The sequence below is a fragment of the Phyllobates terribilis genome, unplaced genomic scaffold (genome assembly GCF_046119375.1).
Source record: "Phyllobates terribilis strain yellow unplaced genomic scaffold, ASM4611937v1 Scaffold_7__3_contigs__length_470593459, whole genome shotgun sequence".
NCBI classification, from domain to species: Eukaryota; Metazoa; Chordata; class Amphibia; order Anura; family Dendrobatidae; genus Phyllobates; species Phyllobates terribilis.
Window position 1 is genome coordinate 18,978,438 of NW_027362767.1, and position 60,948 is coordinate 19,039,385.

The window sequence follows — 60,948 nt, forward strand, 5'->3', positions numbered from 1 at the left end:
AGGTGGTCCATCCAGCACTATATACGTGCACCCCACAAGACAGATGCCCCTATTCACCCAACCAACACTAAGGGTATGTACGCACGTTCAGGATTTGAAGCTTAAATTTCTGCAGCGTTTCTGCATCTCCTTGGCAGGAAAACTGCTGCAGAAAAACGTGCGTTTTGCCGCGTTTTTTTAATGCGTTTTTGTACATCGATTAATGCTTTTTGGAGCTAAATAAAGTTCTCTGAAAAGGAACATGGAACATTGCCTAAACCCTTAGATAACCATCAGAAGTAGGGTGAGTATATTGGATAATTTAAATGATTAAAAATATGTCTGTTGTATTTCAAATAAAGTGTTTGATCTGTGTCTGTGTGTTTATTTAACTCTTTACTTTACTTTAAGTTTGGTGATGAAAGGGTCTGATTGACACCTTGTCATCACCAAACAAAAGAGCTAGGTGTCACCTAATCCCATTCACCCAATTTTCATTAGCATTCCCATTCATGTAATTTCTGGGGCAGCTGTGAGCTTCTATTTTTAGCCTAGGAAGGTGTCATTAGGCAAACATAGTCCCTGGCTATTGTTAACAGCTCACAGCTGTTTCATTAGCCGCTACATCCCCACGAACAGCAAAAGCAGCGCTTTGGACGCACGTATTTTTGCTACGTCCAAAACGCTGTGTTCTAATGCCGCAGTTTTGTTGTCAGTACATGTGAATCCACCGCATATAATGACACTTCAATCGGTCAAAATCTGCAGTGGAGACTAGCGTGTCCGCTACGGAAATTGACATACTGCGGGTGAGTTTGGGTACGTGGCTACGGTCAGGAGCCGCTGCGGGTTTGACGCTGCGTGTCTATACAGCGTCAAACCCACAGCGTCCAGATCTTACAGCATAGTGTATGGGATCTCTAGAAATCACATGTCCACTATTGGTGCATCTGAGGTTGCGAACCACCCATGGACACTCACATGCAGCGCGTCTTTCAGGATGTCAAATCCTTTTGCGGAGTTGCTAGTCTCCGTAACAGAAATTTGGCCACTGATCACTGATGTCACTGCTGTAGAAGACAGCACTGTATACTGACAGGGATGTAATCACTCCTGTCAGTGTACATTGCTGTTGCAGGAGGTCACTTGGGTTCATCAGCTGATCAGCCCCGGTGACCTCGGCATCAGTACTGGTGGGAATATTCTCAGGAATGTTCCCACGCCGGACCGGTGCCGTAAAGTGTGGTCACGTGAGCTCTCAGCTGATCTTCAGCTGAGAGCTCACGTGACCCCAGGTCCTGGCAGCACACCGATGTACACTGCCGGGAGCAAGCGTGATCAGCATGAGGGATCAGGATGCCGGGGGACATCGTGAGGACACCGGGGGGCGCCTGACAGTTGAGCATAGTGTTTATTTTTTTACATCGCGTGCAGACCCAGCTTGTCTGAGGAAAAGACTACTCCCCTCAGCAGCTCCGCGCTCTCTGTTATCAGCGGGATGATGAGAGTAGTAGTCCTCCCCAGGCGACCCGGGTACCACTCTATGCAGCATTTTTGCAGTGTTTTCGTGGCCTATTGACTTTGATTGAATGCTGCAAATCCGCAGGTATAAATATTATACCTGCGGATTTGCTGCAGTTCAATTAAAGTCAATGGGCGGGAAATGCTGCATAGAAAGGACATGCTGCGTTTTAAAACGCAATGCCAATCCTGAGCGGAAATTAGCTGGCAGACTGATTACCAAGCGTTTTTGATGCATTTCCGCGCAGAAAAAGCTACACAAAAACGCATCAAAAATGCTACGTGTGCACTTAACCTAAAGTGATAAATACATTACATGAGGTATTGGTCGATATTTTGGCCAAAATATGCAAGCTCGCAACCCACGTCAAGGGTCCTCACACTTGCGAGTCCTATTGGTTGGGTGAATGGGGACATCTGTCTTATGGGGTGCAAATATATAGTGCTGGGCAGCCCGTCTGATCTAATAGTATGGCCGACATCAATAGGCTGTAAGCCAGACACTGTGCATCACACGTACCTGTGTGACTGGCGTCCTATGCGAGCTCCATCTGTGTGCATTTGTAATACTACCCAGCCAGCCCCTCCATTAACTGGTAGGTTTGTGAGTGGCTGTTGTGTCAGTATTTTGCACCTGTGCTGCCCCCACCTTTACCCTGGGGGTCTGCTGTATCCTGCTAGTGCATTGGTAATCTGACCTGGTGTTGATAAGGCTGTTTTTTTCTCTGTGATGTTTTTTGTCCTTTTCTGTGAGCCGTTTTAAGCAGAGATCTTACAAATGGTAAGGGATAAAAAGCTTTTAGAAAGTTGCAGAACATTCCAGTTTCTTCTAACCAGGGGTGAACAATGCGTGGCCCCAGAACAAGGGGTCCCCAGCTAAAAAGACCCCTCCCAACAGTGATGAAGGCAAAAAGCCTTCATAGAAGGGACCGAGAAAGGAGCATCAGCTACATCAATCTCCGCTACACAGAAAAGCTTAGAAATATTCACCACTGACCGGAGACCGGCGCCGATCCTCAAATGTCAAAGATTGGGCCTCAAAGTACAAAATCTGACAGAACCAAGCAGGGCTGTGGAGTCGGAGTCGTGAAGTCGGTATAAAATGGACCGACTCCAACTCCTAAAACATATAATAGATTGGGTACAGTAGTTCAATGCAGCTTGTAGGGAATATTTTTTCATAAGAATTTGGGAAAGTTATGAAATGTCCTATAAATGTCTGTCCTATTCCTGATCTCAGGGTCTGGACTTTTAGCTGAGATGAATCTGTGCTACAGTAAATTTATCACTTAAACATGAGCCGTGTATGAGGGAGTCGGAGTCGTGGAGTCGGAGTCATGGAAATTGAGGAGTCGGAGGTTTAGCTTACCGACTCCACAGCCCTGGAACCAAGAACTGAATGACAAAGCTCCGCAACTACTGAGTGATCACAACCTGGGACTCCAGCTGTAGAGAGAGGTAACAGGAAAAGTACACAGGGTCTCCACCAGCAGAATAGTGAGTGCAGCTCTGGAGTATAATACAGGAGGTAACTCAGGATCAGTAATGTAATGTATGTACACAGTGACTCCACCAGCAGAATAGTGAGTGCAGCTCTGGGGTATAATACAGGATGTAACTCAGGATCAGTAATGTAATGTATGTACACAGTGACTGCACCAGCAGAATAGTGAGTGCAGCTCTGGAGTGTAATACAGGATGTAACTCAGGATCAGTAATGTAATGTATGTACACAGTGACTGCACCAGCAGAATAGTGAGTGCAGCTCTGGAGTATAATACAGGATGTAACTCAGGATCAGTAATGTAATGTATGTACACAGTGACTGTACCAGCAGAATAGTGAGTGCAGCTCTGGAGTGCAATACAGGATGTAACTCAGGATCAGTAATGTAATGTATGTACACAGTGACTGCACCAGCAGAATAGTGAGTGCAGCTCTGGAGTGTAATACAGGATGTAACTCAGGATCAGTAATGTAATGTATGTACACAGTGACTGTACCAGCAGAATAGTGAGTGCAGCTCTGGGGTATAATACAGGATGTAACTCAGGATCAGTAGATGATCAGTAATGTAATGTATGTACACAGTGACTGCACCAGCAGAATAGTGAGTGCAGCTCTGGGGTATAATACAGGATGTAACTCAGGATCAGTAATGTAATGTATGTACACAGTGACTGCACCAGCAGAATAGTGAGTGCAGCTCTGGGGTATAATACAGGATGTAACTCAGGATCAGTAATGTAATGTATGTACACAGTGACTGCACCAGCAGAATAGTGAGTGCAGCTCTGGAGTATAATACAGGATGTAACTCAGGATCAGTAATGTAATGTATGTACACAGTGACTGTACCAGCAGAATAGTGAGTGCAGCTCTGGAGTGCAATACAGGATGTAACTCAGGATCAGTAATGTAATGTATGTACACAGTGACTGCACCAGCAGAATAGTGAGTGCAGCTCTGGAGTGTAATACAGGATGTAACTCAGGATCAGTAATGTAATGTATGTACACAGTGACTGTACCAGCAGAATAGTGAGTGCAGCTCTGGGGTATAATACAGGATGTAACTCAGGATCAGTAGATGATCAGTAATGTAATGTATGTACACAGTGACTGCACCAGCAGAATAGTGAGTGCAGCTCTGGGGTATAATACAGGATGTAACTCAGGATCAGTAATGTAATGTATGTACACAGTGACTACACCAGCAGAATAGTGAGTGCAGCTCTGGGGTATAATACAGGATGTAACTCAGGATCAGTAGATGATCAGTAATGTAATGTATGTACACAGTGACTGCACCAGCAGAATAGTGAGTGCAGCTCTGGGGTATAATACAGGATGTAACTCAGGATCAGTAATGTAATGTATGTACACAGTGACTGCACCAGCAGAATAGTGAGTGCAGCTCTGGAGTATAATACAGGATGTAACTCAGGATCAGTAATGTAATGTATGTACACAGTGACTATACCAGCAGAATAGTGAGTGCAGCTCTGGGGTATAATACAGGATGTAACTCAGGATCAGTAGATGATCAGTAATGTAATGTATGTACACAGTGACTGCACCAGCAGAATAGTGAGTGCAGCTCTGGGGTATAATACAGGATGTAACTCAGGATCAGTAATGTAATGTATGTACACAGTGACTGCACCAGCAGAATAGTGAGTGCAGCTCTGGAGTATAATACAGGATGTAACTCAGGATCAGTAATGTAATGTATGTACACAGTGACTGCACCAGCAGAATAGTGAGTGCAGCTCTGGAGTATAATACAGGATGTAACTCAGGATCAGTAATGTATGTACACAGTGACTGCACCAGCAGAATAGTGAGCGCAGCTCTGGAGTATAATACAGGAGGTAACTCAGGATCAGTAATGTAATGTATGTACATAGTGATTGCACCAGCAGAATAGTGAGTGCAGCTCTGGAGTATAATACAGGAGGTAACTCAGGATCAGTAATGTAATGTATGTACACAGTGATTGCACCAGCAGAATAGTGAGTGCAGCTCTGGAGTATAATACAGGATGTAACTCAGGATCAGTAATGTAATGTATGTATACAGTGACTGCACTAGCAGAATAGTGAATGCGGCTCTGGGGTATAATACAGGGTAAGTAATGTATGTACAGTGACTCCACCAGCAGAATAGTGAGTGCGGCTCTGGAGTATAATACAGGATCTATTGTATATCATTAAACATATATATTTGTATTACCATTTAAGGTGCTCATTCACACTTGATGAAAGCGGATATCTTCGGTAGGTGTCCCCACAATGCAGAGTTACATTCCTGCTTCATAAACTTATTTGCAGTTTTGTAAGACGAATCTATTCCCTGATGCAAATTGATGTAACCTTTATATATTGTCCGGCCGCCTCCTGCAGTAGATGAGGGAGCAGACCCTGTCGTTAGCTGATATAGTACAATTACGTCAGGAATTTTAGGTTGTGTATTAATGTATTTTACCTTTCAGAATGAAATTTGCTGTGTGAGCAACATGAAATTTAGGTGCTGTGATAATCCCTGATGCGTCCACTAGATGGCGTCAGCTGCTACTGAAGGTGTTTCCAGGATTTCTGTAAATGAAACATTTCTGCAACTTTCCAATAGGACCAGGTGTGAAGAATATTGGAGATATAATTCCATGTCAATCATTGGAGCGGCTGCAGGAGGAGGGGGTCAAGAGACTGGTAGTGACAAATATCAAACCTCGAGCCAACTCAACTCAGAACAAAGGACTAGCATGACATGTGGTCCCAAGCCATGTGGGTTTCCTTTTAGTTAGATGGACAGGAATTCCAAATCGAGTTATGGAAATACTATACGTCTTAGCCATACACCGAATAGATTTTTGAAATCCGGAGGACATGGTGAAGGTCCGCCTGGGTCTCGACCCAGTCTAGCACATAAGGGATATGTGGATACACGGCACAGTCATTTGGAAATCCCTAGGACCACTGTGTTTAGTCTCCAAGCGTAGCAGTGGCCTGCGTCACGCAAGCTGAGGAAAAGACTAAGTGCAAAACGAAGAGAAGAAGGAAGCTCAAACACTAGGGAAGGGGGAGTGGAGACCCCTAGGCAGATCTAATATCACCCTGACTACACCTATCATCCCTATATAGGTTCCACACCTATTGCTGAGCAGTTACCTAAGCCCTGAATGTCCCTAGAGCTTGGCCCTAGATAGGGAGGGGGAGGGGTGAGCATTGGTCAGGCCCCACTACAAACTAAAGACAACAAGGTAGACAAACAAAGGGGATACACTTAGCTTGAGCAGACATTAGAGAGATAATGCCAACTGTCCTCCAAGGGCACCAGAGAAGAAATTAGCCAACTGCTAATACTCCAAGCCTACACAGAGGTACATAGAACTATCACTGGCAACTCTCTGGAGAAACTGAAACCATTTAACTACCCAGCAAAGGGTGTGTCAATCTGCAGCAGAAGATGGATGTCGCTACTGGGTCCTAAATGAAGAAGAATATAACTATACTACAGAGATGAGGGAATCAAGAAGGCATCTGCAATGCCAAGCGCAGTGACCTTCTACAGATGGCTCCAGAGTGAATGTCTGTCACGCCTGACACACACGTGACAGCCTGTCTGGATCTGATGACACCAGAACCGGCTCCCTAGGACCGTTATGACCCATCTTAGTTTCTGGAGTTTCTAGCTGCTAGAAGCCAGGGGTGGAGATTTAGGTCCAGCCCAGGGGGCAGAAGAGGGGTGATCCATATGGGTTAAGAAGCTCCTGGAGCTCTTAGCCTATCGCTTTTTTTCTGGGAGGTGACGACGACACATTGAGTGGGAGAAGTCACCAAACAGAGGGAAACACAAGCCCCTCCATGTGGCAGCCCCTCCCCTGCAAGCCAGGCCTTTCATCTGACTGGTAACTGACTTTTACTATCTGCATACTTTTGTACCACTACTATTCTGTTTTCATCTCTGACCATTATGTATGTATAACACTTATGTATATAGTGTATTGTCTAGTGTGCCCTTAAGGCGATTAAATACATAATTTAACCTTGGGCTGCTCTTTTGTCTCGATCCACGAATCCACACGTCCATTGTTCGGTTCAACTCACATGATACCGGGGCTGGTTTCTGGCCCAATATAATTCCTGTTACGGACTGGGGCTTATGTCTAATAGGAACTGGTGGCAGCTGTACCGTGTTAAGGTTCTGTTTCACTGGAGTCAGTGAGAGGGGCCTGTCAGGGGTGTTAGCGAGTGTGGTGCCACATCAGTGACTGAGTGGACCACCTCTTCTCACTCCCAGTACCTTCCTGAATCCATGACGACATGAAATGTCTGTGTAGAACTGTACCAATCTGACCATACGTGTTCCCGAGAGGGTGCGGAAAATCACATTGGTGCAAAGAGCAAATCCATATCACGTGATTCGTGTGATGCAATAGCAACGTCAGGCGGGAGGCGCGGTGGGGATTGTTGACATGTGGTGGCAGCGGTGAGATTCTGCGTGATCTCTCTGGTGCCATTTTTCACATGTTGTGGCTGCGGTGGGATTCTGCGTTATCTCTCTGGTGCCATTCTTCACATGTGGTGGCTGGGGTGGGATTCTGCGTGATCTCTCTGGTGCCATTCTTCACTTGTGGTGGCTGCGGTGGGATTCTGCGTGATCTCTCTGGTGCCATCCTTCACTTGTGGTGGCTGCGGTGGGATTTTGCGTCATCTCTCTGGTGCCATCCTTCACATGTGATGGCAGTGGTGGGATTCTGCATGATCTCTCTGGTGCCATCCTTCACATGTGGTGGCAGCGGTGGGATTCTGCATGATCTCTCTGGTGCGTGGTTCCTCACATGCAGTGGCAGCGGTGTGATTCTGCGCGATCTCTCTGGTGCCATTCTTCACATATGGTGGCAGCGGTGTGATTCTGCGTGATCTCTCTCGTGCCATTCTTCACATGTGGTAGCAGCGGAGGGATTCTGCGTGTTCTCTCTGGTGCCATCCTTCATATGTGGTGGCAGCTGTGGGATTCTGCGTGATCTCTCTGGTGCCATCCTTCACTTGTGGTGGCTGCGGTGGGATTTTGCGTGATCTCTCTGGTGCGTGGTTCTTCACATGTGGTGGCAGCGGTGGGGTTCTGCGTGATCTCTCTGGTGCGTGGTTCTTCACATGTGGTGGCAGCGGTGGGATTCTGCGTGATCTCTCTGGTGCCATTCTTCACATGTGGTGGCAGCGGTGGGGTTCTGCGTGATCTCTCTCGTGCCCTTCTTCACTTGTGGTGGCAGCGGTGGGATTCTGCGTGATCTCTCTGGTTCGTGGTTCTTCACATGTGGTGGCAGCGGTGGGATTCTGCGTGATCTCTCTGGTGCCATCCTTCACATGTGGTGGCTGCGGTGGGATTCTGCGTGATCTCTCTGGTGCCATTTTTCACATGTGGCAGTGGTGGGATTCTGCGTGATCTCTCTGGTGCCATTCTTCACATGTGGTGGCAGCGGTGGGATTCTGCTTGATCTCTCTGGTGCCATTCTTCACATGTGGGGGCAGCGGTGGGATTCTGCGTGATCTCTCTGGTGCCATTCTTCACATGTGGGGGCAGCGGTGGGGTTCTGCGTGATCTCTCTCGCGCCCTTCTTCACTTGTGGTGGCAGCGGTGGGATTCTGCGTGATCTCTCTGGTTCGTGGTTCTTCACATGTGGTGGCAGCAGTGGGATTCTGCGTGATCTCTCTGGTGCCATTTTTCACATGTGTCAGCGGTGGGATTCTGCATGATCTCTCTGGTGCCATTCTTCACATGTGGTGGCAGCGGTGGGATTCTGCTTGATCTCTCTGGTGCCATTCTTCACATGTGGTGGCTGCGGTGGGATTCTGCGTGATCTCTGACACGCCCCCTGGGCCGTGTGTGTAGGGGAATACCCGGAGCCGGGTCTCTGTGTAATACTGGGGGTTTGTAGTCTCCGTGGCGGCGACCCGCTCCCGTGGCTCAGGGTGGTCAAACCAGGGGCGGATCTGTTTATTTGGTTTTTGTAATGTTTGAATGTCCGACTACGCCACCCGTGGATTGCGGTCACTGAGAACCGCCGCTGCGGGGCAGACCGCTGAGGCTGATGTTGTGTGCGCAGCATGGGGTAGTATAACTCCCCACGGGAGGAGTATAGCCTCAGGGCAGTGAGTGCAGATGGTGGGGGTGATGGTGCACGGGAGCAACAGTAATGACTCAGAGTCCAGTGATGCAGTCCAGGGTCTTTACTCACAGTTTTACACTCCAAGCCACTTCTGCAGGTAATGGCTGCCCACGTCGTGCTGTGCTCACCAGGTGAGGGGCTCGGCCAACTCCCAGGAACCTTTGGAAGGCTTTTCAGGACCCCCTTCGTGTGTCCTTTCTCTGGCCTGTCGTACCCCACAATTTACCTCGTTTCTGTCCAGCTGCCTCGGGCCTTGGCGGGCAAACGTATGTTCCGTTTCCCTGGGTCCTATATGGTGCCTTCCTAACGGGTGTAGTGAGGGGCCGTGCACGTACAATGCCACGGCCTCCGGTTACTAGCTGAGGGTAGTTGCTCTCCTCCACTAGATGAGGGATCCGGTTCCCTTTCTTGGCCTGACCCCCCTACTCTGGTAGCAGCGGGCGTGCGGTGGCGGCTGTCCGTTCCGCACCCCTGGGGTCCCTTCATTCCACTCCTGGAGCCTCCTCCGTTCCTCTCCTTTCCTTCCTTCTCCTCCAGGCCCAGGCCTTAAGACTTGGCCTGCCTGCGGAGCAGAGCCCATGCAGAGCCTCTGCTCCCAGCCTCCTTCTCTCTCTGCTCTCTCCCACTTTCTACTCTCTGACTCTAAGATGGTGCCCACCATATATACTCCCCTATACAGTGTACCCGGGATCTACTCTCCCCACCCACAGACTACCGGGTTCCCCCTTTCTAGGTGTTCCCTCCCCCCACTCCAGCTAGGGACAGGGGCAGTTGTGCTCACTCTTGGGAGCATTGTCGCATTGCCCCACGGATATGTGGTGTAGTGCATGTGGGTGTTAGGGTCCTGAGCCACACTCCATCTTTACCTGGAAGTGAGATATCACACCTCTGGTGAGATGCAATACCTCTGTAGAGACCGAACCCTCGGGGCGCTACATTCCCCCCTGGTAAATCACAGCACGTCCGCGGGCTGGAACAGAGCAAAAGACAATTGATTTCAGGACATGCAGAATTAAAGGTTTTGTTTGTTTGTTTGTTTGTTTTTTTTTTAACGTTACTTGTCATAAAACTTTTTCTCTTTTCAAAAATATTATAATACTTTCTTCACATACATAAGACATTATAAAACTCTTTTCATAAACACATCCGTCACATATAAAACATTTTTCTTCATTAACATTCTTTTAAGTAGAAAAATATGAAACATTATCGGCAACAGTTCAACGGCGAAGTCTCTTTAACGGGCCACAGTCCTTGCCGCGACCAGGAGTCCATGTCACCCAACAAGGTGCAATTTTACTAAGTGCAACAAACACCTTCAGGTATCTTTGAGGTAGGTGTGTATAAAACCAATAGGGGGCACTTTAAGAAGTGCAACTATTTACAAAATTTGGCTGCTCCCAGTCCTCAGCCGGATAGAAAAGGGTTGGCTGCTCCCAGTCCTCAGCCGGATAGAAAAGGGTTGGCTGCTCCCAGCCCTCAGCCGGATAGTTCACAGACCCTTTTCGGGTAACTTTAACAAACTTTTTATAATCCGCAAACGGGCGTGACTTGAAACTTTTTCACCCTGACGAGTAACTATGTACAGTTCCTGCTGTTGTTCTTCAGTAGCGGTCTCCCTCTAGTGGCGGTGTCCCCCTCGTGGACGTTCCTGCTCCTCATACTCTTTAGACCCGTCCGGGTCCTCACTGTAGCAGGGTTCAGGGTAGTGCTGTTCCTCTACTCGCTGAACGTTGAGGGCGTACCACCCTCGCAGGCCTCGGTGTCGGGTGTATGACACCTGATCCCCTGGGAACAGATCCCGTTTCGGGTGACCCACGGGCAGGCGACTCTCCACATCCCTCCGATTGACAAAGAGGTCTGTGTCGGTTGTCGGGTCCCGAATGAACCCCACCCCTTCTCCTCGTGGAACCTGACCACGATCCCGGTGACCTTGGGACCGTGTGCAGCCTGGGGGTCTCGGTGGGTCCGGGTCTTTTCCTCCGCGCTCCGGGCCTGCAGCTGTTCTTGTCTCTGGCGCCGCGCCTGCTTCTCCTTCTCCAACTGTGCAATCTCCCGGCGGCAGGATTCCCGCCTGCGAGCTGCGTTTCATGCGAGAACCCCATCAAGTCCTCCCTGGTCTGGTCCCACTCTATTTGGACCTCTTCATCCGGGAGCTGGGGGATGGTGACTGGCTGCGGAGCAGAGGAAGTGTGACTTTGGCCCCTGCGGACAGGTCCCTCCGGTGGCAAGGGTGAACCCATCCGCGTGGCAGGGGGACCGGCTCTCCATCAGGACCGGAAAGCTGACTATATAGGTCTGTGCCCAGGGGTGGTAGTGTTGGGACCGGGGGCGCCCATTGGTGGAAGGCGCCTGGGGGCATCAGGCCTTGCGACCAGGCTTGGAGCGGGCTGCTTCCAACCGCACCCTGAATCAAGGGGCACGGCGTGGGACGTGGTCCGGCGGCTGCGCTTGGGGCTTTGGGCCTAGGTGCAGCGACTTCCGGGGCGATCGGCTCCGCGACGGGGTCCAGGGGCAGGTTAGTGGCGTCCGGGCTGGTATCAGGGGCTCCCCCCTTACCTGCTCCCTTTGCAGCGCTGCTCTCACTCTCCGGTGGTCCTCCTCTGTCCTCAAGGGCAGGCACGCTGTCGGGTGCTTGCAGCGCCACTTGCTGCCGGGCCGCGACCTGCCGGTCCATCTCTTCTTTCCACCCCGCGATGGCCTCCCGCTGCGCCTGGACCATCCTCCGATCCAAATCCTCCAGTCCAGCCCGGAGGAATTCAGGGTCCTCTCCGGGGAGCTGGGCTATCAGCCCCGTGAGGCTGCACGGAGCTGCTTCGGCCTGCAGCAGGCCACTCGTGAGGGTACCGGGGCTGGCGCTCCTCGCCCTCTCCGGTTGTGGTCCGCCAAGACTGATCCAAACCACACCCTGCCCTTCGGTTTTCTTTCCCTTCCGCCCCCGCTGGGGGTGGTCCCGGGGCAATCTGCTGACAATCACTCTCAGGGGCAGGCCCCCCACGTTGATGGACATCTCTGCAGCCGCACTCATGGCTGTTGGGGGTAGGCTCTGTCTTTGGCGCCATTCTGGGACCTGGCCCACGATGGGAGGTGGCTTCTTGTTGTCTTTTGGCGTGCACATAATGGCGTCCGTTCTTCTGGGGCGGGCGCCACATTCAAAACAGTGAAACAGTCTCTAGGCACACAATACCTGATGATAACGGGTTGGTTTCGATTCTGTCGACTACGCCAAAGTTGACGCGCCCCCTGGGCCGTGTGTGTAGGGGAATACCCGGAGCCGGGTCTTTGTGTAATGCTGGGGGTTTGTAGTCTCCGTGGCGGCGACCCGGTCCCGTGGCTCAAGGTGGTCAAACCAGGGGTGGATCTGTTTATTTGGTTTTTGTAATGTTTGAATGTCCGACTACGCCACCCGTGGATTGCGGTCACTGAGAACCGCCGCTGCGGGGCAGACCGCTGAGGCTGATGTTGTGTGCGCAGCAGGGGGTAGTATAACTCCCCACGGGAGTATAGCCTCAGGGCAGTGAGTGCAGATGGTGGGGGTGATGGTGCACGGGAGCAACAGTAATGACTCAGAGTCCAGTGATGCAGTCCAGGGTCTTTACTCACAGTTTTACACTCCAAGCCACTTCTGCAGGTAATGGCTGCCCACGTCGTGCTGTGCTCACCAGGTGAGGGGCTGGGCCAACTCCCAGGAACCTTTGGAAGGCTTTTCAGGACCCCCTTCGTGTGTCCTTTCTCTGGCCTGTCGTACCCCACAATTGACCACGTTTCTGTCCAGCTGCTTCAGCCCTTGGCGGGCAAACGTATGTTTCGTTTCCCTGGGTCCTATATGGTGCCTTCCTAACGGGTGTAGTGAGGGGCCGTGCACGTAAATGTGGTGTAGTGCATGTGGGTGTTAGGGTCCTGAGCCACACTCCATCTTTACCTGGAAGTGAGATATCACACCTCTGTAGCGACCGAACCCTCGGGGCGCTATATCTCTCTGCCATTCTTCACATGTGGTGGCAGCGGTGGCATTCTGCGCGATCTCTCTGGTGCCATTCTTCACATGTGGTGGAAGCGGTGGGGTTCTGCGTGATCTCTCTGGTGCCATCCTTCACATGTGGTGGCAGCGGTGGGATTCTGCGTGATCTCTCTGGTGCCATCCTTCAGATGTGGTGGCAGGGGTGGGATCCTGCATGATTTCTCTGGTGTCATCCTTCACATGTGGTGGCTGCGGTGGGAATCTGCGTGATCTTTCAGGTGCCATTCTTCATATGTGGTGGCTGTGGTGGTATTCTGCGTGATCTCTCTGGTGCCATTCTTCACATGTGGTGGCAGCGGTGGGATTCTGCGTGATCTCTCTGGTGCCATCCTTCACATGTAGTGGCTGTGGTGGCATTCTGCGTGATCTCTCTGGTGCCATTCTTCACATGTGGTGGCAGCGGTGGGATTCTGCGTGATCTCTCTGGTGCCATTCTTCACATGTGGTGGCAGCGGTGGGATTCTGCGTGATCTCTCTGGTGCCATTCTTCACATGTGGTGGCAGCGGTGGGATGCTGCGTGATCTTCTGGTGCGTGGTTCCTCACATGTGGTGGCAGCGGTGGGATTCTGCGTGATTTCTGTGTTGCCATCCTTCATATGTGGTGGCAGGGGTGGGATTCTGCGTGATCTCTCTGGTGCCATCCTTCATATGTGGTGGCAGGGGTGGGATTCTGCGTGATCTCTCTGGTGCCATCCTTCACATGTGGTGGCAGGAGTGGGATTCTGCATGATCTCTCTGGTGCCATCCTTCATATGTGGTGGCAGCGGTGGGATTCTGCGTGATCTCTCTGGTGCCATTCTTCACATGTGGTGGCAGCGGTGGCATTCTGCGTGATCTCTCTGGTACCATTCTTCACATGTGGTGGCAGAGGTGGGATTCTGCGTGATCTCTCTGGTACCATTCTTCACATGTGGTGGCAGAGGTGGGATTCTGCTTGATCTCTCTGGTGCGTGGTTCCTCACATGTGGTGGCAGCGGTGGGATTCTGCATGATCTCTCTGGTGCCATTCTTCACATGTGGTGGCTGCGGTGGGATTCTGCATGATCTCTCTGGTGCCATCCTTCACATGTGGTGGCAGCGATGGGAATCTGCGTGATCTCTCTGGTGCCATTCTTCTCATGTGGTGGCAGCGGTGGGATTCTGCGTGATCTCTCTGGTACCATTCTTCACATGTGGTGGCAGCGGTGGGATTCTGTGTGATCTCTCTGGTGCCATTCTTCTCATGTGGTGGCAGCGGTGGGATTCTGCATGATCTTTCTGGTGCCATTCTTCACATGTGGTGGCAGCAGTGGGATTCTGCGCGATCTCTCTGGTGCGTGGTTCTTCACATGTGGTGGCAGCGGTGGGATTCCTCATGATCTCTCTGGTGCCATTCTTCACATTTGGTGGCAGCGGTGGGGTTCTGCGTAATCTCTCTGGTGCCATTCTTCACTTGTGGTGGCAGCGGTGGGATTCTACGTGATCTCTCTGGTGCGTGGTTCCTCACATGTGGTGGCAGCGGTGGGATTCTGCGTGATCTCTCTGGTGCCATCCTTCACACGTGGTGGCAGCGGTGGGATTCTACGTGATCTCTCTGGTGCCATCCTTCACACGTGGTGGCAGCGGTGGGATTCTGCGTGATCTCTCTGGTGCCATTCTTCACATATGGTGGCAGTGGTGGGATTCTGCGTGATCTCTCTGGTGCCCTTCTTCACTTGTGGTGGCAGCGGTGGGATTCTACGTGATCTCTCTGGTGCCATCCTTCACATGTGGTGGCTGGGGTGGGATTCTGCGTGATCTCTCTGGTGCCATCCTTCACATGTGGTGGCAGTGGTGGGATTCTGCGTGATCTCTCTGGTGCCATCCTTCACATGTGGTGGCTGCGGTGGGATTCTGCGTGATCTCTCTGGTGCCATCCTTCACATGTGGTGGCAGCGGTGGGATTCTGCGTGATCTCTCTGGTGCCATTCTTCACTTGTGGTGGCAGAGGTGGTATTCTGCGTGATCTCTCTGGTGCCATTCTTCACATGTGGTGGCTGCGGTGGGATTCTGCATGATCTCTCTGGTGCCATCCTTCACATGTGGTGGCTGCGGTGGGATTCTGTGTGATCTCTCTGGTGCCATTCTTCACTTGTGGTGGCAGCGGTGGGATTCTGCGTGATCTCTCTGGTGCCATTCTTCACTTGTGGTGGCAGCGGTGGGATTCTGCGTGATCTCTCTGGTGCCATTCTTCACATGTGGGGGCAGCGGTGGGATTCTGCGTGATCTCTCTGGTGCCATTCTTCACATGTGGTGGCAGCGGTGGGATTCTGCGTGATCTTTCTGGTGCGTGGTTCTTCACATGTGGTGGCAGAGGTGGAATTCTACGTGATCTCTCTGGTGCCATTCTTCATATGTGGTGGCTGCGGTGGGATTCTGCATAATCTTTCTGGTGCCATTCTTCACATGTGGTGGCTGCGGTGGGATTCTGCGTGATCTCTCTGGTGCCATTCTTCACATGTGGTGGCTGCGGTGGGATTCTGCGTGATCTTTCTGGTGCCATTCTTCACATGTGGTGGCTGCGGTGGGATTCTGCGTGATCTCTCTGGTGCCATTCTTCACATGTGGTGGCAGCAGTGGGATTCTGCGCGATCTCTCTGGTGCGTGGTTCTTCACATGTGGTGGCAGCGGTGGGATTCCTCATGATCTCTCTGGTGCCATTCTTCACATTTGGTGGCAGCGGTGGGGTTCTGCGTAATCTCTCTGGTGCCATTCTTCACTTGTGGTGGCAGCGGTGGGATTCTGCGTGATCTCTCTGGTGCGTGGTTCCTCACATGTGGTGGCAGCGGTGGGATTCTGCGTGATCTCTCTGGTGCCATCCTTCACACGTGGTGGCAGCGGTGGGATTCTGCGTGATCTCTCTGGTGCCATCCTTCACATGTGGTGGCAGCGGTGGGATTCTGCGTGATCTCTCTGGTGCGTGGTTCCTCACATGTGGTGGCAGCGGTGGGATTCTACGTGATCTCTCTGGTGCCATCCTTCACATGTGGTGGCAGCGGTGGGATTCTGCGTGATCTCTCTGGTGCCAGCCTTCACATGTGGTGGCAGCGGTGGGATTCTGCGTGATCTCTCTGGTGCCATTCATCACATGTGGTGGCAGTGGTGGGATTCTGCGTGATCTCTCTGGTGCCATCCTTCACATGTGGTGGCAGCGGTGGGATTCCTCATGATCTCTCTGGTGCCATTCTTCACATTTGGTGGCAGCGGTGGGGTTCTGCGTAATCTCTCTGGTGCCATTCTTCACTTGTGGTGGCAGCGGTGGGATTCTGCGTGATCTCTCTGGTGCGTGGTTCCTTACATGTGGTGGCAGCGGTGGGATTCTGCGTGATCTCTCTGGTGCCATCCTTCACACGTGGTGGCAGCGGTGGGATTCTACGTGATCTCTCTGGTGCCATCCTTCACATGTGGTGGCAGCGGTGGGATTCTACGTGATCTCTCTGGTGCCATCCTTCACATGTGGTGGCAGCGGTGGGATTCTGCGTGATCTCTCTGGTGCCATCCTTCACATGTGGTGGCAGCGGTGGGATTCTGCGTGATCTCTCTGGTGCCATTCATCACATGTGGTGGCAGTGGTGGGATTCTGCGTGATCTCTCTCGTGCCATTCTTCACATGTGGTGGCAGCGGTGGGATTCTGCGTGATCTCTCTAGTGCGTGGTTCTTCACACCAGGTTATTACTTTGGTGTTTTAGACACTTTTTCTTTCATTTGCTGCACAAATTCACAGCAATTACATGTCTGAACTCGGCCTAACTTCTAGTAATCACCAGGGGAGCTGCATGTGGCCGGAGCCTCCGCTCTTAGTGACCTTTATGTGGCGGCTTACCTCCCAGAAAACCCCAGACTTTTCATCTACCCAGCAGGGGGCGCCATGGTATCACACTTTATTATTACACTAAACAATAATAATTAATAAACAATTCATTATTTTGAGGTTTTTTTTGTCACTTTACTTTTCTTTGCCTCGTGGTTCTTTAGCATCATATTCTTAAAAATGGCAATCACGGTTCGTGAATTTTGTGCAAAATAAATAAATCCGCGGCCGTGTTCGATTTTATTCCTTTTATACCAAGTTTCATACAATCTGTTAGTTTCACATTAAATTAGAAAAAATAATGGTGTACGGCCGAGAGAATAAATGATAAAGAAAGATGGCGTCCTGAGGAAGCCGCGTCCTTATGTGATATAATGAGGCTTACAGGGATTGTACGGCTCAGAAAACATGGCGGCTTTCTTCCTAAAACAGCCCGCGCCCGTCTGTTTTGAATGGATTTGCGACTCCACTCTCTGTACCTCTTCAGATCGTTGTATCAGACACAGTGTGGACGTGACTCTTTTGGGAATGAAATGTTTTTCTTACCCTGAACAATCCCTTTAATTAAGGAGGGATGGCCTAGGATGTGACAGGCTGGGTAGACACAGCAGTGATATGTGCTCCGATGGATATACACGGCCGGCTCCGCAGGAGGCTCACAGTAGTACGAGCAACATGTGGCCCGGCCTGGACGTGTTGTAAGACGGCTCTTGGACACTTTCCCGTTCCCTCGTGAAGCCTCCTCATGGTTTGGCCTATGTGGCCTCCAGTCCAATTTCCAGCTATCATTCCCTCTAGGAGAGAAGCGGGATTAAGAAGACAGACGGTGATCACACGGGAGCTGCCGGCAGCGGATCCGGATGATTGCAGGGGCAGAACCAAACCACAGACGACTGGCAACGACCGTTCAGACCAAGCACAGGCGCTCGGTGCATCATGGCAGCCAAGCATTCCAGTGCACCTTCCCACTTGCTTGCTTTCCCTCTATCTCCTCCCTTCTCTTCTTTGATTGACAGCTCTGGCTTTATAAAGCAAGTGAAGGGCGGAGATAGAAGGAAAACAAGCAGGTGGGTAGGTGCACTGAAATGTCTGGCCGCCATGATGCTGCGAGTGTCTGTGCTTGGTCCGAGCAGTCATTCTGTGCTGACAAAGTCCCTTTAATAACCTCATTGATAGCAGACAAAGCTGTAAGTGCCGAGATTTCTGAAAATTTAGTTTCCGTTTTTTTTTGTTTTTCTCACTTGCAGATAAGGAACATTTCTATCCATCCTATGATTTGCATCATTGTACAAATTACACCGTACTGTGCAAACGCTTCAGGCAGGTGTGAAATAATGCTGCAGAGAAGAGGCTATAAAATAAAAAAATAAGCATTAAGTTCATTATCAATTAACAAAATGTAATGAGAATGAAGAAAAGAGAAATGTAAATCCCATCTGTATCTGACAACCGCCCATTGCCTCCATCATCAGTATCTGGTGACCGCCCGTCTCCTCCATCATCAGTATCTGGTGACCGACCGTGCCTCCATCATCAGTATCTGGTGACCAACCGTGCCTCCATCATCAGTATCTGGTGACCGCCCGTCACCTCCATCATCAGTATCTGGTGACCGACCGTGCCTCCATCATCAGCATCTGGTGACCGCCCGTCACCTCCATCATCAGCATCTGGTGACCGCCCGTCACCTCCATCATCAGCATCTGGTGACCGCCCATCACCTCCATCATCAGTATCTGGTGACCGCCCGTCACCTCCATCATCAGTATCTGGTGGCCGCCCATCACCTCCATCATCAGTATCTGGTGGCCGCCCATCACCTCCATCATCAGTATCTGGTGACCAACCGTGCCTCCATCATCAGTATCTGGTGACCGCCCGTCACCTCCATCATCAGTATCTGGTGACCGACCGTGCCTCCATCATCAGCATCTGGTGACCGCCCGTCACCTCCATCATCAGCATCTGGTGACCGCCCGTCACCTCCATCATCAGCATCTGGTGACCGCCCGTCACCTCCATCATCAGCATCTGGTGACCGCCCGTCACCTCCATCATCAGCATCTGGTGACCGCCCGTCACCTCCATCATCAGTATCTGGTGGCCGCCCGTCACCTCCATCATCAGTATTTGGTGGCCGCCCGTCACCTCCATCATCAGTATCTGGTGACCGCCCGTCACCTCCATCATCAGTATCTGGTGGCCGCCCATCACCTCCATCATCAGTATCTGGTGGCCGCCCATCACCTCCATCATCAGTATCTGGTGGCCGCCCATCACCTCCATCATCAGTATCTGGTGGCCGCCCATCACCTCCATCATCAGTATCTGGTGGCCGCCCATCACCTCCATCATCAGTATCTGGTGACCAACCGTGCCTCCATCATCAGTATCTGGTGACCGCCCGTCACCTCCATCATCAGTATCTGGTGACCGACCGTGCCTCCATCATCAGCATCTGGTGACCGCCCGTCACCTCCATCATCAGCATCTGGTGACCGCCCGTCACCTCCATCATCAGCATCTGGTGACCGCCCGTCACCTCCATCATCAGTATCTGGTGGCCGCCCGTCACCTCCATCATCAGTATTTGGTGGCCGCCCGTCACCTCCATCATCAGTATCTGGTGACCGCCCGTCACCTCCATCATCAGTATCTGGTGGCCGCCCATCACCTCCATCATCAGTATCTGGTGGCCGCCCATCACCAGTATCTGATGATGGAGGTGACGGGCGATCACCAGATACTGATGATGAAGGAGACGGGCGATCACCAGATACTGATGATGGAGGTGACGGGCGGCCACCAAATACTGATGGAAGTTACATTTCTCTTTTCTTCAGTGACTTTATATTTTGTTAATTGATAACGGACTATTCTCACTTCTACGTGTGAAGTTTCTCACTTTTTGGCATTATTTCCACACCTGCCTAGAACTTTTGCACAGCTGTGTTGTCCAGGTGGGCGCCATTTATTCTCATGTGCAATCTTTTTATAGTGGTAGTTTCTGTTACAAATCCACAGGCCTCTTCATGAGTGGGGGGGCTGTAACGCGTGGTCTACGGGGGCCGTGCTCTCCGTCTTGTGTTCGGTCTGATAACTGCTTTTCTTTATAATTTGCCTTCATCCATTATAAATGCTGATTACACCCTGGCGGCGGTCGCTGCTCCCGTCGACGCTCTAACGCTCTCGTACACAATAACTCACGGGGAACGGCTCGCTTGCTGCGTGCTCCCCTTAATGTGCCGGACTGGACATCGTATGAATGATTTCAGGGAGGTGTCCGTCCTCCACTCATAAGGGGGAGATAATTCACAAGAATTTTTCTTGTCGCTGCGTCGTCTTGTGCCAAATTTCTCAATGTGTTGCATCAAATTTGAATAACTTCCTTGTACATAACACTTCTATGTCTCCACTTTTTCTGCCGGATTGAGAACTTTTTAAATAGTTGCAATTCATAAAAAAAAAAAAAAAAACTTTCTTACCTGGAAATCATCACTCGACACCCACGGCGAGAGCGACAAAAAGTTGCACCTCCTCTGCAAGAGGGATATCCACCTATGCTCGTCCATAAAGCGCAGGGACATTGAATAATTCTCCCCTTAGCTTTTCTTTCTCCGAGCATCATTTGGGGGCTGCACTTTATATTCGTGCCTGCCGTCAGTGATCGGGAACATTGCTCACATTGGAAGGAGAAATATTTGTTCTGATGGGAAACTTGCAGAGGAAGGATAATGGCTGCGCTCAACCAGAAGTTATATATTTGCTGGCAGAGGTTTTGGGTTTGTGCAGGATTCCAGTCTCCAGCAAACCGAGATCATCAAATACTAAATATATAAACTTGTCACGTTCCCTTACTGCTATAGGAAAGCCACAAACATGAAGCGACGCTCGGTGTTAATGCAGCAAAAAAGAAAGCGAATCCCTCATCTGTTGCCCGTGTTGGTTGTTACGCATGTTAATTGCGCCCCTGAGGGAAACACAGACGAGGTCAGATACTACAATGATTTATTTCCTAATTACCATCAGCATCTTGCGCTCTTTGCCACCAATGGAGGAAATGTAACCAGAATATGGGCGACACCGGGGTCGGAGCTTGGGCGATGTAACTTGTAGATGACTGGACACCAGACATTACACTACATCCATGGAAAGTTGAGAAACTGTTTCGTATTCAGGACCGTGGATTTCATTTAAGTATGTGATTTTTATACATGCGGTCACCTGCAGACTAGACATGCGCTGCCTCGCTCAGTACAAAACAAGCAGAGTGTTTAGTTGTCACAAAACCACATGTATGAAAATCGTATACTTGTGGTCGCCAGCTCTCACCATCACCAGAGAATCCTGATAGCCAGCCGGATGTGTGATCCCCGTCGGGTCGAGCGCAGACGGGTGCGTGATCCCCGTCGGGTCAAGCGCAGACTGGTGTGTGATCCCCGTCGGGTTGAGCGCAGACGGGTGCGTGATCCCCGTCGGGTCAAGCGCAGACTGGTGTGTGATCCCAGTCGGGTTGAGCGCAGACGGGTGCGTGATCCCCGTCGGGTCAAGCGCAGACTGGTGTGTGATCCCCGTCGGGTTGAGCGCAGACTGGTGTGTGATCCCCGTCGGGTTGAGCGCAGACGGGTGCGTGATCCCAGTCGGGTCGCGCGCAGACGAGTGTGTGATCTCTGTCGGGTCCTGCGCAGACGGGTGCGTGAAAATGGTGAGGAATGAAGTGCTAAATGTATAAAGGTGCAGCCATTATACTGTACATAAACCTGAGCTGCTCCCCTCACTGGGCGAGACCCCCCTCTGCGGCCGTCACTTTCATCTGTACAGGAGCTGCAGAAATCCGTGCACCTCCCATCTAGTGGGGAGAGATGGAGCCGCTGCATGACAGATTTAGAGGTAGAGAAGAATCGCCATGCCGAACTATGATGCCCATCTTCTACTTCTCTGGAAAATGAGAAAAGGCAGAGGGGTCTGCCGCAAGGAACAGAGTCGTCAGCGAGTGGGACGGGAGGAGGACAGAGTCGTCGGCGAGTAGGACGGGAGGAGGACAGAGTCGTCAGCGAGTAGGACAGAGTTGTCAGCGGGGAGGACAGAGCTCCTCACTGAACGCTCTATCGATCCCACAGGCTTATGTGAGCTGCGCGTGCATGTGATTATTTTTCATCTATTTGCTGATCAGGGAACTGCAAGATTTGTACAGAAGAGAAGAGAGAAATGCGGCCAAAGACCCCAACATGCGCAGAGATATTGTCCACGGCGGTACGCTCCGATCACATTATCCTCCAGCAGGAAACTACTCCTGGGTCGTAAGACGGGACTTTTGGCCGATAGCATTGCAACAATATCTGTACGACTGACGACGGGGGTGGGGCATTTGTCGGAATTTTTTCTGTTGGACATTGAACAACCGACCATCAAATACAGAATCATGGCCATGTTTGGGGTTAATTGTGTCCTGTGCACATTAGTGTTATCAGCAGAAACTTTTGCTGTAGCGATCGCCAACGATTAGCGTAAAGTCTGTTTCTACATGACCTTGTATCTAGAGACCATTGAGCCTAAATCATTGCAAAATGCTGCCTCAGCTTGTGGAGGAGCTGCTGAGTTTCCACGTGGTCAGGGAACGCGGCTTCTGACTTCTGAGCGGCGACGTAGCTGCTCTGGAGGTCCCCGATCTGCAAGACAAAGGCGGTAAAGTATCAGCAAATCGTCTCACTCCAGCTGCTGCAAAACTGCAATCTCCACCACCTCCCGACAGTCAGGAAACGCTGGAGTTGCTGATTCCAGGTTTATCTCATTCTGGATATGATCTCGGGATGAGTTTATGTCTCTTTCTTACTGTAATCTCTTCTAGACAGTAACGAGACGCTGCTCACCTTGTCAGAGAGGCAGGCAAAGTTGAAATGTGGCTCGTACATGTGCGGGGCGAGGGCAGCGGACGTCTGCAGGAGAGCGCGGGCCTGAGGAAGAGAGGGGATGTTCCAAAACTAATGAACCCACATCGAAAGAGTTAAAAGGCAAAAGAAGAGAGCGCATGGAGTGTCTCGTCAGCTAAACGCACGTCGCCGACAGGACTGACCTGCTCAACACGACTTTTACGCATTTCCAATACGGCCAGATTATTGTACGCCTCAGCATGGTCGTTGTTGTTGGCCAAGGTCAGCTTGAAGCACTGATAAGCCAGAGTCAGGTCTCCGATGCCCTAAAGACATAAAACAAGGTGGAAAGTGTCAACACCAGAAATAATGTCAAAATCAATCGCTCCTGAAGCTCCGCACAGGTTCTGCTTACAGGACGGAGCGGCGCAAGTAATGGTGACACAGATGGTAATGGTGACACAGATGGTAATGGTGACACAGATGGTAATGGTGACCGCAGACCCTGCACTCGCTGAAAGGAAACCGTAGAGGCTGGAGACTCGTCTCCTCCTGGCAGTCATAGTCCGTCCATGCAGCTTCCGGGGAGGCCGAGGTGATGGGATGCGGCACGTTCCGGGAATCGCAGCCACCCCATTGTTGGAATCAGACCTTTGTGGCTGATGTTACTCTCACGACACCGTGTCCTTATAAGACGTGGGCTTCAGTGTAATCGGGGTCACACCTGGGAGGTGGTCGCTGGCTGCACTTCCATTCGGGGTGACTCTTGCTCCATTGATCCCATCGATCTGATGTAACACCGATGGCTGGTGCCGGTGCATTGTCTGTAAATTACTGGAGAAGTGATGGAGCGGCTGCAACTAATCTTACAGAAAGGCGGCTGCAGCGTTAGCGGGATCTGAATAATGGAAGAGAGGATTTAATCTGTCATCAGCAGATCATCGTTCCCGCGTCAGATCCTCTGCACAGAAGATAAAGGGTGATCATCACGGGTGACGGACAATCACTGCACGGCAGGGAACGCACCGCTGGGTGGACTACAATCACCAGGAAAGTTCTGCTGCAAGTTTTAAGAACTTTAGGTAAACTTATTAGTTTCTCCTTGACATAATGTTACAAGCGGAACAATTGTGAGGGATATTCCCGACCTCGGCGCGGTTCATGACCAAAATCAACAACTGGAGGAGAGCTACACAGATATCGCCCCACGCTGCTGCTCCATCACACCCTGATTTATGGAAACCCAAAAAAGTATAAAATCAAAAGACAAACAAGCAGAATGGGACCTGAACACATTCACAGACAGCAAGCTCGCAATCGGTTAGGAATTGAAACAAAAGGGGACATTTCTAACTAGATTTATGCCAGAAAAAGGCACAAAAACATGGATATTTTAGTACAAAAAAACCCCTCCAACTTTTGACAACTTTGCAGCAACTTCACGTAAGTGGAGGAAGCGTCTCCCATTACCCAACAAAGTGTACTGTAATGTACAGCAGAATTTGGCATAAATCTGCACAACCCTCAGCTGGCAAAGGTCCCGTACTCTGGGCCACAGGTCCCGTACTCTGGGCCACAGACTGCCAGAGTAGACCTTCTCATTATATGTTGAGCAGCTGGGTTTACAGACTCCCCCTCTGTCACGTCCTGTTAATACTATAACATTATCTTTCAGCGATCTACGGACGTACCACTGCGACGTGTCCCAGGTTGTACCAGACCTCAGCGACCTCCTCGTCGTTCTCAGCCAGGGACAGCGCTCTCTCGAAAGACGTCAGGATCATGTCATACTGCTGGGCGTAGAAGCAGCACAGTCCCAGGTTGTTAAACAGCTCGCAGTTATAGACTCCCATCTGTAGGAGGCGCCTGTGAGGTGATCCCAGAATTAGAGAGGAAACTCTACCCTCATCATTCACTTACAATGGAGAGTCTTAAAGGGGATGGTAAGTTATAAACGAATATACTTGATATAAGAGGCTTTCCACCTTCTAGATAATGATGACCCAATCGTAGGTAGGTCACCAATGTCGGATTAGTGGGGGTCCAGCACCTGGCACCCTCCCCCTCTGTGCAGCTACCACAGTAATAGGATGTAAAGACTAGCACAGCGCCACACAGTGTGTAGTGGCCGTTCTCCGTACTGCAGCTCAGATCACATCCACTTCCATAGGAGCTGAACAGTACCCGAGAACGGCCACTACACAAGGTCGGGGCGGTACACCAAGTCCATCAGTACCTTGTGTCCAGTCCTGTACACCACGTCCATCAGTCATCGGAGCTGATGGATTGAGGTGATGGGTGACGGACCCACATCGATATTGATGACCCACTCTAAGCACAGACCATCAATATCTACAGGCCCCCATACCGATTAGATCAATGTCAGGACGTCAGGGGGGATATCAGCCGACCATCTAATGTGTATGGGGGCCTCCTGACACCATCAGTTGGGGGCCAGAATCATCTAACAGCATCTCTCAGAGTACGGGGGAGCGCTCGGCCCCGTGTATGGAAGTCCGGAAACCCCTGTGCATTGGCTAATAACCTTTTACTGCAGCTCTCTGCCATTTCCCATGTGTTACAATGGGATCTGCCCCTCCATCTGCAGCCATCTTACAGATGGCGGTGCGGACGGGAAGGAAGGCTGCAAACAAGTTATACCAGTAAGGTAAATCTATACGTCTGTAACTCGCCTATCCCTGTCAAGCTCTTGGGGCAACTCGCCTGTAAAACCGCAGCGCGATCTCCGGCTGGTCGGTATAGAAGTGGTTACTTCCGATGCAGGCAATGGCCTCCACGTGGGTGTTGTCCTGTTTCAGGAGGTCTTTGTAATATTCTGTGGCGGACGTCAGGTTATTCATTTCCTGAATGAGGAGATGAAGCAGAATATTTGCACAACGGCAAAGGTTGTGAAACAGGAACAAGTGCAAAAAACGAAAGCGACAGGAAATCAGTGCAAGCAAATGTCTCCACTGCTCCCCGCACATGTAACGCTGCGGTTCTCATGGACGTCGGGGCAGATGCAGAACGGCCATTACACATCTCTACGTATCGTATCACGCTGATCTACGGGCGAGTGCGGACTCCAACCTCGTGAATCCGTGCCACGGAGCAGAGGAGGGCGACTTCTTTAGGGAACCGGTCCAGGCCTTGTTTATACACAGAGAGTGCGGTGAGCGGCTGGTCCATGCGGGCGTACACCTGAAAGACAGAACAACCGCAGACAATCATTTTTTTTTGTTAGAAGAGCTGTGATTATTTTTTATTTTTGGGCTGACATAGCCGTATGAGGGATTATTTTTTTGGGCGAGAAAAGTTGTGGTTTTGAACGTCGCCATTCATTCACTTTATCATATAATGTTCTGAAAAGCAGGAAAAAACATTTAGAGTAAAAGAGAGAAAAACTGCAATTCCTTCATTTATTTCTGAGGAGGTTTGCTTTTACAATGTTCAATAAAAATGACCCTGGTTTTATATGTCGATAAAATGGACCATTACAGACGCTGTGATACTAGATATGTTTTATTTTCTATCTGTATTTTTACAATGGGAGGAGAAGGTGATTGAGGTTTTTATATGGTTAATAATGAACAGAAGCTACGTAGTTAGCCAGCCCGTGCCACTATTAGAAGGTGCTGATGGGTACCTCATGGCAGCCGGGGGGCTAGTGAAGGCCTAACAATCCGGCTGTCTAGGACATCACAGGACATTTCTTATTATGCAATATCAAAAGTATATTTGTATAAAAAAATACAAAGAAAAAAAATCACATAAAAAATCACATAAAAAAAAATTAAAAAAGTAAATCACATTTATATAATGTAAATGGAAAAAAGTCTGGGAACTTACTTTTCCCAAATACAGGTACGTATCCACCATCTCCTGATGCACAAGTGCAGATTTAAACTGGTTTTCTGCTTCACGGAAGAGGCCTAATCTATAGGAAACAAGAAAAACCGGAGGCACGGTGCGTGAGACGCGGAGATACCGGACGCTGATCCCCAGAGATCACAGCACTCCGCTTTACAGTCTGGATATGTTTATATAATTTATCCCACAAGTCAATGGAGTCGGTAACAAATACAGGTTCTCAGTTCCCTCCATATTTAGGCATTTCCTATTTATCATAATTCAGCCTGCTTTTATAAAAAAAAAAAAAAAAAAAAAAAAAAAGAATGCGTGCAATGAATATTTCTGGCACTAGGTGGCGCTGTACCAGCATCTGTCTGTAGTGTGTGGCCCTCTCCATTATCACATTTACACAGCACACCTTGTGGTCGGGGTGGAGACTGCAAGCAAAGCCGATCCTTGGCATGTAATTATAGAAGTGAGAGCACGGCACGTGTGTTACGTGTTGTGTGGGCTGCAGAGACATCATGCGTGTGCCGTGTATTATCACAGCTCACCTGTAATAACATTTCCCCAGCTGAACCTTCCACCACCAGTCCTTGAACTGAGCATTTTCAGTGGCTAAAGCCGCCAGCTCCAGAGCCTGGAGAACAAGGGGGTACAGATAAGTATTCTCCGACATCTGTGCTTCTCCAAGAAGAAGAGGGAGGCACGGCGCAGGGTGCGGGAGAAGAGGGAGGCACGGCGCAGGGTGCGGGAGAGGAGGGAGGCACGGGGCAGGGTGCGGGAGAGGAGGGAGGCACGGCGCAGGGTGCGGGAGAGGAGGGAGGCACGGCGCAGGGTGCGGGAGAAGAGGGAGGCACGGCGCAGGGTGCGGGAGAAGAGGGAGGCACGGGGCAGGGTGCGGGAGAAGAGGGAGGCACGGGGCAGGGTGCGGGAGAAGAGGGAGGCACGGCGCAGGGTGCGGGAGAAGAGGGAGGCACGGCGCAGGGTGCGGGAGAAGAGGGAGGCACGGGGCAGGGTGCGGGAGAGGAGGGAGGCACGGGGCAGGGTGCGGGAGAAGAGGGAGGCACGGCGCAGGGTGCGGGAGAAGAGGGAGGCACGGCGCAGGGTGCGGGAGAAGAGGGAGGCACGGCGCAGGGTGCGGGAGAAGAGGGAGGCACGGCGCAGGGTGCGGGAGAAGAGGGAGGCACGGCGCAGGGTGCGGGAGAAGAGGGAGGCACGGCGCAGGGTGCGGGAGAAGAGGGAGGCACGGCGCAGGGTGCGGGAGAAGAGGGAGGCACGGCGCAGGGTGCGGGAGAAGAGGGAGGCACGGCGCAGGGTGCGGGAGAAGAGGGAGGCACGGCGCAGGGTGCGGGAGAAGAGGGAGGCACGGCGCAGGGTGCGGGAGAAGAGGGAGGCACGGCGCAGGGTGCGGGAGAAGAGGGAGGCACGGCGCAGGGTGCGGGAGAAGAGGGAGGCACGGCGCAGGGTGCGGGAGAAGAGGGAGGCACGGCGCAGGGTGCGGGAGAAGAGGGAGGCACGGCGCAGGGTGCGGGAGAAGAGGGAGGCACGGCGCAGGGTGCGGGAGAAGAGGGAGGCACGGCGCAGGGTGCGGGAGAAGAGGGAGGCACGGCGCAGGGTGCGGGAGAGGAGGGAGGCACGGGGCAGGGTGCGGGAGAAGAGGGAGGCACGGGGCAGGGTGCGGGAGAAGAGGGAGGCACGGGGCAGGGTGCGGGAGAAGAGGGAGGCACGGGGCAGGGTGCGGGAGAAGAGGGAGGCACGGGGCAGGGTGCGGGAGAAGAGGGAGGCACGGGGCAGGGTGCGGGAGAAGAGGGAGGCACGGCGCAGGGTGCGGAAGAGGAGGGAGGCACGGCGCAGGGTGCGGAAGAGGAGGGAGGCACGGCGCAGGGTGCAGCAGGAAGGAGAGGCGGCGCAGGCTGGCAGTGATTTGCTCCTTTTTCCCTATCAATGCTCAGCACAGTCGGCTGCTTCATGTCTGGGGAAAGTGCGGAGAGCGACGTCACATTTGATGTCACCAGGATCCGCATCGGAGCTCACAGTGAGGAGCTCACTGATAACCCAGGGTGGTAACTTTCCTCAGCTTTGGGGAGTGAACATTAATAGGAAGAAATAGAGGAATTCTTACATTCTTCACGTCGTTTTCATGATGGAAGATGTACTCAAACAACGTCTGCAAAAAAGGAGAAAGCAAAACTAGAAAAATGCAGACACCGAGAAGGAGAAGGCTGTGATATTTCACTGCATATTTTTAATGTAAATTATCTTTCACAATTTGCAAACTTTTCTCCCATGGAGCTTTGCCTGTAAGACTCCACACCTGACTCGTCTCTGTTCCCCCCACATTTTTATACTGATATAGGCAATCAGCACTGTGTCCCCCAGCAGGACCCCGGCCGACATCGGCAGGACCCCGGCTGACCGGTCAGTGGACAGATCCTCTGTGATATGGCTGAGGCACCGGCTCCAGTATAACAGCTCTGGTAACATTATACAGACTTATTTTTTCTTCTCTTGCACGATTATGGATTTTTGTCCTAGTGAATCACTCACTGACCTTTGCCAAGTTGGGACTCTGGGAGTATTTGGACAGATTTAACCTGGACAAGTTGATGAAAGGTCCGTCCGGATGGGTCAACATAGAGGCCTAGGGGAAAAAATAAAGCTGTTATCAGTCAGATTTATCAGAGCAGGAGGTTGCAGTAGTTGAGGCGGGAGATGATGAGGGCGTGCACTGGTGTTTTTGCAGATTCGTGGTTGAGGAATGTGCGGATCTGGGAGATATTTTGGAGTCGGAGTCGGCAGGAAGTGGAAAGGGCTTGGATATGAGGTGTGAAGGAGAGATCAGAGTCCAGGGTTACCCTGAGGCAGCGAGCTTGTGGGACTGGGGAGGGTGGGCAGCCATTGAAGTTGATAGATAGGTCAGATGGGGGGGTTGAACGAGATGGTGGAAAGATGATGAATTCTGTTTTATCCATGTTAAGTTTTAGAAATCTAGCAGAGAAGAAGGATGAGATGGCGGACAGACATTGTGGGATTCTGGTTAGTAGGGAGGAGATATCGGGTCCAGAGAGGTAGATCTGTGTGTCATCAGCATAGAGGTGATACTGAAAGCCATGAGACTGTATGAGTTGTCCCAGGCCAAAGGTGTAGATGGAGAAGAGCAGGGGTCCTAGGACTGAACCTTGGGGGACACCGACAGATAGGGGGCGAGATGAGGAGGTGGTGTGTGAGTGGGAGACACTGAATGTCCGGTGTGTTAGGTATGAGGAGATCCAAGATAGGGCCAAGTCTGTGATGCCGAGAGATGAGAGAGTCTGTAGTAAGAGGGAATGGTCCACTGTGTCGAAGGTAGATGACAGGTCCAGGAGGAGGAGGACAGGTCCAGGAGGAGGAGGACAGGTCCAGGAGGAGGAGGACAGGTCCAGGAGGAGGAGGACAGAGTAGTGTCGCTTGGATTTGGCAGTTAGTAGGTATGGGTGAGTTTAGTCAGGGCAGTTTCAGTGGAGTGGTGCGGTCAGAAGCCAAAGAGGGAGCAGGAGGAGAGGTGGGAGGACAGTTCAAGATGGACGTGTTGTTCCAGTAGTTTTGAGGCACAGGGGAGAAGTGATATGGGGCGATAGCTGGGCACAGAGGATGGGTCAATGGAGGGCTTCTTGAGGATGGGGGTGATCGAGGTAAGATTGAAGCATGTTTGAAGCCAATGCCACAACTTGCTCACCGTTCCAAGTCGTATGTATCGCCCCGAGGCGCTGGTGATCGGCCGGGCCGTGTGCGCGGTCCTTGGGGTGCGGATCGCCTGCTCCATGGTGCCAGGCCGTCCGGACTGTGTATTGGGTCTGACGAAGCCAGTGAGTGGCCGCCCGGACTGAGTGACCGGTCTGCAGAAAGAGATATGTCAGGCTGATACATCTGGACGTTTCCGTCATGTCCCGGCCCTATGGACTCACCGCACCGCTGGACTCGGGCCCTCAGGTCTCTTTCCGGTTACTTGTCTGATTGAAGTCCCTGGACCTGTAAATAATTCACGCATCTTATAAGAGTCAATGAAACGCACAGAATGAGAAAACGCTGGACGTTACGAGCAGGAAGTTATAGATATACGGCGCACGCTGCGGACATGTTTAATCAGGTGAGTGGCGGGGAACATCTGGCCCCGATCACTAGTTGGCCAGCTCTGATCTGTAAAGCCGGGGGGATTAGTATCTCAGGTAGAGTTTCCTTTAATGCTAAGTACAACAACTACAGGACGTGTCCAGATCGGCCACGTAGAAAGCCGCGTCCGGCAGGATTCACGTCGTGTCTGTGTGTAAGTCGCCATGTTCTCATAATGTGTTTTTTGAGAGTCAGAAGACGTTTATTTTTCTACAGTTTTTCATTTAACCATAGGCTTCTTTATAGGACTTGAAATATCACAGGAAAATGGACTTTACAATATAAAAATAAATAAAAAAAGCCCGTGACCACCAGACTCAGAGCCTGCAAAATCCTCCTACCTCCTGCCCACTTACGTTGTGGTGTGACGTTGTGTGAGCTTACTAATCAGAAGAGGTGCAGGAGATGCCCCAGGGTTCAGGTCCGGCCCCCACGGACTATAGATGTGGCCATCGGACAAGGAACCCGAAAATGATTTTTGCTCAACTCTACAGAAAGATTTCCCGGGGGGGGAACAGAAAGCCCCTATTCTTGTTAGACTTCACCAATGAGAAGTCCTGGCACCAAATAAAGGTCTACTGTGAAAAAAACCTTAAAGGGATTGTCCATCCCATTTTATAAGCGCCACAGCACGGAAAAAAATAAAGAAAGAACCCACGCAGGCACTTAGCATTCACACGCAGTCAGTCTCCGAGTGTCGCCCGGATTCCCTGACGATCTCCTCACTTTCCCATCCAGTGTGTGACGTCTGTGACCAGTGATGGGCTGCAGCAATTACAGGTCACTACGGCCATAATAGAATTCTTTTATGATTTGCAAGCACCGTTAGGTTGTACAAACATGTGACCACTGCAGCCAATCACTGGCCACAGTGGCAGGGACCCATGCTCCGCTAGGTTGTACAAACATGTGACCACTGCAGCCAATCACTGGCCACAGTGGCAGGGACCCATGCTCCGCTAGGTTGTACAAACATGTGACCACTGCAGCAGAGTCTCAGGTATCATTAGGTTTTATGGCCACGTGACGGCTGCAGTCAATCAGAGATGACAATGCACTTAACCTTTCCCTCTCCACATTTGACTTACGTGCCACCTGGGCAATGGAGTTTTCATCCAATGTCACCTCAGCGATCCCCTCCTGATCGACGTCGATCTCATCCACATAAACCATCGAGGTCAGAGCTCGGGTCTTCAGGCTCCACGCTGCCTGCGGGAACACAAGAAAGCACACTGTCTGCGCTGAGGGACCCCATCTAGATGCAGATCAGAATTCATTACTTTACTGCAAAGCATTGTGTTCCTGAAAAAAATGGTGCCTGGTCTTTTAAAACACTACGAGTGCGACTGACGTCTGCAATCTGCAGCACCAAACACCTGTGGAAAGAGCCATTCCGGTTTATGGTTTGCATTTTACCTCCTTGAAGGCCATCGCTCTGATATTTCTACAGGGAACTACTTGTATTTGCTTTGATTTACTGTTAAAGTCGACTACTGGATATTTATGTCTTCTCGACAGCAATAAATGGATGTTGGGAGGAGCAGGGGACGGGGAATGGGGGGGAGCTGTTTATTTCTGAATTTGGATTTCTGTAACATTACTTTTTTGGAAAATGTTACTGGATTAAAACAACAAAAAAAAACTGTGGAAAGAGGTGGGTGTCAGTGCAGATGCCGGTCTGTGCGGACCCCGATTGTGCCCACTCTCTCCACCAATCACAGTACAGCACCATGTTTTATGTGCACCACAACTACTGTGTGCGCCACTAGAGCCACTTTACACCTCCGTCAGAAGGTTCTCACCCGGCCGGAGGTGGAAATGTAATGTCAGAGATGCCCAGCGGAGGCCGCAGCCTGCTGACAATGCAGGACGCTAATTAAAATATGCTAAGAAAATAATGAATTTCCTGAGGATTCACCTCTGGGGCAACAGCAAGGAAAGAAATTCATAACACTCGCATCACATGAATCGCAGAAAAGAGGAGCGAGGAAGGAGAAAGATTCACAGCAACATTACATAAAAGAATCACTCCTAGCAGACAGCAAACTACTGCTACACCAGTGTATACAGCGTATACCACATACAGGCCCAGAGTAATGTATGTACGCAGTGACTGCACCAGCAGAATAGTGAGTGCAGCTCTGGAGTATAATACAGGATGCAACTCAGGATCAGTAATGTAATGTATGTACACAGTGACTGCACCAGCAGAATAGTGAGTGCAGCTCTGGAGTATAATACAGGATGTAACTCAGGATCAGTAATGTAATGTATGTACACAGTGACTGCACCAGCAGAATAGTGAGTGCAGCTCTGGAGTATAATACAGGAGGTAACTCAGGATCAGTAATGTAATGTATGTACACAGTGACTGCACCAGCAGAATAGTGAGTGCAGCTCTGAAGTATAATACAGGATGTAACTCAGGATCAGTAATGTAATGTATGTACACAGTGACTGCACCAGCAGAATAGTGAGTGCAGCTCTGGAGTAAAATACAGGATGTAACTCAGGATCAGTAATGTAATGTATGTACACAGTGACTGCACCAGCAGAATAGTGAGTGCAGCTCTGGAGTATAATACAGGATATAACTCAGGATCAGTAATGTAATGTATGTACACAGTGACTGCACCTGCAGAATAGTGAGTGCAGCTCTGGAGTATAATACAGGATGTAACTCAGGATCAGTGCTGTAATGTATGTACACAGTGACTGCACCAGCAGAATAGTGAGTGCAGCTCTGGAGTATAATACAGGATATAACTCAGGATCAGTAATGTAATGTATGTACACAGTGACTGCACCAGCAGAATAGTGAGTGCAGCTCTGGAGTATAATACAGGATATAACTCAGGATCAGTAATGTAATGTATGTACACAGTGATTGCACCAGCAGAATAATGAGTGCAGCTCTGGAGTATAATACAGGATGTAACTCAGGATCAGTAATGTAATGTATGTACACAGAGACTGCACCAGCAGAATAGTGAGTGCAGCTCTGGAGTATAATACAGGATATAACTCAGGATCAGTAATGTAATGTATGTACACAGTGACTGCACCAGCAGAATAGTGAGTGCAGCTCTGGAGTGTAATACATGATGTAACTCAGGATCAGTAATGTAATGTATGTACACAGTGACTGCACCAGCAGAATAGTGAGTGCAGCTCTGGAGTATAATACAGGAGGTAACTCAGGATCAGTAATGTAATGTATGTGTACAGTGACTGCACCAGCAGAATAGTGAGTGCAGCTCTGGAGTATAATACAGGATGTAACTCAGGATCAGTAATGTAATGTATGTACACAGTGACTGCACCAGCAGAATAGTGAGTGCAGCTCTGGAGTATAATACAGGATATAACTCAGGATCAGTAATGTAATGTATGTACACAGTGACTGCACCAGCAGAATAGTGAGTGCAGCTCTGGAGTATAATACAGGATATAACTCAGGATCAGTAATGTAATGTATGTACACAGTGATTGCACCAGCAGAATAATGAGTGCAGCTCTGGAGTATAATACAGGATGTAACTCAGGATCAGTAATGTAATGTATGTACACAGAGACTGCACCAGCAGAATAGTGAGTGCAGCTCTGGAGTATAATACAGGATATAACTCAGGATCAGTAATGTAATGTATGTACACAGTGACTGCACCAGCAGAATAGTGAGTGCAGCTCTGGAGTGTAATACATGATGTAACTCAGGATCAGTAATGTAATGTATGTACACAGTGACTGCACCAGCAGAATAGTGAGTGCAGCTCTGGAGTATAATACAGGAGGTAACTCAGGATCAGTAATGTAATGTATGTGTACAGTGACTGCACCAGCAGAATAGTGAGTGCAGCTCTGGAGTATAATACAGGAGGTAACTCAGGATCAGTCATGTAATGTATGTACACAGTGACTGCACCAGCAGAATAGTGAGTGCAGCTCTGGAGTGTAATACATGATGTAACTCAGGATCAGTAATGTAATGTATGTACACAGTGACTGCACCAGCAGAATAGTGAGTGCAGCTCTGGAGTATAATACAGGAGGTAACTCAGGATCAGTAATGTAATGTATGTACACAGTGACTGCACCAGCAGAATAGTGAGTGCAGCTCTGGAGTATAATACAGGATGTAACTCAGGATCAGTAATGTAATGTATGTACGCAGTGACTGCACCAGCAGAATAGTGAGTGCAGCTCTGGAGTATAATACAGGATGTAACTCAGGATCAGTAATGTAATGTATGTACACAGTGACTGCACCAGCAGAATAGTGAGTGCAGCTCTGGGGTATAATACAGGATATAACTCAGGATCAGTAATGTAATGTATGTACACAGTGACTGCACCAGCAAAATAGTGAGTGCAGCTCTGGAGTATAATACAGGAGGTAACTCAGGATCAGTAATGTAATGTATGTACACAGTGACTGCACCAGCAGAATAGTGAGCACAGCTCTGGAGTATAATACAGTATGTAACTCAGGATCAGTAATGTAATGTATGTACACAGTGAATGCACCAGCAGAATAGTGAGTGCAGCTCTGGAGTATAATACAGGATGTAACTCAGGATCAGTAATGTAGTGTATGTACACAGTGACTGCACCAGCAGAATAGTGAGTGCAGCTCTGGAGTATAATACAGGATGTAACTCAGGATCAGTAATGTAATGTATGTACACAGTGACTGCACCAGCAGAATAGTGAGTGCAGCTCTGGAGTATAATACAGGATGTAACTCAGGATCAGTAATGTAATGTATGTACACAGTGACTGCACCAGCAGAATAGTGAGTGCAGCTCTGGAGTATAATACAGGATGTAACTCAGGATCAGTAATGTAATGTATGTACACAGTGACTGCACCAGCAGAATAGTGAGTGCAGCTCTGGAGTATAATACAGGATGTAACTCAGGATCAGTAATGTAATGTATGTACACAGTGACTGCACCAGCAGAATAGTGAGTGCAGCTCAGGAGTATAATACAGGATGTAACTCAGGATCAGTAATGTAATGTATGTACACAGTGATTGCACCAGCAGAATAGGGAGTGCAGCTCTGGAGTATAATACAGGATGTAACTCAGGATCAGTAATGTAATGTATGTACACAGTGACTCCACCAGCAGAATAGAGAGCACAGCTCTGGAGTATAATACAGGATGTAACTCAGGATCAGTAATGTAATGTATGTACACAGTGACTGCACCAGCAGAATAGTGAGTGCAGCTCTGGAGTATAATACAGGATGTAACTCAGGATCAGTAATGTAATGTATGTACACAGTGACTGCACCAGCAGAATAGTGAGTGCAGCTCAGGAGTATAATACAGGATGTAACTCAGGATCAGTAATGTAATGTATGTACACAGTGATTGCACCAGCAGAATAGGGAGTGCAGCTCTGGAGTATAATACAGGATGTAACTCAGGATCAGTAATGTAATGTATGTACACAGTGACTCCACCAGCAGAATAGTGAGTGCAGCTCTGGAGTATAATACAGGATGTAACTCAGGATCAGTAATGTAATGTATGTACACAGTGATTGCACCAGCAGAATAGTGAGAGCAGCTCTGGAGTATAATACAGGATGTAACTCAGGATCAGTAATGTATGTACACAGTGACTGCACCAGCAGAATAGTGAGAGCAGCTCTGGAGTTTAATACAGGATGTAACTCAGGATCAGTAATGTAATGTATGTACACAGTGACTGCACCAGCAGAATAGTGAGTGCAGCTCTGGAGTATAATACAGGATGTAACTCAGGATCAGTAATGTATGTACACAGTGACTGCACCAGGAGAATAGTGAGTGCAGCTCTGGAGTATAATACAGGATGTAACTCAGGATCAGTAATATAATGTATGTACACAGTGACTGCACCAGCAGAATAGTGAGTGCAGCTCAGGAGTATAATACAGGATGTAACTCAGGATCAGTAATGTATGTACACAGTGACTGCACCAGCAGAATAGTGAGTGCAGCTCTGGAGTATAATACAGGATGTAACTCAGGATCAGTAATATAATGTACGTACACAGTGACTGCACCAGCAGAATAGTGAGTGCAGCTCTGGAGTATAATACAGGATGTAACTCAGGATCAGTAATGTAATGTATGTACACAGTGACTGCACCAGCAGAATAGTGAGTGCAGCTCTGGAGTATAATACAGGATGTAACTCAGGATCAGTAATGTATGTACACCGTGACTGCACCAGCAGAATAGTGAGTGCAGCTCTGGAGTATAATACAGGATGTAACTCAGGATCAGTAATGTAATGTATGTACCCAGTGACTGCACCAGCAGAATAGTGAGTGCAGCTCTGGAGTATAATACAGGAGGTAACTCAGGATCAGTAATGTAATGTATGTACACAGTGACTACACCAGCAGAATAGAGAGTGCAGCTCTGGAGTGTAATACAGGATGTAACTCAGGATCAGTAATGTAATGTATGTACACAGTGACTGCACCAGCAGAATAGTGAGTGCAGCTCTGGAGTATAATACAGGAGGTAACTCAGGATCAGTAATGTAATGTATGTACACAGTGACTGCACCAGCAGAATAGTGAGTGCAGCTCTGGAGTATAATACAGGAGGTAACTCAGGATCAGTAATGTATGTACACAGCGACTGCACCAGCAGAATAGTGAGTGCAGCTCTGGAGTATAATACAGGATGTAACTCAGGATCAGTAATATAATGTATGTACACAGTGACTGCAACAGCAGAATAGTGAGTGCAGCTCTGGAGTATAATACAGGATGTAACTCAGGATCAGTAATATAATGTATGTACACAGTGACTGCACCAGCAGAATAGTGAGTGCAGCTCTGGAGTGTAATACAGGATGTAACTCAGGATCAGTAATGTAATGTATGTACACAGTGACTGCACCAGCAGAATAGTGAGTGCAGCTCTGGGGTATAATACAGGATATAACTCAGGATCAGTAATGTAATGTATGTACACAGTGACTGCACCAGCAGAATAGTGAGTGCAGCTCTGGAGTATAATACAGGATGTAACTCAGGATCAGTAATGTAATGTATGTACACAGAGACTGCACCAGCAGAATAGTGAGCGCAGCTCTGGAGTATAATACAGGATGTAACTCAGGATCAGTAGTGTAATGTATGTACACAGTGACTGCACCAGCAGAATAGGGAGTGCAGCTCTGGAGTATAATACAGGATGTAACTCAGGATCAGTAATGAAATGTATGTACACAGTGACTGCACCAGCAGAATAGTGAGTGCAGCTCTGGAGTATAATACAGGAGGTAACTCAGGATCAGTAATGTAATGCATGTACACAGTGACTGCACCAGCAGAATAGTGAGTGCAGCTCTGGAGTATAATACAGGATGTAACTCAGGATCAGTAATATAATGTATGTACACAGTGACTGCACCAACAGAATAGTGAGTGCAGCTCTGGAGTATAATACAGGAGGTAACTCAGGATCAGTAATGTAATGTATGTACACAGTGACTGCACCAGCAGAATAGTGAGTGCAGCTCTGGAGTATAATACAGGATGTAACTCAGGATCAGTAATGTAATGTATGTACACAGTGACTCCACCAGCAGAATAGTGAGTGCAGCTCTGGAGTATAATACAGGATGTAACTCAGGATCAGTAATGTATGTACACAGTGATTGCACCAGCAGAATAGTGAGAGCAGCTCTGGAGTATAATACAGGATGTAACTCAGGATCAGTAATGTATGTACACAGTGACTGCACCAGCAGAATAGTCAGAGCAGCTCTGGAGTGTAATACAGGATGTAACTCAGGATCAGTAATGTAATGTATGTACACAGTGACTGCACCAGCAGAATAGTGAGTGCAGCTCTGGAGTATAATACAGGATGTAACTCAGGATCAGTAATATAATGTATGTACACAGTGACTGCACCAGCAGAATAGTGAGTGCAGCTCAGGAGTATAATACAGGATGTAACTCAGGATCAGTAATGTATGTACACAGTGACTGCACCAGGAGAATAGTGAGTGCAGCTCTGGAGTATAATACAGGATGTAACTCAGGATCAGTAATATAATGTATGTACACAGTGACTGCACCAGCAGAATAGTGAGTGCAGCTCAGGAGTATAATACAGGATGTAACTCAGGATCAGTAATGTATGTACACAGTGACTGCACCAGCAGAATAGTGAGTGCAGCTCTGGAGTATAATACAGGATGTAACTCAGGATCAGTAATATAATGTATGTACACAGTGACTGCACCAGCAGAATAGTGAGTGCAGCTCTGGAGTATAATACAGGATGTAACTCAGGATCAGTAATGTAATGTATGTACACAGTGACTGCACCAGCAGAATAGTGAGTGCAGCTCTGGAGAATAATACAGGATGTAACTCAGGATCAGTAATGTAATGTATGTACACAGTGACTGCACCAGCAGAATAGTGAGTGCAGCTCTGGAGAATAATACAGGATGTAACTCAGGATCAGTAATGTATGTACACAGTGACTGCACCAGCAGAATAGTGAGTGCAGCTCTGGAGTATAATACAGGATGTAACTCAGGATCAGTAATGTAATGTATGTACCCAGTGACTGCACCAGCAGAATAGTGAGTGCAGCTCTGGAGTATAATACAGGAGGTAACTCAGGATCAGTAATGTAATGTATGTACACAGTGACTACACCAGCAGAATAGAGAGTGCAGCTCTGGAGTGTAATACAGGATGTAACTCAGGATCAGTAATGTAATGTATGTACACAGTGACTGCACCAGCAGAATAGTGAGTGCAGCTCTGGAGTATAATACAGGAGGTAACTCAGGATCAGTAATGTAATGTATGTACACAGTGACTGCACCAGCAGACTAGTGAGTGCAGCTCTGGAGTATAATACAGGAGGTAACTCAGGATCAGTAATGTATGTACACAGCGACTGCACCAGCAGAATAGTGAGTGCAGCTCTGGAGTATAATACAGGATGTAACTCAGGATCAGTAATATAATGTATGTACACAGTGACTGCAACAGCAGAATAGTGAGTGCAGCTCTGGAGTATAATACAGGATGTAACTCAGGATCAGTAATATAATGTATGTACACAGTGACTGCACCAGCAGAATAGTGAGTGCAGCTCTGGAGTATAATACAGGAGGTAACTCAGGATCAGTAATGTATGTACACAGTGACTACACCAGCAGAATAGAGAGTGCAGCTCTGGAGTGTAATACAGGATGTAACTCAGGATCAGTAATGTAATGTATGTACACAGTGACTGCACCAGCAGAATAGTGAGTGCAGCTCTGGGGTATAATACAGGATATAACTCAGGATCAGTAATGTAATGTATGTACACAGTGACTGCACCAGCAGAATAGTGAGTGCAGCTCTGGAGTATAATACAGGATGTAACTCAGGATCAGTAATGTAGTGTATGTACACAGTGACTGCACCAGCAGAATAGGGAGTGCAGCTCTGGAGTATAATACAGGATGTAACTCAGGATCAGTAATGTAATGTATGTACACAGTGACTCCACCAGCAGAATAGAGAGCACAGCTCTGGAGTATAATACAGGATGTAACTCAGGATCAGTAATGTAATGTATGTACACAGTGACTGCACCAGCAGAATAGTGAGTGCAGCTCTGGAGTATAATACAGGATGTAACTCAGGATCAGTAATGTAATGTATGTACACAGTGACTCCACCAGCAGAATAGTGAGTGCAGCTCTGGAGTATAATACAGGATGTAACTCAGGATCAGTAATGTATGTACACAGTGATTGCACCAGCAGAATAGTGAGAGCAGCTCTGGAGTATAATACAGGATGTAACTCAGGATCAGTAATGTATGTACACAGTGACTGCACCAGAAGAATAGTCAGAGCAGCTCTGGAGTGTAATACAGGATGTAACTCAGGATCAGTAATGTAATGTATGTACACAGTGACTGCACCAGCAGAATAGTGAGTGCAGCTCTGGAGTATAATACAGGATGTAACTCAGGATCAGTAATGTATGTACACAGTGACTGCACCAGGAGAATAGTGAGTGCAGCTCTGGAGTATAATACAGGATGTAACTCAGGATCAGTAATATAATGTATGTACACAGTGACTGCACCAGCAGAATAGTGAGTGCAGCTCAGGAGTATAATACAGGATGTAACTCAGGATCAGTAATGTATGTACACAGTGACTGCACCAGCAGAATAGTGAGTGCAGCTCTGGAGTATAATACAGGATGTAACTCAGGATCAGTAATATAATGTATGTACACAGTGACTGCACCAGCAGAATAGTGAGTGCAGCTCTGGAGTATAATACAGGATGTAACTCAGGATCAGTAATGTAATGTATGTACACAGTGACTGCACCAGCAGAATAGTGAGTGCAGCTCTGGAGAATAATACAGGATGTAACTCAGGATCAGTAATGTATGTACACCGTGACTGCACCAGCAGAATAGTGAGTGCAGCTCTGGAGTATAATACAGGATGTAACTCAGGATCAGTAATGTAATGTATGTACCCAGTGACTGCACCAGCAGAATAGTGAGTGCAGCTCTGGAGTATAATACAGGAGGTAACTCAGGATCAGTAATGTAATGTATGTACACAGTGACTACACCAGCAGAATAGAGAGTGCAGCTCTGGAGTGTAATACAGGATGTAACTCAGGATCAGTAATGTAATGTATGTACACAGTGACTGCACCAGCAGAATAGTGAGTGCAGCTCTGGAGTATAATACAGGAGGTAACTCAGGATCAGTAATGTAATGTATGTACACAGTGACTGCACCAGCAGAATAGTGAGTGCAGCTCTGGAGTATAATACAGGAGGTAACTCAGGATCAGTAATGTATGTACACAGCGACTGCACCAGCAGAATAGTGAGTGCAGCTCTGGAGTATAATACAGGATGTAACTCAGGATCAGTAATATAATGTATGTACACAGTGACTGCAACAGCAGAATAGTGAGTGCAGCTCTGGAGTATAATACAGGATGTAACTCAGGATCAGTAATATAATGTATGTACACAGTGACTGCACCAGCAGAATAGTGAGTGCAGCTCTGGAGTATAATACAGGAGGTAACTCAGGATCAGTAATGTATGTACACAGTGACTACACCAGCAGAATAGAGAGTGCAGCTCTGGAGTGTAATACAGGATGTAACTCAGGATCAGTAATGTAATGTATGTACACAGTGACTGCACCAGCAGAATAGTGAGTGCAGCTCTGGGGTATAATACAGGATATAACTCAGGATCAGTAATGTAATGTATGTACACAGTGACTGCACCAGCAGAATAGTGAGTGCAGCTCTGGAGTATAATACAGGATGTAACTCAGGATCAGTAATGTAATATATGTACACAGAGACTGCACCAGCAGAATAGTGAGCGCAGCTCTGGAGTATAATACAGGATGTAACTCAGGATCAGTAGTGTAAAGTATGTACACAGTGACTGCACCAGCAGAATAGGGAGTGCAGCTCTGGAGTATAATACAGGATGTAACTCAGGATCAGTAATGAAATGTATGTACACAGTGACTGCACCAGCAGAATAGTGAGTGCAGCTCTGGAGTATAATACAGGAGGTAACTCAGGATCAGTAATGTAATGCATGTACACAGTGACTGCACCAGCAGAATAGTGAGTGCAGCTCTGGAGTATAATACAGGATGTAACTCAGGATCAGTAATATAATGTATGTACACAGTTACTGCACCAGCAGAATAGTGAGTGCAGCTCTGGAGTATAATACAGGAGGTAACTCAGGATCAGTAATGTAATGTATGTACACAGTGACTGCACCAGCAGAATAGTGAGTGCAGCTCTGGAGTATAATACAGGATGTAACTCAGGATCAGTAATGTAATGTCTGTACACAGTGACTGCACCAGGAGAATAGTGAGTACAGCTCTGGACTATAATACAGGATGTAACTCAGGATCAGTACAGGATCAGTAATGTATGGACACAGTGACTGCAGCTCTGGAGTATAATACAGGAGGTAACTCAGGATCAGTAATGTAAATGTATGTACACAGTGACTCCACCAGCAGAATAGAGAGTGCAGCTCTGGAGTATAATACAGGATGTAACTCAGGATCAGTAATGTAATGTATGTACACAGTGACTGCACCAGCAGAATAATGAGCGCAGCTCTGGAGTATAATACAGGAGGTAACTCAGGATCAGTAATGTAATGTATGTACACAGTGACTCCACCAGCAGAATAGTGAGTGCAGCTCTGGAGTATAATATAGGATGTAACTCTGGATCAGTAATGTATGTACACAGTGACCGCACCAGCAGAATAGTGAGTGCAGCTCTGGGGTATAATACAGGAGGTAACTCAGTATCAGTAATGTAATGTATGTACACAGTGACTGCACCAGCAGAATAGTGAGTGCAGCTCTGGAGTATAATACAGGAGGTAACTCAGGATCAGTAATGTAATGTATGTACACAGTGACTCCACCAGCAGAATAGTGAGTGCAGCTCTGGAGTATAATACATGATGTAACTCAGGATCAGTAATGTAATGTATGTACACAGTGACTCCACCAGCAGAATAGTGAGCGCAGCTCTGGAGTATAATACAGGAGGTAACTCAGGATCAGTAATGTAATGTATGTACACAGTGACTGCACAAGCAGAATAATGAGCGCAGCTCTGGAGTATAATACAGGAGGTAACTCAAGATCAGTAATGTAATGTATGTACACAGTGACTGCACCAGCAGAATAGTGAGCACAGCTCTGGAGTATAATACAGGATGTAACTCAGGATCAGTAATGTAATGTATGTATACAGTGACTGCACCAGCAGAATAGTGAGTGCAGCTCTGGAGTATAATACAGGGGGTAACTCAGGATCAGTAATGTAATGTATGTACACAGTGACTGCACCAGCAGAATAATGAGCGCAGCTCTGGAGTATAATACAGGAGGTAACTCAGGATCAGTAATGTAATGTATGTACACAGTGACTCCACCAGCAGAATAGTGAGTGCAGCTCTGGAGTATAATATAGGATGAAACTCTGGATCAGTAATGTAATGAATGTACACAGTGACCGCACCAGCAGAATAGTGAGTGCAGCTCTGGGGTATAATACAGGATATAACTCAGGATCAGTAATGTAATGTATGTACACAGTGACTGCACCAGCAGAATAGTGAGTGCAGCTCTGGAGTATAATACAGGAGGTAACTCAGGATCAGTAATGTAATGTATGTACACAGCGACTTCACCAGCAGAATAATGAGCGCAGCTCTGGAGTATTATACAGGAGGTAACTCAGGATCAGTAATGTAATGTATGTACACAGTGACTCCACCAGCAGAATAGTGAGTGCAGCTCTGGAGTATAATACAGGATGTAACTCAGGATCAGTAATGTAATGTATGTACACAGTGACTGCACCAGCAGAATAATGAGCGCAGCTCTGGAGTATAATACAGGAGGTAACTCAGGATCAGTAATGTAATGTATGTACACAGTGACTCCACCAGCAGAATAATGAGTGCAGCTCTGGAGTATAATATACGATGTAAGTCAGGATCAGTAATGTAATGTATGTACACAGTGAGTGCAGCTCTGGAGGATAATACAGGAGGTAACTCAAGATCAGTAATGTAATGTATGTACCCAGTGACTGCACCAGCAGAATAGTGAGTGCAGCTCTGGAGTATAATATAGGATGTAACTCTGGATCAGTAATGTATGTACACAGTGACCGCACCAGCAGAATAGTGAGTGCAGCTCTGGAGTATAATACAGGATGTAACTCAGGATCAGTAATGTAATGTATGTACCCAGTGACTGCACCAGCAGAATAGTGAGTGCAGCTCTGGAGTATAATACAGGAGGTAACTCAGGATCAGTAATGTAATGTATGTACACAGTGACTCCACCAGCAGAATAGTGAGTGCAGCTCTGGAGTATAATACAGGATGTAACTCAGGATCAGTAATGTAATGTATGTACACAGTGACTGCACCAGCAGAATAGTGAGTGCAGCTCTGGAGGATAATACAGGAGATAACTCAGGATCAGTAATGTAATGTATGTACACAGTGACTGCACCAGCAGAATAGTGAGTGCAGCTCTGGGGTATAATACAGAATGTAACTCAAGATCAGTAATGTAATGTATGTACACAGTGACTGCACCAGCAGAATAGTGAGTGCAGCTCTGGAGTATAATACAGGATATAACTCAGGATCAGTAATGTATATACACAGTGACTCCACCAGCAGAATAGTGAGTGCAGCTCTGGAGTATAATACAGGATGTAACTCAGGATCAGTAATGTATGTACACAGTGACTGCACCAGCAGAATAGTGAGTGCAGCTCTGGAGTATAATACAGGATGTAACTCAGGATCAGTAATGTAATGCATGTGCACAGTGACTGCACCAGCAGAATAGTGAGTGCAGCTCTGGAGTATAATACAGGATGTAACTCAGGATCAGTAATGTATGTACACAGTGACTGCACCAGCAGAATAGTGAGTGCAGCTCTGGAGTATAATACAGGATGTAACTCAGGATCAGTAATATAATGCATGTGCACAGTGACTGCACCAGCAGAATAGCGAGTGCAGCTCTGGAGTATAATACAGGATGTAACTCAGGATCAGTAATGTATGTATACAGTGACGGCACCAGCAGAATAGTGAGTGCAGCTCTGGGGTATAATACAGGATGTAACTCAGGATCAGTAATGTAATGTATGTACATAGTGACTGCACCAGCAGAATAGTGAGTGCAGCTCTGGAGTATAATACAGGATGTAACTCAGGATCAGTAATGTAATGTATGTACACAGTGACTGCACCAGCAGAATAGTGAGTGCAGCTCTGGGGTATAATACAGGATGTAACTCAGGATCAGTAATGTATGTATACAGTGACGGCACCAGCAGAATAGTGAGTGCAGCTCTGGGGTATAATACAGGATGTAACTCAGGATCAGTAATGTAATGTATGTACACAGTGACTCCACCAGCAGAATAGTGAGTGCAGCTCTGGAGGATAATACAGGAGATAACTCAGGATCAGTAATGTAATGTATGTACACAGTGACTGCACAAGCAGAATAATGAGCGCAACTCTGGAGTATAATACAGGAGGTAACTCAAGATCGGTAATGTAATGTATGTACACAGTGACTGCACCAGCAGAATAGTGAGCACAGCTCTGGAGTATAATACAGGATGTAACTCAGGATCAGTAATGTAATGTATGTACACAGTGACTGCACCAGCAGAATAGTGAGTGCAGCTCTGGAGTATAATACAGGGGGTAACTCAGGATCAGTAATGTAATGTATGTACACAGTGACTGCACCAGCAGAATAATGAGCGCAGCTCTGGAGTATAATACAGGAGGTAACTCAGGATCAGTAATGTAATGTATGTACACAGTGACTCCACCAGCAGAATAGTGAGTGCAGCTCTGGAGTATAATATAGGATGTAAGTCAAGATCAGTAATGTAATGTATGTACACAGTGACTGCACCAGCAGAATAGTGAGTGCAGCTCGGGAGTATAATACAGGATGTAACTCAGGATCAGTAATGTAATGTATGTACACAGTGACTGCACCAGCAGAATAATGAGCGCAGCTCTGGAGTATAATACAGGAGGTAACTCAGGATCAGTAATGTAATGTATGTACACAGTGACTCCACCAGCAGAATAGTGAGTACAGCTCTGGAGTATAATACAGGATGTAACTCAGGATCAGTAATGTAATGTATGTACACAGTGACTGCACCAGCAGAATAATGAGCGCAGCTCTGGAGTATAATACAGGAGGTAACTCAGGATCAGTAATGTAATGTATGTACACAGTGACTCCACCAGCAGAATAGTGAGTGCAGCTCTGGAGTATAATATAGGATGAAACTCTGGATCAGTAATGTAATGTATGTACACAGTGACCGCACCAGCAGAATAGTGAGTGCAGCTCTGGGGTATAATACAGGATATAACTCAGGATCAGTAATGTAATGTATGTACACAGTGACTGCACCAGCAGAATAGTGAGTGCAGCTCTGGAGTATAATACAGGAGGTAACTCAGGATCAGTAATGTAATGTATGTACACAGCGACTTCACCAGCAGAATAATGAGCGCAGCTCTGGAGTATTTTACAGGAGGTAACTCAGGATCAGTAATGTAATGTATGTACACAGTGACTCCACCAGCAGAATAGTGAGTGCAGCTCTGGAGTATAATACAGGATGTAACTCAGGATCAGTAATGTAATGTATGTACACAGTGACTGCACCAGCAGAATAGTGAGTGCAGCTCTGGAGGATAATACAGGAGATAACTCAGGATCAGTAATGTAATGTATGTACACAGTGACTGCACCAGCAGAATAGTGAGTGCAGCTCTGGGGTATAATACAGAATGTAACTCAAGATCAGTAATGTAATGTATGTACACAGTGACTGCACCAGCAGAATAGTGAGTGCAGCTCTGGAGTATAATACAGGATATAACTCAGGATCAGTAATGTATATACACAGTGACTCCACCAGCAGAATAGTGAGTGCAGCTCTGGAGTATAATACAGGATGTAACTCAGGATCAGTAATGTATGTACACAGTGACTGCACCAGCAGAATAGTGAGTGCAGCTCTGGAGTATAATACAGGATGTAACTCAGGATCAGTAATGTAATGCATGTGCACAGTGACTGCACCAGCAGAATAGTGAGTGCAGCTCTGGAGTATAATACAGGATGTAACTCAGGATCAGTAATGTATGTACACAGTGACTGCACCAGCAGAATAGTGAGTGCAGCTCTGGAGTATAATACAGGATGTAACTCAGGATCAGTAATGTAATGCATGTGCACAGTGACTGCACCAGCAGAATAGCGAGTGCAGCTCTGGAGTATAATACAGGATGTAACTCAGGATCAGTAATGTATGTATACAGTGACGGCACCAGCAGAATAGTGAGTGCAGCTCTGGGGTATAATACAGGATGTAACTCAGGATCAGTAATGTAATGTATGTACATAGTGACTGCACCAGCAGAATAGTGAGTGCAGCTCTGGAGTATAATACAGGATGTAACTCAGGATCAGTAATGTAATGTATGTACACAGTGACTGCACCAGCAGAATAGTGAGTGCAGCTCTGGGGTATAATACAGGATGTAACTCAGGATCAGTAATGTATGTATACAGTGACGGCACCAGCAGAATAGTGAGTGCAGCTCTGGGGTATAATACAGGATGTAACTCAGGATCAGTAATGTAATGCATGTACACAGTGACTCCACCAGCAGAATAGTGAGTGCAGCTCTGGAGGATAATACAGGAGATAACTCAGGATCAGTAATGTAATGTATGTACACAGTGACTGCACAAGCAGAATAATGAGCGCAACTCTGGAGTATAATACAGGAGGTAACTCAAGATCGGTAATGTAATGTATGTACACAGTGACTGCACCAGCAGAATAGTGAGCACAGCTCTGGAGTATAATACAGGATGTAACTCAGGATCAGTAATGTAATGTATGTACACAGTGACTGCACCAGCAGAATAGTGAGTGCAGCTCTGGAGTATAATACAGGGGGTAACTCAGGATCAGTAATGTAATGTATGTACACAGTGACTGCACCAGCAGAATAATGAGCGCAGCTCTGGAGTATAATACAGGAGGTAACTCAGGATCAGTAATGTAATGTATGTACACAGTGACTCCACCAGCAGAATAGTGAGTGCAGCTCTGGAGTATAATATAGGATGTAAGTCAAGATCAGTAATGTAATGTATGTACACAGTGACTGCACCAGCAGAATAGTGAGTGCAGCTCGGGAGTATAATACAGGATGTAACTCAGGATCAGTAATGTAATGTATGTACACAGTGACTGCACCAGCAGAATAATGAGCGCAGCTCTGGAGTATAATACAGGAGGTAACTCAGGATCAGTAATGTAATGTATGTACACAGTGACTCCACCAGCAGAATAGTGAGTACAGCTCTGGAGTATAATACAGGATGTAACTCAGGATCAGTAATGTAATGTATGTACACAGTGACTGCACCAGCAGAATAATGAGCGCAGCTCTGGAGTATAATACAGGAGGTAACTCAGGATCAGTAATGTAATGTATGTACACAGTGACTCCACCAGCAGAATAGTGAGTGCAGCTCTGGAGTATAATATAGGATGAAACTCTGGATCAGTAATGTAATGTATGTACACAGTGACCGCACCAGCAGAATAGTGAGTGCAGCTCTGGGGTATAATACAGGATATAACTCAGGATCAGTAATGTAATGTATGTACACAGTGACTGCACCAGCAGAATAGTGAGTGCAGCTCTGGAGTATAATACAGGAGGTAACTCAGGATCAGTAATGTAATGTATGTACACAGCGACTTCACCAGCAGAATAATGAGCGCAGCTCTGGAGTATTTTACAGGAGGTAACTCAGGATCAGTAATGTAATGTATGTACACAGTGACTCCACCAGCAGAATAGTGAGTGCAGCTCTGGAGTATAATACAGGATGTAACTCAGGATCAGTAATGTAATGTATGTACACAGTGACTCCACCAGCAGAATAGTGAGTGCAGCTCTGGAGTATAATATAAGATGTAAGTCAGGATCAGTAATGTAATGTATGTACACAGTGAGTGCAGCTCTGGAGGATAATACAGGAGGTAACTCAAGATCAGTAATGTAATGTATGTACCCAGTGACTGCACCAGCAGAATAGTGAGTGCAGCTCTGGAGTATAATACAGGAGGTAACTCAGGATCAGTAATGTAATGTATGTACACAGTGACTCCACCAGCAGAATAGTGAGTGCTGCTCTGGAGTATAATACAGGATGTAACTCAGGATCAGTAATGTAATGTATGTACACAGTGACTGCACCAGCAGAATAGTGAGTGCAGCTCTGGAGGATAATACAGGAGATAACTCAGGATCAGTAATGTAATGTATGTACACAGTGACTGCACCAGCAGAATAGTGAGTGCAGCTCTGGGGTATAATACAGAATGTAACTCAAGATCAGTAATGTAATGTATGTACACAGTGACTGCACCAGCAGAATAGTGAGTGCAGCTCTGGAGTATAATACAGGATATAACTCAGGATCAGTAATGTATATACACAGTGACTCCACCAGCAGAATAGTGAGTGCAGCTCTGGAGTATAATACAGGATGTAACTCAGGATCAGTAATGTATGTACACAGTGACTGCACCAGCAGAATAGTGAGTGCAGCTCTGGAGTATAATACAGGATGTAACTCAGGATCAGTAATGTAATGCATGTGCACAGTGACTGCACCAGCAGAATAGTGAGTGCAGCTCTGGAGTATAATACAGGATGTAACTCAGGATCAGTAATGTAATGCATGTGCACAGTGACTGCACCAGCAGAATAGCGAGTGCAGCTCTGGAGTATAATACAGGATGTAACTCAGGATCAGTAATGTATGTATACAGTGACGGCACCAGCAGAATAGTGAGTGCAGCTCTGGGGTATAATACAGGATGTAACTCAGGATCAGTAATGTAATGTATGTACACAGTGACTGCACCAGCAGAATAGTGAGTGCAGCTCTGGGGTATAATACAGGATGTAACTCAGGATCAGTAATGTATGTATACAGTGACGGCACCAGCGGAATAGTGAGTGCAGCTCTGGGGTATAATACAGGATGTAACTCAGGATCAGTAATGTAATGTATGTACACAGTGACTGCACCAGCAGAATAGTGAGTGCTGCTCTGGAGTATAATACAGGAGGTAACTCAGGATCAGTAATGTAACAATGTACACACTGACTGCACCAGCAGAATAGTGAGTGCAGCTCTAGAGTATAATACAGGAGGTAACTCAGGATCAGTACAGGATCAGTAATGTATGTACACAGCGACTGCACCAGCAGAGTAGTGAGTGCAGCTCTGGAATATAATACAGGATGTAACTCAGGATCAGTAATGTAATGTATGCACACAGTGACTGCACAAGCAGAATAGTGAGTGTAGCTCTGGAGTATAATACAGGATGTAACTCAGGATCAGTAATGTAATGTATGTACACAGTGACTGCACCAGCAGAATAGTGAGTGCAGCTCTGGAATATAATACAGGATGTAACTCAGGATCAGTAATGTAATGTATGTACACAGTGACTGCACAAGCAGAATAGTGAGTGCAGCTCTGGAGTATAATACAGGATGTAACTCAGGATCAGTAATGTATGTACACAGTGACTGCACCAGCAGAATAGTGAGTGCAGCTCTGGAGTATAATACAGGATGTAACTCAGGATCAGTAACGTAATGTATGTACAAAGCGACTGCACCAGCAGAACAATGAGTGCAGCTCTGGAGTATAATACAGGAGGTAACTCAGGATCAGTAATGTAATGTATGTACACAGTGACTGCACCAGCAGAGTAGTGAGTGCAGCTCTGGAGTATAATACAGGAGGTAACTCAGGATCAGTAATGTAATGTATGTACACAGTGACTGCACCAGCAGAATAGTGAGTGCAGTTCTGGAGTATAATACAGGATGTAACTCAGGATCAGTAATGTAATGTATGTACACAGTGACTGCACCAGCAGAATAGTGAGTGCAGCTCTGGAGTATAATACAGGATGTAACTCAGGATCAGTAATGTAATGTATGTACACAGTGACTGCACCAGCAGAATAGTGAGTGCAGCTCTGGAGTATAATACAGGAGGTAACTCAGGATCAGTAATGTAATGTATGTACACAGTGACTGCACCAGTAGAATAGTGAGTGCAGCTCTGGAGTATAATACAGGAGGTAACTCAGGATCAGTACAGGATCAGTAATGTAATGTATGTACACAGTGACTGCACCAGCAGAATAGTGAGTGCAGCTCTGGAGTATAATACAGGATGTAACTCAGGATCAGTAATGTAATGTATGTACACAGTGACTGCACCAGCAGAATAGTGAGTGAAGCTCTGGAGTATAATACAGGATGTAACTCAGTATCAGTAATGTAATGGATGTACACAGTGACTCCACCAGCAGAATAGTGAGTGCAGCTCTGGAGTATAATACAGGATGTAACTCAGGATCAGTAATGTAATGTATGTACACAGTGACTGCACCAGCAGAATAGTGAGTGCAGCTCTGGAGTATAATACAGGATGTAACTCAGGATCAGTAATGTAATGGATGTACACAGTGACTCAACCAGCAGAATAGTGAGTGCAGCTCTGGAGTATAATACAGGAGGTAACTCAGGATCAGTAATGTAATGTATGTACACAGTGATTGCACCAGTAGAATAGTGAGTGCAGCTCTGGAGTATAATACAGGAGGTAACTCAGGATCAGTACAGGATCAGTAATGTAATGTATGTACACAGTGACTGCACCAGCAGAATAGTGAGTGAAGCTCTGGAGTATAATACAGGATGTAACTCAGTATCAGTAATGTAATGGATGTACACAGTGACTCCACCAGCAGAATAGTGAGTGCAGCTCTGGAGTATAATACAGGATGTAACTCAGGATCAGTAATGTAATGTATGTACACAGTGACTGCACCAGCAGAATAGTGAGTGCAGCTCTGGAGTATAATACAGGATGTAACTCAGGATCAGTAATGTAATGGATGTACACAGTGACTCAACCAGCAGAATAGTGAGTGCAGCTCTGGAGTATAATACAGGATGTATCTCAGGATCAGTAATGTAATGTATGTACACAGTGACTGCACCAGCAGAATATTGAGTGCAGCTCTGGAGTATTATACAGGATGTAACTCAGGATCAGTCATCTATGTACACATGGATACTTATATAAAATATTTATGTATAAAAAGCCTTTATTGTTCTTAAATTTTAAAATGTTATAGTTTGAGAAATAATAGCATGAACAGATCTACGACTCCAGCAATCTATAATTACACTGGACTACACTACAGTAACTTGTACGACATTGTGATCATTGTTACCTGTGTTACTTGTTCAGAATTTTTCTCCTTAGGAAGCAATAAAAGAAAAGAGGAATATATAATAATAAAGTAACCGCAGAGGAGTTGAGCACAAACCATTGATCCTGACTCCACATACTCTGCAGGTTATTTCTGCTGTACACAAGAATAAAGAAAATTGGGGGGGTTGCAGAATGTGGGGTTCAGCAATGAAGGTCTCTGATTTATATCACTTTATTCACTGTCATTTTCTTATGATCAGAACCTCCACAGGTTTTGGAAAATCCCTATCGGCTGGTTACAGACAACAACAGACACCGGCGCTGAGTCTCTGCTGCTGCTGGTGTCTGTTATTGTCTGCAGCGCTAACATCACGGTAACAGCGCTGCAGTCAATTGGTAAGTTCAGAGGCTCTGAGCGTCTCATACCAGCAACTCGGGCAGAAGCGCTTAGTTATTGGCTGCCGCGCTGTTGCCGTGACATTAGTGCTGCAGGCAATAAGAAGCACTGGGAACAGCGGCTGAGACTCTACACTGGACCCGGGGAAGGTGAGTAAGGCATTGTTTGTTTGCTTTTATTTTTTAAACAAACTGCAACTGGGGAACAGGCGTTCCGTCTCATCTCATGTGCTCGTCACACAATGTCATTCAAGTAACAATGGACGTAGCACACAGAGCAGCTCCGACACCACCGTACAGGCAAAATATACACACAGAACAAGGGGGCGCAGGTGGAGCGGACTCGGGGTCACCCCTTCCTGCGTATCACACGCGCTCAGTCTTGCTCTATGTAGCCTGGCAACAATCTACCAAGGTCTGTTCCCAAGGTCAGCCGCACGATATTAACAATACTCATAACGGAGGATGGGAACCAGCAGAGACCACCGATCATCACCTGACACTGCGCAGGATATAAGTATGTGCTGAATATTCTATATACTGTATATACAAGATACATGCACTATCTATCCCTCCTTATCTACAGGACATGCGCTCCAGGCTCATCTCATTAGTACATAATCTGATTACGGATCTCTTCCTGCTCCCATATAACAATTCACTGAGAAAAAGGGAAAGCCTCTCTTCTTTAGTGTTTGTTCACACTGTGGCCCTGATTTATCACATTATTGTATGCAAAGAGTGAAATCTGTAGGAAATCTACAGCAATTCCTGCAGTGCAGTCTACACACATTGTTCTGGAGTTTGCTGCGATGTTTGTTCCTTTAGGGTGAAATTGCAGTGATGAACATTATGCGACCGTCCGTCATCTCAATTGATTGCAATACAAAATATCAGCAACGACTCCTGCAGCTCGAGAATTCACCTTCTAAGGGGGTCCTCTCACTGGCAAATGGTAAAAAAAAATTACAAAATGTTTACAAAGACAAACAACTCTCCAATTTACCTCTTATTAAAGGGGTTGCCCAGTACTATTGATAATGCCCCAATGTATTTATATGGTGAAAAGAAGTTTCTTTGTAAATACCTTGCGCTGCTGTTCTAACCTGTGAGTGGCGCCATCGGTGGCCGCTCACAGGCATCACGTGACCCTCGGCTGCAGCCGGCTCTGACATCCGCTGACGTCAGCCAAAACTTGACGTGACTCGGGGGTGACTGAGTGCTGCGTTCCACGGTGGATGCTGGGCTGTGGGTGAGATTACCCCGCGCGTCACATCCAGCATTCACAGCGGGGACCACGTCATTGATGTCACGCCTCATTTGACGTGACATCAGCAGATGCCAGAGCCGGCTGCAGCCGGGGGTCACGTGATGCCTGTGAGCGGCCAGGGATAGCGCCACTCACAGGCATAAACAGCAGCACAAGCTATTTACAAAGACATTTCTTTTCCCCATAAAAATACATTGGGGCATTATCAATAGTACTGGACAACCCCTTTAAAATACTCTGTGTTCTCAAGAATAGTTTACTGATCGTTGGCAAGAAGTCTGCGCTTACATGTCTGACACAGCTGCAAGCGCTGCTCTGGAGCGGGCAGGGGCGCTGAGTCTGGAGGACTTCAGTGAGGTCAATGCTGCAGAGGCAAAGCCGTCACCGCGAAGAGCAGACAGCGCACAGTGCAGGACGGAGGTGCCATCACCGCGAAGAGCAGACAGCGCACAGTGCAGGACGGAGGTGCCATCACCGCGAGGAGCAGACAGCGGAGCAATCACCGCGAAGAGGAGACAGCGCACAGTGCAGGACGGGGAAGCCATCACCGCGAGGAGCAGACAGCGCACAGTGCAGGATGGAGGTGCCATCACCGCGAGGAGCAGACAGCGCACAGTGCAGGACGGGGAAGCCATCACCGCGAGGAGCAGACAGCGCACAGTGCAGGACGGGGAAGCCATCACCGCGAGGAGCAGACAGAGCACAGTGCAGGACGGGGAAGCCATCACCGCGAGGAGCAGACAGCGCACAGTGCAGGACGGGGAAGCCATCACCGCGAGGAGCAGACAGCGGAGCCGTCACCGCGAGGAGCAGACAGCGGAGCAATCACCGCGAGGAGCAGACAGCGGAGCCGTCACCGCGAGGAGCAGACAGCGGAGCAATCACCGCGAGGAGCAGACAGCGGAGCAATCACCGCGAGGAGCAGACAGCGTCACACAAGATAAGATACACGGCTCAGCAGACAGTATCACACAGGAGAGGATTAGATACATAGCTCAGCAGATGGTATCACACAGGATAGGATTAGATACACGGCTCAGCAGACAGTATCACACAGGAGAGGATTAGATACACGGCTCAGCAGACAGTATCACACAGGAGAGGATTAGATACACTGCTCAGCAGACAGTATCACACAGGAGAGGATTAGATACACAGCTCAGCAGATGGTATCACACAGGATAGGATTAGATACACGGCTCAGCAGACAGTATCACACAGGAGAGGATTAGATACACAGCTCAGCAGACAGTATCACACAGGAGAGGATTAGATACATAGCTCAGCAGACAGTATCACACAGGATAGGATTAGATACACGGCTCAGCAGACAGTATCACACAGGATAGGATTAGATACACGGCTCAGCAGACAGTATCACAGGATTAGATACACGGCTCAGCAGACAGCATCACACAGGATTAGATACACGGCTCAGCAGACAGTATCACAGGATTAGATACACGGCTCAGCAGACAGCATCACACAGGATTAGATACACGGCTCAGCAGACAGCATCACACAGGATAGGATTAGATACACGGCTCAGAAGACAGTATCACAGGATTAGATACACGGCTCAGCAGACAGTATCACACAGGATAGGATTAGATACACGGCTCAGCAGACAGTATCACACAGGATGGGATTAGATACACGGCTCAGCAGACAGTATCACACAGGAGAGGATTAGATACACGGCTCAGCAGACAGTATCACACAGGATTAGATACACGGCTCAGCAGACAGTATCACAGGATTAGATACACGGCTCAGCAGACAGTATCACAGGATTAGATACACGGCTCGCCTTTAGTAACTCTCCCCCTGCTGTCTCTGTCTCTCTGTCCCTCCATAGTTCCTCCTGTCAGTCACACTGCGCCTCCCCCGGTCTCACCTGGTCGCACGGCTCCTTCTCCAGGATGCGGCCGCACACCTGGGAGCATTGCTCGAACTTCCGTCTGCGAAAATAGCTCCAAGCCTGGAGAAGCGGATCCATCTGTGGCCCCATCATCCTACACCAGCTGAGGCACGGGCCCCGTCACCCTGACAACGGCCAGGCGCGCCGTCCGCGCGTAGCAACAGCAGGGTCCTGAGAGTCCGGGGCTGCCCGCTGAGCCGCCTGTGCCGCTGTGGGTCCTTGGAGAGCTGTTCTGTGAGCGCCTGACTCCGGGATGAGCGCGGTGCTACTCGCTGGTGTAGATATTGTTCATGTTGTTTTTTTTATTTTGCTGCAGTTCATACAGTCAGTAAGGCAAGAAGTTGTGTGCGATATCAGAGCCTCATACATGTGCACAGTGAGAGGGGAGGTCGGTGTGTTATCCCTAGCAACCGGTCCAGTGACCTCTTTTTCCATCATCTAATAGCAGAGATCTCATGGTTGCTATAGCAATTTACACCGCAGTCACTAAGAGCCCCCGGCACATCCCCCCCCCCCTCCCCCGGCAACAGAGCCCACCACAGTCCCCTGCCCCCGGCAACAAAGCCCACCACAGCCTCTGCCCCCCGGCAACAGAGCCCACCACAGTCCCCTGCCCCCGGCAACAAAGCCCACCACAGCCTCTGCCCCCCGGCAACAGAGCCCACCACAGCCTCTGTCCCCCAGCAACAGAGCCCACCACAGCCCCTGCCTTCCCCCGGACAACTGAGCCCGCTACAGCCACCTGGCAACAAACAGAGACCACCACTGCCTCCTCCACTGACAACTGAGCCCACCACAATCCCCCGGCAGCAGTGCCCACCACATAATGATACTATCGGTAGCCATAGTGCACCCTTTTTATGCAGTTTTCTAATAAAGAAGAAAGATCAGCACCGCACAGAGATCTCCTCTGTGATTGGTTTATGGTCTTATGGCCTCTGGGAGACGCTATGACACTGCTCCAGAAAAACCTGGAGCACTGGTCTAGGACAGTGGGCGGAAGTCGGCATAGGTGGGTACAGGGATAGTGAGGGTGTGGTCCGGTGGGGGCCGTTTATAAGGTCACCCTGGGAGGGGGTCAGGCCTCTTTCCCCGCTCCCAGGGCACAGGACAAGATTCCCGCCAGCCCTCCCTGTTTGGAAAATTTCACGGGTCATAGTGGCGTTTTTTCACATGCTGTATTCAACCATAATTTGTATGTTGAGGAATGCGTCATTGTATTTCTTAATTAGTATATGGGAAAATTCACCAGCTCACCTGAGCAAGGGCGTCCTGAAGCATGGATACGAGGCACTGCTCGCAGTGAATCCACATGGAATAAGAAGAAAGGAGTTCCAGGTTCATAAATAGTCCAAAGTTCCTTTATTGTAGATATTTTATAAAATCAGATTCCACAGTCATCTTCTATGGCCAGGGCAACGCGTTTCGAACGCGGGATTTCCCTTCTTTGTCAAGACACTTGTCTTGAGTCTTGACAACGAACGCAAATCTCGTGTTCGAAACACGTTGCCCTGGTCATAGAAGATGACTGTGGAATCTGATTTTATAAAATATCTACAATAAAGGAACTTTGCACTATTTATGAAGCTGGAACTCCTTTCTTCTTAATCCATATTTCTTAATTAGCACTGTATATCTTGTATCGTGTCATATTTTATCACGCCTAAAAAGAGTTAAGATTAGCTGAACCTTTAAGCCCAAGGGAAGGGCAACCCTTCAGCCATGGTTCCCTTGAGGTTTCCACCACAGGGTTTTTTTCCTCTGCTGAGTGCTGTAGGGTGACTTAGTGAGTCAGAGGTTTGCCAAAGCTGCCCTTTGAGGGGCACGCGGTCTTCAGGATCCTTGAAGTTGGTTATAAATTGGTATTTAAGTGTCAACAGGACATGGATCCCTCGGTTATAAGTGGTATTTGAATCTGGTGATTTATGGGACTTACGACACATGAATGTCGAGTCCCAGGTATGGCGGTTTTAACCGTTTCTGAACCCCCTTTCGAGGGAGTTCTTGGTGCTCCTGAGCTTGAGGATTGCGGCTGGGAGTAAGTGCATTGAGGTCACCAGACTCTTCTTAGCTTCAAGGACCCTAACACGATTTGTTTATAGAACATGGTTTTAATTGCTACTGTTATAATAAAGGGCCCCTGTGGCCAATTGTATTCAAGCCACGATGTCTGTCGTTCTTGGGGTTAGAAGTAAGATGGGGGCAGGGGCCAACCAACCGAGAATTGGCAATACCAACGTCATGCGCTGCACCGCACATGTACATGGTTCTCCCCGTGTGTCAGTGCCGTGCTGTGTCTGCAGCTTCTCTGGGTTTGTGTGAGGACGGAGCAGGATGTGATCTCGCAGACCTCGCCGCTGCCAGACTCTGTCGTCGTGGTGCAGGACCGAGATATCTCCCTCTTCCCGGCTCCTAATGGGATGTGATGGGTCCTGTCAGCAGCGCACGACGATCGCCCTGATGAAATCCTTAATGCTGTCACTCAGCCCAAAATCCCAGGGTGCCCCTTACTGGCTGTAAAGTGGTAGGTACTCCATAGAAAATACATGCAAATATTCCTGCCGCACACGCCACTGACACATGGGACACGGGACGCTCACGCCACTGACACACGTGACGCTCACGCCACTGACACACGGGACATGTGACGCTCACGCTCCACCTTCTGAATTTCTCATTGTTGCCCCCTCCACCCATGTGCACAGGCGGCTCTGTCAGTATCTGCCCCTAAACATCTGCTTTCTCTGTGTCGGGGTCGGCAGTATTTGAATCCTTTTGCTACTCAGCTGCGGATTTACCACTGATGACTAACTATAGAGCGCCCCCTGCGGCCAGTCCATGATAGAGCGCCCCCTGCAGCCAATCCATGATAGAGCGCACCCTGCGGCCAGTCCATGATAGAGCCCCCCCTGCGGCCAGTCCATGATAGAGCCCCCCCTGCGGCCAGTCCATGATAGAGGGCCCCCTGCGGCCAGTCCATGATGGAGGGCCCCCTGCGGCCAGTCCATGGTGGAGCGCCCCCTGCGGCCAGTCCATGGTGGAGTGCCCCCTGCGGCCAGTCCATGGTGAAGCGCCCCCTGCGGCCAGTCCATGGTGGAGCGCCCCCTGCGGCCAGTCCATGGTGGAGCGCCCCCTGCGGCCACTCCATGATGGAGCGCCCCCCTGCGGCCACTCCATGATGGAGCGCCCCCTGCGGCCAATCCATGATGGAGCGCCCCCTGCGGCCACTCCATGATGGAGCGCCCCCTGCGGCCAATCCATGATGGAGCGCCCCCTGCGGCCAATCCATGATGGAGCGCCCCCTGCGGCCACTCCATGATGGAGCGCCCCCTGCGGCCAGTCCATGATGGAGCGCCCCCTGCGGCCAGTTCATTATAGAGCGCCCCCTGCGGCCAGTCCATGATAGAGGGCCCCCTGCGGCCAGTCCAAGGTGGAGCGCCCCCTGCGGCCAGTCCATGGTGGAGCGCCCCGTGCAGCCAGTCCATTATAGAGCGCCCCCTGCGGCCAGTCCATCAGTACTTGTCAGCTATGGGAATCGTTTATGGAATCTCTAGAATGCTGAAATACTGTTTTACTTCCAAGGCATCATCAATGATCCCTTGTCTACGGGGCCAGCGTGCCATTATAATGAGTGGATAAATGAATATTAACCCTTGACTACCATTGGTGATGACACAGACCTGTTGCTTTAACCCATACGCTATCTGTCATTCAAAGAACCTGAACCTGATAAATAATCGCCCATATATTCCGGACCTCCAGTAGGACACGGGCACCGCAGCCATCAGCCCATATTGAGCAGAGGCAGTAATCAGTATTTCCGCCCCGTCTCCGGCACCAGTTAGTTCTTAATTATTCTGTTTGTTGTTCTGCCAGCGGTCCCCGGTGCGTCCAGCGTTATCATGCCTGTCTCGTTCCTGCACTTCCCACTGATCAGAGGATTTGTGCAGCACGAGAACTGAAAACCCTGCAGCCACAGCGTCACCTCTGTCAATCACATGCGGTGAGATACCGTGACGAAGATTGGCGCAGTTGTATCCAGTGCGCGCACACATCAGCGTCTGCCCAATCAATCCCGTGAGCAGCTCTAGGTATGAAAGGAAACAAGTGCGTCCTCATATACTAACAGGAAGCGGAGGAACTTATAGGGAACCCATCATCTTCTGCCTGATCCACGGGCGGCATGAATCAGAGGCTGCCTGGGTTATTGCAGCCGTGTATGTTTTACTCTGAGACGCTGCAGCGCTTCACAGAAAACATAATTTGGAAAGTCAGCCATGGACTATTTGTCTTCTTGATTGACTAATCCAAGGCAGGACCCGGCACCGGGCAGAACAATCAGAGCCTGGCTCCAGTGATAATTTGGAAAGCTGGACTGGGACCATGCGTCTTGGCTGACTAGTCCGAGGCAGGACCCGCTGCTTTACCCCACCCTGGTCCTTTTCACTGACTGGTCTCTGTCTGTAT

General features: G+C 48.4%; 1 protein-coding gene across 3 annotated transcripts; it reads right to left on the reverse strand.

The window, feature by feature from the left end:
• Window positions 1-22,436: 22,436 nt before the first annotated feature.
• On the reverse strand, window positions 22,437-56,868 carry TTC8 (tetratricopeptide repeat domain 8). Of its 3 annotated transcripts, XM_073638222.1 has the most exons (15): window positions 56,458-56,868; window positions 52,914-52,940; window positions 31,986-32,106; window positions 30,693-30,756; window positions 30,464-30,623; window positions 29,300-29,389; window positions 28,871-28,915; window positions 27,300-27,385; window positions 26,743-26,830; window positions 25,984-26,094; window positions 25,618-25,757; window positions 24,585-24,759; window positions 23,097-23,219; window positions 22,894-22,977; window positions 22,437-22,692 (listed from the first exon to the last, which is right to left on the reverse strand). In XM_073638222.1, the coding sequence occupies exons 1-15, from the start codon at window positions 56,572-56,574 to the stop codon at window positions 22,576-22,578; spliced, it is 1,548 nt and encodes a 515-aa protein (XP_073494323.1). In that variant the 5' UTR covers window positions 56,575-56,868; the 3' UTR covers window positions 22,437-22,575. The 3 variants fall into 3 exon arrangements, with proteins under 3 accessions (XP_073494323.1, XP_073494324.1, XP_073494325.1); XM_073638223.1 differs by lacking the exon at window positions 52,914-52,940 and having other exon boundaries at window positions 56,458-56,853; XM_073638224.1 differs by lacking the exons at window positions 52,914-52,940; window positions 56,458-56,868 and adding an exon at window positions 54,082-54,212.
• Between the last annotated feature and the right edge of the window lie 4,080 nt (window positions 56,869-60,948).

Bases quoted from the DNA above. Each gene is read 5' to 3' on its own strand.
- TTC8 (XM_073638222.1), bottom strand. From the start codon at position 56,574: ATGATGGGGCCACAGATGGATCCGCTTCTCCAGGCTTGGAGCTATTTT. The intron at 27,386-28,870 runs GTAAGAATTCCT...CTTGTTCTCCAG, and splicing joins ATGAAAACGACGTGAAGAAT to GCTCTGGAGCTGGCGGCTTT. The intron at 24,760-25,617 runs GCGAGTTGCCCC...ATCACCTCACAG, and splicing joins ATCGCGCTGCGGTTTTACAG to GCGCCTCCTACAGATGGGAG.